The sequence below is a fragment of the Vigna angularis genome, chromosome 11 (assembly GCF_016808095.1).
Source record: "Vigna angularis cultivar LongXiaoDou No.4 chromosome 11, ASM1680809v1, whole genome shotgun sequence".
Classification (NCBI taxonomy): domain Eukaryota; kingdom Viridiplantae; phylum Streptophyta; class Magnoliopsida; order Fabales; family Fabaceae; genus Vigna; species Vigna angularis.
This window is the reverse complement of record NC_068980.1, coordinates 1946614-2018702: the sequence shown is the minus strand read 5'-3', so window position 1 is coordinate 2018702 and position 72089 is coordinate 1946614. Positions and strand designations below refer to the sequence as shown.

The 72089-nt window shown below is 33.7% G+C and overlaps 5 protein-coding genes, 1 non-coding gene and 3 pseudogenes across 6 annotated transcripts; 3 read left to right on the top strand and 6 right to left on the bottom strand.

The window, feature by feature from the left end:
* The first annotated feature begins 2970 nt into the window (after positions 1 to 2970).
* Positions 2971 to 3083, top strand: LOC128194851 (U5 spliceosomal RNA). Its single transcript, XR_008246300.1, has one exon. It is a non-coding gene; the product is annotated as a U5 spliceosomal RNA (small nuclear RNA).
* Positions 3084 to 3881: 798 nt separating this feature from the next.
* On the bottom strand, positions 3882 to 8976 carry LOC108332961 (putative leucine-rich repeat receptor-like protein kinase At2g19210). Its single transcript, XM_052870985.1, is given in 14 exon segments — positions 3882 to 4380; positions 4383 to 4462; positions 4464 to 4503; positions 4568 to 4636; positions 4817 to 4943; positions 5031 to 5287; positions 5370 to 5533; positions 5697 to 5765; positions 5847 to 5918; positions 6076 to 6147; positions 7456 to 7594; positions 7701 to 8173; positions 8256 to 8799; positions 8907 to 8976. Coding segments are annotated over 14 exon segments (2646 nt in total). The 3' UTR covers positions 3882 to 3910.
* A 2979-nt stretch (positions 8977 to 11955) lies between these two features.
* LOC108323654 (LRR receptor-like serine/threonine-protein kinase IOS1) lies at positions 11956 to 16578 on the bottom strand (annotated as a pseudogene).
* A 5926-nt stretch (positions 16579 to 22504) lies between these two features.
* Positions 22505 to 27508, bottom strand: LOC108333708 (probable LRR receptor-like serine/threonine-protein kinase At1g51880). The gene is made up of 13 exons (XM_052870852.1): positions 27377 to 27508; positions 26732 to 27269; positions 26156 to 26649; positions 25912 to 26050; positions 25134 to 25205; positions 24899 to 24970; positions 24748 to 24816; positions 24431 to 24597; positions 24090 to 24337; positions 23877 to 24003; positions 23648 to 23716; positions 23386 to 23575; positions 22505 to 23278 (listed from the first exon to the last, which is right to left on the bottom strand). The coding sequence occupies exons 1-13, from the start codon at positions 27456 to 27458 to the stop codon at positions 22870 to 22872; spliced, it is 2676 nt and encodes an 891-aa protein (XP_052726812.1). The 5' UTR covers positions 27459 to 27508; the 3' UTR covers positions 22505 to 22869.
* Positions 27509 to 31957: 4449 nt separating this feature from the next.
* LOC108332962 (putative leucine-rich repeat receptor-like protein kinase At2g19210) lies at positions 31958 to 38016 on the bottom strand. The gene is made up of 14 exons (XM_017568262.2): positions 37874 to 38016; positions 36244 to 36551; positions 35599 to 36133; positions 35036 to 35514; positions 34798 to 34936; positions 34640 to 34711; positions 34441 to 34512; positions 34270 to 34350; positions 33742 to 33905; positions 33409 to 33650; positions 33197 to 33323; positions 32982 to 33050; positions 32710 to 32899; positions 31958 to 32599 (listed from the first exon to the last, which is right to left on the bottom strand). Exons 2-14 carry the CDS (start codon positions 36335 to 36337, stop codon positions 32182 to 32184), a joined length of 2682 nt encoding a protein of 893 aa, XP_017423751.2. The 5' UTR covers positions 36338 to 36551; positions 37874 to 38016; the 3' UTR covers positions 31958 to 32181.
* A 1592-nt stretch (positions 38017 to 39608) lies between these two features.
* LOC108333723 (LRR receptor-like serine/threonine-protein kinase IOS1) lies at positions 39609 to 44341 on the bottom strand. The gene is made up of 13 exons (XM_052871107.1): positions 44237 to 44341; positions 43147 to 43684; positions 42586 to 43076; positions 42355 to 42493; positions 42198 to 42269; positions 41948 to 42019; positions 41787 to 41867; positions 41414 to 41568; positions 41067 to 41329; positions 40855 to 40981; positions 40611 to 40679; positions 40334 to 40523; positions 39609 to 40202 (listed from the first exon to the last, which is right to left on the bottom strand). Exons 1-13 carry the CDS (start codon positions 44298 to 44300, stop codon positions 39833 to 39835), a joined length of 2631 nt encoding a protein of 876 aa, XP_052727067.1. The 5' UTR covers positions 44301 to 44341; the 3' UTR covers positions 39609 to 39832.
* Positions 44342 to 54692: 10351 nt separating this feature from the next.
* LOC108332963 (putative leucine-rich repeat receptor-like serine/threonine-protein kinase At2g19230) lies at positions 54693 to 55329 on the top strand. The gene is made up of 2 exons (XM_017568263.2): positions 54693 to 54887; positions 55049 to 55329. The coding sequence occupies exons 1-2, from the start codon at positions 54731 to 54733 to the stop codon at positions 55327 to 55329; spliced, it is 438 nt and encodes a 145-aa protein (XP_017423752.2). The 5' UTR covers positions 54693 to 54730.
* A 1587-nt stretch (positions 55330 to 56916) lies between these two features.
* On the top strand, positions 56917 to 57331 carry LOC108332964 (triphosphate tunnel metalloenzyme 3-like; annotated as a pseudogene).
* A 1376-nt stretch (positions 57332 to 58707) lies between these two features.
* LOC108333106 (LRR receptor-like serine/threonine-protein kinase IOS1) lies at positions 58708 to 64153 on the bottom strand (annotated as a pseudogene).
* Positions 64154 to 72089: the final 7936 nt, after the last annotated feature.

Below are 72089 nucleotides of genomic sequence, written 5' to 3'. Positions count from 1 at the left end.
ATCGCACCTCCAAATGACCAAAGACCCGAAACCCTTCGCGTTTCTGGGTTAAATAAGCTGTCTGCCACATCAGTAAAAGTCGCACCCGGGCGCCCTCTGTTAGTCGCGCCCGGGCGCGAGACTCTCTGGAAATATTCAAATCTGGCGAAAAGTCGCGCCCGGGCGCCCCATTTCTCACGCCCGGGCGTGAAACTCTCTGGACACTGAAAGTGGACGAACGTCCACTTCTGCTGGACGAACGTCCTCCTGCATGGACGAGCGTCCTCTTGCATGGACGAGCGTCCTCTCGTTTCTTCTGGACGAGCGTCCTGGACGAACGTCCTCTGCCTGGCTGGACGAGCGTCCACTTCTGCCTGGCTGGACGAGCGTCTTCTTCTTGGACGAGCGTTCTGGACGAGCGTCCTCTGCCTGGCTGGACGAGCGTCCACTTCTGCCTGGCTGGACGAGCGCCCTCTGCCTGGGACGAACGTCCTCTCCTCTGGACGAGCGTCCTCTTCCCTGGACGAACGCCTGCTTCTTGGACGAGCGCCCGCTTCTGGGACGAGCGTCCTCCTGGACGAACGTCCGCTCTCTTGGACGAGCGCCCTCTCTTCTCTTTTGGACGAACGTTCTGAATCTTGGACGAACGTCCTGATTGTGCGAGTGTCCTGCATGTGTGGCGAGCGTTTCTCCGTGCTAACTTCTTGGTCCAGTTCTATACATGGTTGGAGAATCTTCCAAGCTCATTTTTAGCTACAAAATAAGGGATTATTGATGAAAGTACATCACAGTAGCCAAAAACACAAACATAAAGAAAACAAGACAAAACAAGAGGATTAAGCAAGTTATAAGTTAGAAAGGAGTTGATTTTGCTACTAAAATGATGCTTAACATATGGTAAAATTTAGCATTATCACCCACATAGCATGGAAATCACAGAAAGATTATGTTTCGAAGTAATCCATAATTTAAATATATTCTTCAACTTATTTTGGTTGTGCTTAAAAATTGGGTGAGTCATGTATATATGAATCTCAAACACTGTCTTGAATATAAGTAATTAACAATCATCAACATAAATAACCATATTATGAACCGGAGAGATTTTTCAACAAGTGTAGAGGGAATTGAACCGGAGAGATTATTCTTCTCCAAGTTTCTAAAAAATATGGTTTTCTATTATCTGATAGAGAGGATCACATCACGTATATAGTGATTGAGTAAATGAAGAAACTTACAAGGTCTTCAAGTGTTGTAATTGAGACAGAAAATCAGGAACATCACCATTTAAGCTATTGTTAGATAAATCCCTGAAAAACAAATAATTTAGCCTTTTCTATGTTTGAATCTCGACTCAAGTAGGAAAAGATATATGTCGATTCTTCACAAATAATAAGTACATAACGGAAACAGTAAAAAGATTTAAAACGAGATTTTTCAGTTGAGTGAAATAAAACAAAAGAAAAGAAAAAGAAAACTCACAGTTCTCCAACATGGTGAGGTTTGAGATTGAAGGGTCAATCTTTCCTGATGATCCACTTGACGATAATTAAATTCATGTAGAATAGTGTAAACCAAATAAATGGATTTAAAAAATGAAAAATACCATCTCCTTGAAACGTTTCTGGTTTCTGTAAGTCTATTACTCTGTAAATTTCAATGGCACTGATGATGGGTGGGAGAGTTGAATTTTCAGTCCTCTCGAAGGAAAATTTATATTATTTACTATTAAAGGGTGACATCGAATTCGAATATATAGTATTCATTCCATGGTACAGTGGAGAACAATTTTTATACCATGATTACCGTTCATCATGATGTTGAATTGTCTTCTCTGATTCTTGGCTAACACTTGAATTTCCGTGAGTGCATGTACACATAGAATCGGTCAGTTTCATGTCGTGTCTCCCACCTTATTACCAACGGAGCACTATCATTTTCTGGTTCAACTGCAGTGCTCATGATAGTAGCTCCCGGCACTAATCCAGTTTCATGAGAAATGGAAGCTCTTAGTGGTTTCCAATTGTTGCCCAAGTTACAGGCGTACCAGAAACCATCATAAACATTAAGCGGATTGTTGGAAATCTACATCTGAGTCTAAGTCGCACGTTGAATAGAATTGAGAAAATAGAAAACTATATAAAGGTTAAAACACCTATTGTCTTAAGGTTTTTCCAAATGTAGGAAAGAAGAATATAAGTTTAGGGAGAGTTTGTTAAGATAAACTTAAATTTTAGGGTTTTATTAATAATTTTTTTTAAATCTTATTTTATTAATTTTGGGTTTAGTAATATTTAGTTTGATTTTGATACAGATAAAATAGGGATAGGTGATTATGATTTTCTATATTGATATTTTGTTTTCAGTTTTTATTTTTATTCCCGTAATATTGTAAATGTCACGGTTATTTAAAGTTCTTCAATTATCAATGAATAGGAGGCTCAATTTTAAGCAAATATTGTGTAAAATGAGATTTTCTTAATAGTGGTATCAGAGCCGATGGTTTATCTTGGTGACCAGCTCAGACTCGTTAAGATGAACGACGGTTGGAAAGAGTTACTCGTAATTGTGATTTGTTGGGAATGCTTCTGTTGGAAAGGGAGTGTACCTATGTGGAAGGGACTCACCCTTGAGAGGGAGATTGTTGGGAAGTGTGAGTCATTGGTGTTTCTGTCTTCCCCGTGAACCTCCTCCTTGATAAACTCAACACGGATACAAATCAATCAATCTTATAAGGCAACCCATTTAATTTCGTATCGCGTTGGACACTTTTTTTTGTGCAAAAAGTTTCTTTTATGGTTATGATAGATGACTGTAAATTAACAATATATTTTTGTCTATTAACTTATTTATTATATTAATTATGTGATAATTCCTTTATAGTTTAATATTATATTTTTAGGATGTTACAACAAAGTTCACAGTGGTAATATATGAACAAATCTAGTATCATAATATAATATTGAAATGTTTTTCAATGCTGACCTATGGAGCCATGAGGTAAACACAACAAACTATTATTTTGCCTTTAGTAAAGAATACCGTGTGTTTTTTCCACTAGGTGGCATACGCCTGTTTTTGAAAGAGTCCCTTTTGGAGGGTTCTGCAATTTTAGTTCAAATTTGGTTTTATGTGGATATGATAAGCTCTTGGAGTTCAAAGTTGGTTGTACTTGGATATGATGAACCCTTGGAGGAGGGATTTTAACAATTTAATTATAGAACAATATTCAGGTAAGTTTGCACATTGAATTAAAATGTTTGAAAAGTTATGCGAATCTTTGCGTATTTGATTAAATTAGAAAATCATTTGAAAACCTTATAATGACTATCTTTGTGAGTGTTTTGTTTTATGTTTGAATTTTACTTTAGTGACTCAAGGTGTCAAATTTCTGTTATTTAATTGTAACATGAATAGACTAATTCATTTGAAGTTCATGTTTTTCTCTAAAGTTTGTATTATCAACTTCCAATCCTATCATGACAGTAATGATAAGAGGATTTCTTTTTTTCTAAATGTTTATACCAAACTTCTAATTATGTTTTTTTTTTAAAAATTATAAAACCTAAGGTAGGAAAGATATATAATTTTGAAACATGAGGTTAAATATTACGGGTGAGTTAGAAGTCTCATTAATGATAAATCAGTAAGATAAAAAATCTATCTACCTATATATATTTACTTAAAATTTTTTGGATTAAAGGATGTGTTTAATCTTAAAAAAACTAACATATAAAACTACATTCATCGGAAAAAGAATACAAGCAAAAATAACACCAATGGCAAATAGGTATACATTGAAATTCATTCCTGGTTATTTATTTTCTTCTTGTATTTGCAACTCCATTTCACTCACAAACCAATCCTAGCAATGTTCATCTTCAAACAATCTCAAGAGTATGACTATAATCATCTTACATTGGGCAACCGTTTACCTGGCCTGGGGAAGAGATTCTGTATTCAGATTCCTGATGACCTGTTTAACTGAATAACTTGTATTAGTGTTTCTATCTTCAGTTCGAGCTAATTCCATTGCTAAAGACTCCTTCAGTTCATTCACCACCACACTTATGATTGGCCTTCTGTTGGGATTTGGAGATACACATGCCGTTGCTATTTCTACAGCTTTCCAAACTGAGTTACTGTCAAAGTCTCCTTCCAACCTTGAATCAACAATGGCATTGATATCACCTTTTGCAATCAAGGACCTAACCCATTCACTTATGTGGGTTTTTTCTTGATTCTTTGCTATCACTGGTTGACTTGTGATTATCTCTAAAAGCACAACACCAAAGCTGTAAACGTCGCTCTTCTCTGTTAATCTATTGGTTAGGTAGTATCTGTAGGACAGAATGCAACTCAATTTATTTTCTGCTAGAAGTTTGTGAACATAAACATTCAGATAATTTTGGATAGACCAAAATCAGATAATTTTGCTTGGAGGTGTTCATTCAACAAGATGTTTGTAGATTTTATGTCTCTGGAATATTGGTGGCTTACAACCATTTTGCAGATACTCCAATCCTGAGGCCAAAAGTATATATTTAGAGAGGAATGAAGAATTAAGAAAAGAATATTATTGATGTACCTGAGGCTGCATCCACTGCTATACGAAGTCTCTTTTCCCAGCTGAAGAAATTTCTTTTGCTTCGTTTACCTGCATAATCAAGTTCTATCACTTTCTCTACATACTTTTGGTTCACTAAAGGTTAGTCATATTACTCGTACAATTGTCCAATGAGAAAATATCCATATCCGCGGTTTCAGAAAGAAAAACAAGTATGAAAATTTAGTCCACAGATTTTAAACAAGAAAATAGTCTTTTTGGGGTGCAAACCAGAGAGATGTTGTTGTAAGTTTCCATTAGCCATGTACTCGTATATGAGACACTTATTTGTTCCTTCATTACAGTAACCAACAAGGGAGGTCAAATTTTTGTGATGAACTCTCATAAGAAGTTTAACCTGTAAATAAAAATGTCAACAATGTTTTAACTTAGTATATTAATTGCTGCGCTCAGGAACTTAGTATAATGTGATTAAAAAGCTTACCTCTGTTTGAAATTGTTGATAACCACGAACAGAAGATGGGGAAAGCATTTTCACTGCAACTGGAGTGTCTTCGATATAGCCCAGATAAACTGTTCCAAATCCTCCTTTACCAACAACTGTAGTGAAATTGTCGGTGATTTTATCGATGTCAGAGTATGCATATATCTGCTTTTGGGATTGCAGTGATGAATCATCTTGTTCAGTGTATTGCGGTGATTTCTCACTCTGATCCTTTTCTACCGTCAGAGCTGTTGAATGTCATACACCAGTTCTTTAAAAAACTAAATTTATCTGGAAAATTATAAAAAAAATAATTACGAATCTAAACAATTGTAGCATCACCTTTCACTTTTCTTCTTTTAGCAGTCCACAATATAGCTGCCACTGCTATCAGAAGAATCAAAACCCCGCCAACAGATGCTACCAAGGGTGTAACAATGCTTTTCTTGTGTATATTCCGGTTGCATTGATCAGGTTCACATAGATATGGATTTTGGTCCACACTGCGATAAATTCACAGTAGGTTTATATTTTAACTCCCAGTAAGTCGTACAAGTCATAAGAATTTTCTATAGATACTTCAATTCGTGTAACTTGTGCCGAGATATTCAGTAGAATCAACAGCTGACTATGAGAAGACATAGGTCATGGGTGTAAGATGTATACCTTAGTGTGAGGGAATCTCTATGAAGTGCTGAGGGAATTAAACCGGAGAGGTTATTCTTCTCTAAGTTTCTGAAAAAGAAATCGGAAACATAGTAAACTTTGTATATTATGATAAAGGGGATCACAGGAATAACCGATGAAGGAACTTACAAGATCTTCAAGTGTTGTAGTTGTGACAGAAAATCAGGAATTTCACCGTTTAAGCTATTGTTTGATAAATCCCTGGAAGCCAAATAACTTCCTCTTTTAATATGTCTTTATACATGTACTGTAAGACTTCTGAGCATGCAAGTATTTGTATGAAAGAATAAAAAGATATAAAATATGATTTTTTTCTGGTCTCATGATTCATTTGACCAGGTGAAACAGATAAACTCACAATTTCTCCAGCATGGTGAGATTTGAAATTGAAGGATCAATCTTTCCAGACAATCCACTGGAAGATAAATTCCTGTTTTCCATATGAACAGTAGCATTTCATCACTTAACTAAGTTTTAATTAAGTTTATCATACATTTTTTTTTCTTTGATTGAATGCTTAAAATATATATATTTTTAAATTTTATCTAATCACTGTGTCTTTTTGAATTTTTTTCATTAATAAGATGAGTTAACATGTAGTGTTTTTCAACTTATCGGTAAACTCGTTCCTTTTCTCTCTAAAAATGAATTGATCGGTGAGGTGGAGGAGATTGGACAAAGAATATGTGATTTGATTGAGTTTGTGTGGAAAAGATAGAAGTAACAATATTATATCATTATGTTGACGGGTAAAAATAGAAAGACACACTAAATAGAAAATATTAAAAAAATATATATAGCATTAACAAAAATTAGAATGATTCTCCTTGCAATTCCCTTTCTTCATCCAGCACCTTCAAAATTACATATATAATCTTTAACATTTTATTAAATTAAACTTTTTTTCTTTTCTTTCTTCTGTGATGGTCTCATTCATTACACTCCTTTTGTTATTTATCTGACATTCGTAATCGTTAAGAGTTCAACAATTTTCGAAAACCAATTAAGGTTTCAAATACATTCTTTTTCTTAATTGGCTTTCGAAAGCCGATGTCTCTTAATCACTTTCAAAAGCCGATTAAAGAAGAAACTTAATTTTAAGAAAGAAACATATATTTTGAAATATGTTTATTACTTAAATGAAATACGTTTATTCCTTGCACATATTTCAAAATGTTTATTTCTTCTTTAACTGATTTTCGAAAAGTCCGTTAAAAGTTTTTAAAAACCGATTAAGAGTTCGTCGGCTTTCAAAAGCTGATTGAAAAATAAAAGGGATGCTGAGACCATTGCTGAAGAAATAGAAGAGAAAAGTAAAAAATAATTAATTTAATAAAAGATTGAAGAATATATATATAATTTTGGAAGTGCAGGGAAAGGAAAGAGAGATGAAGGGAGAATCACTCAAGAAATTATTATTAGAGATTCAATTAAAAAATCCAAATTTACAATATTCTTAAAACTTAATTAAATCTATTAAAAATTTATCCATCAAATTGTTAGATTATAATTTTATATTATTAATTTTTTTTATTTCATATTTACCATAATAATTAAATGGTCAAATAATTCGTATAATATTATCTTTTGAAAAATATTCATTGCCATGTATCAAATATTTATGCGAAAAGGAATTTGTAATTTAATTATTCGTTTTGAAAAATTATAATTAAATAAAAATATATTGAACAATTACAATTAAATAATAATCATGTAACATTTGATAATGAGGACTTACAAAGTTGTGATTCTTAGAGAATCATTTGCGTGATAAGAACAATTGAGACCATCCCACAAATAGGCTAAAGGGGCGCATGGATCGCCTTGCCAATCATTTTTTAGCGCATAAACCGACTTGATGGTAGTAATCGCATCAACTTTGTTTGAAATGATAACAAACAAAATTGTAAAAAGTAGCTAAGATCATACACAATAACGTAAACAAAAGAAATAGATTTAAAATAAGATAGTTTCGTGGCTTACCATCTTCTTGAAATGTTTCTGGTTTCTGTAAGTCTATTACTCTGTAAATTTCAATGGCATTGATGATGGGAGGCAGGGTTGATTTTTCAGTCCTCTCCAGTGAAAATTTAAGTTCTTTCCCACTACGGGCTGACGTCGAATATATAGTTCTATAGTTCCGTGGAGAACAATTTGAAAACCATGATTCAGCAGCGTTCAGCATGATGTTGAATTCTCTTGTCTGATTCGTGGTTAACACTTGAAGTTCCTTGAAGTGCATGTACACATAGAATTGGTCAGTTTCATGTTCTGGCTTCCAGCTTATTACCAACGGAGCACTATCATTTGCTGGTGTAACTGCAGTGCTCATCACAATAGCTGGCGGTTCTTCGGTCTGATTTAAAGAATCATCGGGAATCGAAGCATTTATCCGTGTCCAATCTTCCTTGAAGTCACAGAGAACCCAGAAACGATCATAAGCATCATACGAGTACCTGTGGCAGAATCAGAAAAGTACAGTAGAATCAATCAATCTTTTAATGCTGAAAAAGATTTAATCCATATGTATGATTTCACCTGTAGATCATGTCCGAACCCAAATCGCAACGCCAGTTTTTGTAAAGTTCCAGTGATCCGAATTGAGTGACATATGCTTCATTTTTCAGAGTCCTGAATTCTATGGCTGTTATAAATGGTGTGCCATTGCCTGTGTTCACTAGACAGATTTGTACGAAATCCAGTGAAGGTACATGAATGATCTCATAGGACTGGAACCTTGATGCATTGAATATAGTGACTGTATCCCAGCTGTTAGGTCCGAGAAGAAGATCAAACTCTGGTAACATATTTCGGCCATCATAATTTCCGTACAGAAAAGTAGTGCGTATGAGATACTTAGAGCCTCCTGTGACGCTTATTTTGTAGCAGTTCCTTTTTCCTTCCGGGAAGCTTCTCAGCCTCCACAGTTGTCGTTGACTACTTCGTCTCTTGAGCTCTTCAGATGCTATTGTCTGACTCACACCGGTATTTATGAAATCTGCATCCGAAACGTAATTTATGCCATATACTGAATCAGTATAGTTCACACCTGCTTCAGCTCCGCAATCTATGCTGATGAATCCTAAAACATAAACATGCAAAAATATGCATGGCACTTGAGACTTCAGCTAAACTTTTATAAAATAATAATGAGCTAATGAAAATTCATGTTTTAATTTGTTAACAAACCTGGTTGGCCCTTAGCTTGAATGAGAATGAGAAGAACCAGAACTCCTACAAAACTCGATAACATTCCCATTTTTCACTACCTTGTGCTTTCTGGATTTGAAGTAGACTATGGCACATATATACGAGCTTGCCTTGTTGCTGTTGTGAGTTGCACTGCAAAAGGAACTATGTTTGTGTTCGGGCGACGTGGTCAATGTCAACGTCGAGGTAAGTCTAACCAGTTTTTGTACTTCTTTAATTTTTTGTTCCTTTCCATTTAAGTCTAACTATTCATTCTTCCTTTTCAGCTACCGCAGTAGGAACATCCACTTGCTTACTCAGTATTTTCTGTCGTATTCATCACTTATCACTCATGTACTTGCATCATTAAAATAATACTAAATTAATTGGTCAATCAAAATAAATGAAAACAAAAATGAATTAAAAACATTACCATCCTAAAAAATATTAAACTAGCAATAAAATGCTTATGTATGTAATATGATGTGTATGTTAGAAAGATGAAAAGCCGGAAAGCTTTTGAAATATAGCCTTTGTTTGTTTCAGTGTACTAGCCAATTGTTAATAGATCCCAATACTAGAAATCTAAATTTGATTCTAAGTCCCACGTTAAATAACGAGAAAGTTTAATGTTATATATAAAAAGAACCTATAAATTTATTGTATTTGAGATTGAGTTATAAATGATATAAATCTCTTATATTGTTTAAACTCATATCTTTTTAGTATTATTTTTTTTTTCAGTGAATCCCTTTAAAAGATTCACACAATCAATGTGAAAATAAAGATTTTAGTATCATGCCATTCTAAGTTGAAGGAGAGCAAACTATCTCCATGGTTGGAAGTTATGAAGTAAAAACTAACCCTAAATGTAATAAGTCTAAAGAGTTTCGCATTTCTTAATTGAACCCTCCATGGTTCAATTTTAGTCTAATTATTCTTTCTGCCTCCATGGTAGGAACATCCACTTGCTTCTTACTTAGAGTTTCCTGTCATATTCATCAGTTGTCACTCATCATAAAAATAATAGAGCATTCACTGGTCAAACAATGTAAATTGTAATTAAAACTAATGGATGGATCTTAACAAATAATCTCTACCTATTTATAATAAATGTCGTTTTAATGATCTCACACACTAACCAAAACTACTTCATAAAGTTATCTTCATTGTAGACCTTATTTGAGAGAAACAAAGAGCATAACAGAAACATTTTAAGAATTAAAAATAATAAATATTAAATTGAAATATTACTTATATTAAAAGAGGGTGTATTAAATCAACAAGAAATATTTCCATTTGTATGTGTTCTGAACTTTTATATATGGAAGATGGAAGATGGAAGATGGAAGACTTTAGAAATTTTATGCAGATCAATAGCATTTTAGAAATTCTTACTTTTCTTTGGTGAAGCTAAATTCAGCCTAAATTCAAATTATAAGAAAAATGGAACTCGTCTTTTATAATCTAAAAAGTGTACGTGCACTGATATGAATACAGAAAAACTGATTGCTACTGAGTTTTTAAGAATGCTGTCTACTTAGAAATGATAAAAATACAACATTTCATACAATAATTTTGTAATCTTTTCTTTTATCTTCTATTCATAACGTGTAATAAATTATGAGTATGAAAGAAATAAACGCCAGAATTGTTGTTGAATAAGTTGTTATACAAATAGCTTTTCAATTTTTTTATACATTGTCAAAATTTTCAAATGTATAATTGTGCTAATATTTATATTAAATATAACAAATTAGAATCTTAACTAAAGTATATGATCAATTAGACAATGTGTGTAAGAGCTTGAAAATGTAGGGTTATTGGGCCTTAGATTGAGGCAGCCATACTCGTAAAACTAAGGACATCATGACCTTAGAAGGGATATTTCAAAATCTGAGTTCATTAGCCAACTTTCCCTTCTCTTTCTAGAACTCTTATTTTTCCTAACCTTGCTCTACCTTGTCTCTACCATTCCCTCACATTCAGCCGTTGCATTGTTGATTAGGTGGTGCTCAGGTGACTACGGTGTTGAGACCTTCGCAACCATCTGAATAGATTTTCATTCTTCAGTGGGTAAGTAGCTCTTCATTGTTCTCCGCTGTTTGGGACTTAGGGCAAGTTGCATGTGCCTAGTGTACCCTTCTTTACGTTTTTCCTCTGTTCGTTCTAGCTCTAAGAGTTGTTTCTATCGCCACTTGGGTGATTTGTAGAGTGGGGTTGTGCCCTTGCTGTGTGAGGTGCTGCAGAGAACTGTATTGTAAGCTGTGCTGTGGAGTTTTCTAGGTAAGGGGAGCTAGATATTGTTTTCAATTTGCTTGCAGTATTTGTATGTATGTTAAATTCCTTAATGGGTGTGTTGTTTGGTTTGCTTGTTTAAGCTTTATAGTAAGTGGGTCATACATGTTGATGCGTGTGATGTATGAAATTGTAGCGTGAGGTCTGTAAACTGAATTGGTTGAATCTAGCTGCTGTAATTAGGCGTGTTGGAAGTGCTTGGAGTGATAAATCTGTTATAGCTTGAATGAAAATAACCTAAGGTAGAAAAGATATATATTTTTGAAAAAGTTCAGTTCATTGGTTCGGTTTGTTTCAGTTCGGTTTAATTTGGTTTGATTTGATTCGATTCGGTTCAATTTGACTAGGTTCGGTTTGGCTCGATTTGGTTCGACTCGACTCAGTTCGGCTTGGTTTGGTTCGGTTTGATTCGGTTCGGTTCGGCTCGGTTCGTTTTTGTTCGGTTTGACTCGGTTCGGTTCAGCTCGGTTAAGTTTGGTTTGGTTTGATTTTGCTCAGTTCAATTTGGTTCGACTCTATTTGATTCAGTTTGGTTTGATTCGGCTCGGCTCGATTCGGTTTGGTTCGGTTTGACTCGACTCGGTTTGGTCTGGTTTGACTCGACTTGGTTCGGTTCAACTCGATTCAGTTTGATTGATTCGGCTCAACTCAGTTCGATTCGGTTCAATTCAATTCAAGATTGAGGGATGTGTGTAAGTTTGAAAAAACTAACATGAAACTACATTCACCGGAACAAGAACGCAAGCAAAAATAACACCAATGGCAAATTGAAATTCATTACTGATTATTTATTTATTTTCTTCTATTTGCAACTCCATTTCACTCACCAATCAATCCTAGCAATGTTCATCTTCAAACAATCTCAAGTGGTACATTACAGTATGACTATAATCATCTTACATTGGGCAACCGTTTATCTGGCCTGGGGAAGAGATTCTGTATTCAGATTCCTGATGACCTGTTTAACTGAATAACTTGTATTAGTGCTTCTATCTTCAGTTCGAGCTAATTCCATTGCTAAAGACTCTTTCAGTTCATTCACCACCACACTTATGATTGGCCTTCTGTTGGGATTTGGAGATACACATGCCGTTGCTATTTCTACAGTTTTCCAAACTGAGTTACTGTCAAAATCTCCTTCCAACCTTGAGTCAACAACGGCATCGATATCACCTTTTGCAATCAAGGACCTAACCCATTCACTTATGTGGGTTTTTTCTTGATTCTTTGCTATCACTGGTTGACTTGTGATTATCTCTAAAAGCACAACACCAAAGCTGTAAACGTCGCTCTTCTCTGTTAATCTATTGGTTAGGTAGTATCTGTAGGACAGAATGCAACTCAATTTATTTTCTGCTAGAAGTTTGTGAACATAAACATTCAGATAGAATTACTAAATTTTCCAAGAAAGTATAATTAATGGACTCACTCAGGGTCTAGATAACCAGGAGTACCAGCAATAACAGTTGACACATGAGTTTCCCCATCTGTTAGGATAATTTTGGATAGACCAAAATCAGATAATTTTGCTTGGAGGTGTTCATTCAACAAGATGTTTGTAGATTTTATGTCTCTGTGGAATATTAGTGGCTTACAACCATTTTGCAGATACTCCAATCCTGAGGCCCAAAGTATATATTTAGAGAGGAATGAAGAATTAAGAAAAGAATATTATTGGTGTACTTTCTTACCTGAGGCTGCATCCACTGCTATACGAAGTCTCTTTTCCCAGCTGAAGAAATTTCTTTTGCTTCGTTTACCTGCGTAATCAAGTTCTATCACTTTTTGTACATACTTTTGGTTCACTAAATGTTAGTCATATGACTAGTAAAAAATTGTCCAATGAAGAAATATCCATATCCACGAAGTTTGGAAATTTATTGCTCATATTTTAAACAACAAAATATTTTTTTTGGGTGCAAACCAGAGAGATGTTCTTGTAAGTTTCCGTTAGCCATGTACTCGTATATGAGACCCTTATTGGTTCCTTCATTACAGTAACCAACAAGGGAGGTCAAATTTTTGTGATGAACTCTCATAAGAAGTTTAACCTGTAAATCAAAATGTCAACAATGTTTTAACTTAGTATATTAATTGCTGCGCTCAGGAACTTAGTATAATGTGATTAAAAAGCTTACCTCTGTTTGAAATTGTTGATAACCACGAACAGAAGATGGGGAAAGCATTTTCACTGCAACTGGAGTGTCTTCGATATAGCCCAGATAAACTGTTCCAAATCCTCCTTTACCAACAACTGTAGTGAAATTGTCGGTGATTTTAACGATGTCAGAGTATGCATATATCTGCTTTTGGGATTGCAGTGATGAATCATCTTGTTCAGTGTATTGCCGTGATTTCTCACTCTGATCCTTTTCTACCGTCAGAGCTGTTGAATGTCATACACCAGTTCTTTAAAAAACTAAATTTATCTGGAAAATTATAAAAAAAATAATTATGAATCTAAACAATTGTAGCATCACCTTTCACTTTTCTTCTTTTAGCAGTCCACAATATAGCTGCCACTGCTACCAGAAGAATCAAAACCCCGCCAACAGATGCTACCAAGGGTGTAACAATGCTATTGCTTTTCGTGTCTTCCTCCTGGTTGCATTGATCAGGTTCACATAGATATGGATTTTGGTCCACACTGCGATAAATTCACAGTAGGTTTATATTTTAACTCCCAGTAAGTCGTACAAGTCATAAGAATTTTCTATAGATACTTCAATTCGTGTAACTTGTGCCGAGATATTCAGTAGAATCAACAGCTGACTATGAGAAGACATAGGTCATGGGTGTAAGATGTATACCTTAGTGTGAGGGAATCTCTATGAAGTGCTGAGGGAATTAAACCGGAGAGGTTATTCTTCTCTAAGTTTCTGAAAAAGAAATCGGAAACATAGTAAACTTTGTATATTATGATAAAGGGGATCACAGGAATAACCGATGAAGGAACTTACAAGATCTTCAAGTGTTGTAGTTGTGACAGAAAATCAGGAATTTCACCGTTTAAGCTATTGTTTGATAAATCCCTGGAAGCCAAATAACTTCCTCTTTTAATATGTCTTTATACATGTACGGTAAGACTTCTGAGCTAAAGTATATTTATGAAAGAATAAAAAGATAGAAAATATGATTTTGTTTTTTCTGGGTCATGATTCATTTGAGCAGGTGAAACAGATAAACTCACAATTTCTCCAGCATGGTGAGATTTGAAATTGAAGGGTCAATCTTTCCAGACAATCCACTGGAAGATAAATTCCTGTTTTCCATATGAACAGTAGCATTTAATCATCACTTAACTAAGTTTTAATTAAGTTTATCATACATTTTTTTTCTTTGATTGAATGCTTAAAATATATATATTTTTTAAATTTTATCTAATCACTGTGTCTTTTTGATTTTTTTTCATTAATAAGATGAGTTAACATGTAGTGTTTTTCAACTTATCGGTAAACTCGTTCCTTTTCTCTCTAAAAATGAATTGATCGGTGAGGTGGAGGAGATTGGACAAAGAATATGTGATTTGATTGAGTTTGAGTGGAAAAGATACAAGTGACAATTATATTATTATGTTGACGGGTAAAAATAGAAAGACAAACTAAATAGAAAATATTAAAAATAAAATTTATCATTCAATAAACAAAGAAATTAATATTAGAGATTCAATTTAAAAATCCAAAAAATTACAAAATACTTAACAAATTTATTCATCAAACTATTAGATTATAATTTTATATTATTAAGATTATTTATTGAACAATTACAATTAAATAATAATCATGTCACATTTGATAATGAGGACTTACAAAGTTGTGATTCTTGGAGAATCATTTCCTTGATAAGAACAATTGAGAGCATCCCACAAATAGGCTAAAGGGGCGCATGGATCGCCTTGCCAATCTCTTGTTAGCGCATAAACTGACTTGATGGTAGTAATAGCATCAACTTTGTTTGAAATGATAACAAAAAAATTGTAAACGGTAGATAAGATCATGCACAATAACGTAAGCAAAAGAAATGGATTTAAAATATGATAATTTCGTCGCCTACCATCTCCTTGGAATGTTTCTGGTTTCTGTAGGTCTATTACTCTGTAAATTTCAATGCCACTGATGATGGGAGGTAGGGTTGAATTTTCAGTCCTCTCCAGTGAAAATTTAAGTTCTTTTCCACTGATGGCTGACGTCGAAGATATAGTAAGCCAATCATGGTACACTGGAGAACAATTTGGAAACCATGATTGAGCGTTTATCATGATGTTGAATTGTCTTGTCTGATTCGTGGTCAACACTTGAATTTCCGTGAAGTACATGTGCACATAGAATTGGTCAGTTTCATGTTGTGGTTCCTACCTTATTACCAACGGAGCACTATCATTTGCTGGTGTGACTGCGGTGCTCATCACAATAGCTGGCGGTTTGTAAATATAGATCCGAGAATCAGCGTAAATCGAAGCATTTATCCGTGTCCAATCTTCGTTGAAGTCACAGGTAAACCAGTAACGATCATAAGCATCAGACCAGTACCTGTGGCAGAATTAGAAAAGTACAATAAAATCAATCAATCTTTTAAGGCTGAAAAATATTTAATCCATAAATACGATTTCACCTGTAGCCTCTGTCTGAACCCAAATCGCAACGCAGGTGATTGTAAAGTTCGAGTGATCCGAATTGAGTGACGTATGTATCATTTCTCAAAGTCCTCAATTCTATGGCAGTTATAAATGGTGTGCCATTGCCTGTGTTCACTAGACAGATTTGTACGAAATCCAGTGAAGGTATATGAATGATCTCATTGGATTGGGACCTTGATGCATTGAATATAGTGACTGTATCCCAGTGGTTAGGTCCCAGAAGAAGATCAAACTGGGGTAACATATTTCGGCCATCATAATTTCCGTACAGAAAAATAGTGCGTATGAGATACTTAGAGCCTCTAGTGACGCTTATTTTGTAGCAGTTCCTTTTTCCTTCCGGGAAGCTTCTCAGCCTCCACAGTTGTCGTTGATTACTGTATCTGCTCATCTCTTCAGATGATATTGTCCCACTTACACCAGTATTTATGAAATCTGCATCCGAAACGTAATTTATGTCTAGTGACGGCTCAGTATAGTTCACACCTGCTTGAGCTCCGCAATCTATGCTGATGAATCCTAAAACATAAACATACAAAAATATGCATGGCACTCTTCAGCTGAACTTTTATAAAATAATAATGATATAATGAAAATGCATGTTTTAATTTGTTAACAAACCTGGTTGGCCCTTAGCTTGAATGAGAATGACAAGAACTATAATTCCTACAAAAGTAACTAGGAAACTCGATGACATTCCCATTTTTCACGACCTTGTGCTTTCTGGGTTTGAAGTAGACTATGGCACATATATATGAGCTTGCCTTGTTGCTGTTGTGAGTTGCACTACAAAAGGAACTATGTTTGTGTTCGGGCGACGTGGTCAATGTCAACTTGGAGGTAAGTCTAACCAGTTTTTGTACTTCTTTAATTGTTTGTTCCTTTCCATTTCAGTCTAACTATTTATTCTCCCTTTTCAGCTACTGCAGGAGGAACATCCACTTGCTTACTCAGTATTTTCTGTCGTATTCATCACTTATCACTCATCCACTTGCATCAAATAAATGAAAACAAAATGAATTAAAAACATTACAACTAAGCTTCTTAAAAAATATAAAACTAGCAATAAAATGCTTATGTATGTAATATGATGTGTATGTTAGAATGATGGAAAGCCGGAAGGCTTTTGAAATCCCGCCATTGTTTCAGGGTACTAGCAAATTGCTAATAAAACACAATATTAGAAATTGAGATTTGATTCTAAGTCCCACGTTAAATTGAAAAGCCAGAAAGTTTAACGCTAGGGAAAAAAAACCTATAAATTTATTGGTAGAAGATAATATGAATCTTTTATATTACTTGAACTCATACTTTATTAGTATTTTTCTGTGAATCCCTTTCAAAAGACCCACACAAATAATAAAGATTTTAATATTATGTCATTCTAAGTTGAAGGAGAGCAAACTATCTCCATGGTTGGAAGTTATGAAGTAAAAACTAACCCTAAATGTTATAAGTCTAAAGAGTTTCGCATTTCTTAATTGAACCCTCCATGGTTCAATTTTAGTCTAATTATTCTTTCTTCCTCCATGGTAGGAACATCCACTTGCTTCTTACTTAGAGTTTCCTGTCATATTCATCAGTTGTCACTCATCATACAAATAATACTACATTCACTGGTCAAACAATGTAAATTGCAATTAAAACCAATGTATGCATCTTAATAAATAATATCTACCTATCAGAACAATTGTCGTCCTAATTATCTCACACACTAACCCAAAATACTTAAAAAATTATCTTCATTATAAACCTACTTTGAGAGAAACAAAGAGCATAACAGAAACATTTTAAGAATTAAAAATAATAAATATTACAATTAAATATTAAATCCTTATTTATATTAAAAGAGGGTGTGTATTAAATCAACAAAAAATATTTCCATTTGTACGTGTTCTGAACCTTTATATATGGTAAGAAGATGGAAGCCTTTAGAAATTTTATGCTGATCAATAGCTTTTAGAAATTCTTACTTTGATTTGGTGAAGCTAAATTTAGCCTAAACTAAAAAATTATAACAAAAATGAAACTCGTCTTTTATAATCTAAAAGTGTACGTGCACTTATATGAATACAGAAAAGTTGATCTTTAATGAGTTCTTTAAGAATTTTATCTACTTAGGAATGCTATAAAAACAACTAGTGGGAATAGCTTTTTTACATGATTCAACTTCCTCTGAAAATCTTTTTCTAGGTCGAATTTCTTCCTGGTGACCGAGGTCATTGAATTTGTTCCTTTGTTATATTGTATGTTGTCAGGGCAATAAATCATTTACCCTTTTAAAATTTCTCTTAGCTTCTCTTGGGCAAACAATCCTGTGTTGGCCAAGCTTCTCTCCGGTTGACCAATCTCTTCCTTTGGTTGCCGAGCTAAGGAGACCAACATCAAGACCAACTTCTCTTTGGTTGAGAATGGGCAGTGCGTCAACTTCCCTCTTGAGATGTTGAAACATAGTCTTACACTTTTGATAACTATTGATTTTACTTGTTTTTATGTGTATATATTTTTATGAATAAACCAACTCTTTCATAATTTTTACCTTGTTTTGTTCCCAACTTCAGTATATCTTCATGTTTTATTGTGTTTTAGTTAGTGTTTGCTTGTTTACCTTTAATATCTATTTTGAGTGTGTAAAATAAGCCAATAAGAAACAATTCTGTTGAAAGAAAATAAGTTAGAACTCAAGGAACCATGATTTGACAAGAAATAATGATTTTTAGAGAAATACTCACTCCATGGGCACTAGAATTGCACCTAGCGTTGCAAACATGAATAAAAGACTTACTTGTATGGTTATACGACCAAGGATCACCCTTGGACAACAAAAAATCACCATTGGGTGGCAGGTTGACTCGTTGGGCGAGTTGACTACTCACTGGGTGAAAATGATAGCCCAAACTTGTAGTATTCGAGTCGTTAGGTGAAATTATGGCTCGCTTAGCGAGTTACAAGTCAAGGAGCGTCGATATTTAGGCCTTGCTGGATGAGAATGAAGTTTTTGGGAAAGTTTGTGAGTCCTGATATGCGAAAGTGAGTATTTAATTATGTTTTCGTGAGAATTTTCGGGTATTCTTCCTTTTTACACGAATATAATCACATAGGGTGCTTGGAGAGACTCTTGAAGACTATTTGAAGCGTTGGGAAGCTCTCCCTCTCCTCCTTGGGTTTCCTCCTTCATCCATGATGGTTTCCCCCCTTTTATGCTGTTAATAATATATATGTTAGTATTTAATTTTCATGTTTAATGCTTGATGTGGATTGATTCCATGCTTTATTTGTGGTTCTTGATGTATTGGAAAATACATCAAGAATTTCTGGGTCTTAGTCCTCGACACCTACATGGTCAACAAACACATCAGTCATCAGACCTTTGTCGTGTCTTGGGGAATGGGTACAACCATATCATGTATCCCTTTACGTTTCCAGAGACAACACGCCTCAACAATTGACAAAGCCTTGGGCATCTAATGATGTGCGCAACTTCTCTTGCCACTGTAATTATTCTCCTAATATATGCAAACGACAAAGATGGGATGTTCGCATCGACATTCCTAATGATGATGCTATAACATAGAGATGAAGGATGGTGTTTAGGACCATCAAAATGTTTCTCGTGTTGGTGAGTTCCATGCTTATGACACTAATGCAGAAAAAGCCTTTAACGTCACTCTTTAGACGTTTGACCACCGAATATCCAACGTGAAAAATGACCGATGGTATTGTAATTAAAATAACTATTTAGACGTAGGCTAGGGGGATCCCTGATGTCTAAAGAATAATACACGTCGGCCCCTACAATTGGATGCGAAAAATAGACGAATGAATAAAAAATATTAATATTTTAATGGGATTTAGATGTCGGAGTTCAGGGTGCCCAACGTCTAAGACCTATTTAAACGTTCGGGGCCAACCATTGGAAGCCAATGAGGTAGTCAGAATTTCAAAAATTACCATTTAGACGTCTGATCCCGCCATACTGACGTTTAAAGTCTTATTTTGATGTCGGTCCCCCATCCTCCAGATTCCAAATTGCCTGAAATAGTGACTATTCCATTGTCTTTAGACGTCCGTCAATCAACACTGACATCTAAATCGATCTTAGACATCGACCCCTCCTAACATGGACGCCAAATGTGTTTACTAAAATTATATTTTAAACCCTTTAAACATCGACTCGGGAGAGGGGGGGGGGGGGGGCAGACGTCTATAGTCATTTAGACGTCGGCTAGGAGGAGGCCCGACGTCTAAACGTATGCTATTACCAAAATCTTGAACGCGAGGCAACAATTACACACACTTAGTGTTCATTATCTTCCTCGCGTTTTCTTCCACGACCAAAGCTTTTGAGGTTCGTTTTCTCTCTTTTGCACCGTTTAAAACTAGTTTTACTCCGATTACATTACTTTTTGATGAATTATCTTTCATTTGAATGGATTATAATGCATTTTCATTGCGTTTTGGTGTAGTTTTGCGCGTGTCCTTGGCCGACGATTTTGAGCATTTTTTGTCGTCGATTCTTGCGTTTTCGAATGGTGCACTCCTCCATTTCCCTTCACTGCATTTTTAAACGGTGCACATGCAAACATCTAATGGATTACAAAGCCAAGATTTGTCCAGGACATTAAACGTCGGCCGCCCATAGTCAAACGTCTAACATGTACTATTCGACATCTACATTGACGTTTCCCAATAAGACGTCGATGTGGGATCAAGTGTTAAAAACCCTAAATAATAGACGTTAAAAGCCTTTTATGCACTAGTGAGTCTCACTTGTTTTTTCGAATCAACACCTAACATGGTTATGTATAAGAGAGGAAAAGGTGACATAGTTCATACATGGTGAAAGGATATAATTTTACTTGGATTCCACCAAATATTCTTGAAAAGTGGGAGAAAATTTATTTGCCAAAAACTCTCTAATACTCAATTCAGTAAAAGAATTTAAATATTTTATGTATACAATAATAAATATGAGTTTCAGAGTATATATAAAATACCATATGTATTTCTAGGGTCTCTAGGCCCTATATGTGGTTTAAATAGATAAAATCTTCTATTAAATATGATATTAATGACTATTAAAAGATATAATAAAACTACTTAAGATTTAGAAATAAGTCTTTGTTGGACCAGATATGTACACCATGGATCTTAACGAGTATTAAATTAACTAGAGGATGTATATGCTTGTGGTATAAAGATTTACATTTATTATAATGATGGAAGGCATTTGAAACCTGGTTTGAGTGAGTTATAATAATCCTATTTGCTGAGAGAACACTACTTAGAATAATGCCACAACAGAGTTTTATGATCCTCATAAAATGTATACGTCTCTCACTTTCATAAGATTTACATTTGGCCATTACGTACAATGAAAAAGATAATTCTACTTTCCTTGCTCGTACAACACAGTGCAGAAAAAGTCGTGGGAATTAATATGACAACTATCTTTAATATGAAATAAATTGTCACATATAAGGGAGAAATAATCCAATAACGACCATGTTGGTGTAATATATATATACATGGGAATATATACTTGTCTTCCTCGTGTTTACTAAGTCTTAAGGATGTTACTTTTAAAAATATGTTAAAAATAAGAAAAGCAAACCCCGGTCTCTAAAATCATATGCCTCATCGTATTAATCTTTCAAGATTTTAGTCAACAAATTAAGCCGTTAAAAAAATTAATTCATTACCAAAGTATTACCCATAACAACATTTTACGTCTTTTATGTCATATTTTAGTTGCTCTATAATTCAAGATAATCATGGAAATACTTTATATATTCGAAGAAAACGATTGAAAAAAAAAATCTGGATAGTTATTACATTAATAATCTTTTGTTATCTGTGGAACAATTTTAGGAGACACAAATTTGGAAAATCAATATTTTGAATGACCAATTTAAAAGTTTGTTCATTGTAAAATAACAGATGATATAAAATTGTTGTCAGTATGCTTGTTGAAATTTATGGTTTCTTAAAAATAACAAAAGGATTCAAATGAAAGAGCTTTAAAACGAAGGATATTTTGTAAATCACATAATTTTATGTCGTTTTTTATTTAAAAGATTTTATATGTGATTGTCAATAATAATAATAATAAATAAGTGAATGGTAAAATGTAGAATTAAATATTATAATTTATAATATTGTAATTGAGATATGATTACATTTGACTTCTATCCTTGTTTCAATTTATAATAGTGATTGATATATATATATTCTCTTACTAGTTTCTAATGAAACAGTACATTAAAAAAAGTTGCATGTAAATTAAAGCATCTATGTACTATCTAGATTAAGGAGATTCACCATTCTAAAGGTGTGTTAACATATTATTAGGAGAGATACAGAATAATTAGAATAGATTTATCCTTATGAGACTTATGAATTGTTGATGTAGAAAACCTAATATCACTAATGATTTAAAATCATAAAAATTTACTATTCTCATTTCTATTTAATATAAAATTTTTAACTCATTTACATTTATAATAATGTAAGTAATCACTTTCATATTCCTATCTTTGGTGTTATTGAGATAAGAGATGTCGTTTCTATTTCTAGTCTATCTATTTTTATAAATAAAAAATTATGCAAAATTTAAAATTGAAAAATTGATATATAATAATTCAAAAATTACAATAGAAAAGAAAAAGAGAGGTTTGAGATGATTTTTGCTTGATCTCATTCTTACATTGCAATACTCACCAATCCAATACTCATCTTAACATGGTAACCAGCTTTACCTGAATATCTGAAACTCCAAGGCTTTTTGTTTCCTTTATTTCCATCATAGTTATTAATTTTTGTATATATATATCTATATATAAAACCAACCAAAATCTGAAAGGGGAACCTTCCAATATAGCAGCAGAAATTTCATTCCTGATTATTTATTTTTTTCTTCTATTTGCAACTCCATTTCATTCACCAGCAAATCCTAGCAATTTTCATCTTCAAACAATCTCATGTGTTACGTTACAGTATGACTATAATCATCTTACATTGGGCAACCGTTTATCTGGCCTGGGGAAGAGATTCTGTATTCAGATTCCTGATGACCTGTTTAACTGAATAACTTGTATTAGTGCTTCTATCTTCAGTTCGAGCTAATTCCATTGTTAAAGACTCTTTCAGATCAGTCACCACCACACTTATGATTGGCCTTCTGTTGGGATTTGGAGATACACATGCCGTTGCTATTTCTACAGTTTTCCAAACTGAGTTACTGTCAAAATCTCCTTCCAACCTTGAGTCAACAACGGCATCGATATCACCTTTTGCAATCAAGGACCTAACCCATTCACTTATGTGGGTTTTTTCTTGATTCTTCGCCATCACTGGTTGACTTGTGATTATCTCTAAAAGCACAACACCAAAGCTGTAAACGTCGCTCTTCTTTGTTAATCTATTGGTTAGGTAGTATCTGTAGGACAGAATGCAACTCAATTTATTTTCTGCTAGAAGTTTGTGAACATAAACATTCAGATAGAATTACTAAATTTTCTAAGAAAGTATAATTGATGGACTCACTCAGGGTCTAGATAACCAGGAGTACCAGCAATAACAGTTGACACATGAGTTTCCCCATCTGTTAGGATAATTTTGGATAGACCAAAATCAGATAATTTTGCTTGGAGGTTTTCATTCAACAAGATGTTTGTAGATTTTATGTCTCTGTGGAATATTGGTGGCTTACAACCATTTTGCAGATACTCCAATCCTGAGGCCAAAACTATATATTTAGAGAGGAATGAAGAATTAAGAAAAGAATATTATTGGTGTACTTTCTTACCTGAGGCTGCATCCACTGCTATACGAAGTCTCTTTTCCCAGCTGAAGAAATTTCTTTTGCTTCGTTTACCTGCGTAATCAAGTTCTATCACTTTTTGTACATACTTTTGGTTCACTAAATGTTAGTCATATGACTAGTAAAATTGTCCAATGAAGAAATATCCATATCCACGAAGTTTGGAAATTTATTGCTATATTTTAAACAACAAAATATTTGTTTGGGTGCAAACCAGAGAGATGTTCTTGTAAGTTTCCGTTAGCCATGTACTCGTATATGAGACCCTTATTGGTTCCTTCATTACAGTAACCAACAAGGGAGGTCAAATTTTTGTGATGAACTCTCATAAGAAGTTTAACCTGTAAATCAAAATGTCAACAATGTTTTAATTTAGTATATTAATTGCTGCGTTCAGGAACTTAGTATAATGTGTTAAAAAGCTTACCTCTGTTTGAAATTGTTGGTAACCACGAACAGAAGATGGGGAAAGCATTTTCACTGCAACTGGAGTGTCTTCGATATAGCCCAGATAAACTGTTCCAAACCCTCCTTTACCAACAACTGTATTGAAATTGTTGGTGATTTTAACGATGTCAGAGTATGCATATATCTGTTTTTGGGATTGCAGTGATGAATCATCTTGGTCAGTGTATTGCGGTGATTTCTCACTCTGATCCTTTTCTACCGTCAGAGCTGTTGAATGTCATACAACAGTTCTTTAAAAAACTAAATTTATCTGGAAAATTATAAAAAAAAAATTACGAATCTAAACGATTGTAGCATCACCTTTCACTTTTCTCCTTTTAGCGGTCCAAAATATAGCTGCCACTGCTACCAGAAGAATCAAAACCCCGCCAACAGATGCTACCAAGGGTGTAACAATGCTATTGTTTTTCTTGTTTTTCTTCTTGTTGCATTGATCAGGTTCACATAGATATGGATTTTGGTCCACACTGCGATAAATTCACAGTAGGTTTATATTTTAACTCCCAGTCATAAGAATTTTCAATAGATACTTCAATTCGTGTAACTTGCGCCGAGATATTCAGTAGAATCAACAACTGACTATGAGAAGACATAGGTCATGGGTGTCAGATGTATACCTTAGTGTGAGGGAATCCCTATGAAGTGCTGAGGGAATTAAACCGGAGAGGTTATTCTTCTCTAAGTTTCTGCAAAAACAAATTGGAAACATAGTAAACTTTCTATATTTTGATAGAGGGGATCACAGGAAGAACCAATGAAGGAACTTACAAGATCTTCAAGTGTTGTAGTTGTGACAGAAAATCAGGAATTTCACCGTTTAAGCTATTGTTTGATAAATCCCTGGAAACCAAATAACTACCTCTTTTAAGTATGTCTTGACGCATGTACTGTAAGACTTCTTAGCAAATAAGTACATGTATGAAAGAATAAAAAGAAATAAAATATGATTTTTTTTTTTTCTGGTATCATGATTCATTTGACCAGGTGAAACAGATAAACTCACAATTTCTCCAGCATGGTGAGATTTGAAATTGAAGGGTCAATCTTTCCCGACAATCCACTGGAAGATAAATTCCTGTTTTCCATATGAACAGTAGCATTTCATCACTTAACTAAGTTTTAATTAAGTTTATCATACATTTTTTTTTCATTGAATGCTTAAAATATGTATATTTTTAAAATTTTATCTAATCACCGTGTCTTTTGATTTTTGCCACTAATAAGATGAGTTAACGTGTAGTGTTTTTCAATGTTTTTCAACTTATCGGTAAACTCATTCCTTTTCTTTCTAAAAATGAATTGACCGGTGAGGTGGAGGAGACTGGACAAAGAAGATGTGATTTGATTGAGTTTGAGTGGAAAAGATAGAAGTAACAATTATATCATTATGTTGACGGGTAAAAATAGAAAACACAATAAATAGAAAATTTTAGGAAACAAATTGAGCATTCAATGAAACAAAGAAATTATTATTAGAGATTCAATTAAAAAGATCCAAAACTGAAATATACTTAAAACTTAATTAAATCTATTAAAAATGGTTTATTAAAATGATTTACTTCATATTTACCATAATAATAATAAAATGGTCAAATAATTCATCTTATATTATCTTTTGAAAAATATTTATTGCAAGGTATCAAAATATCTTATTTGTATGACTTATGGGAAATGAATTTGTAATTTAACCATTCGTTTTGTAAAATTATAATTAAAGAAAAAAGTTATTGAACAATTATAATTAAATAATAATTATGTAACATTTGATAATGAGGACTTACAGAGTTGTGATTCTTGGAGAATCATTTCCGTGATCAGAACAATTGAGACCATTCCACAAATAGGCTGAAGGGGCGCACGGATCGCCTTGCCAATCTCTTTTCAACGAATAAACTGACTTGATGGTAGTAATCGCATCAACTTTGTTTGAAATGATAATAAAAAAATTGTAAAAGGTAGTTAAGATCATGCACAATAAGGTAAACAAAAGAAATGGATTTAAAATACTATAGTTTCGTGGCTTACCATCTCCTTGGAATGTTTCTGGTTTCTGTAAGTCTATTACTCTGTAAATTTCAATGGCACTGATGATGGGAGGGAGGGTTGAATTTTCAGTCCTCTCCAGGGAAAATTTAATTTCTTTCCCACTGATGGCTGCCGTCGAATATATAGTATTCACTCCATGATAGATTGGATAAAAATTTTGTAACCTTGATTCACCATTCATGATGTTGAATTGTCTTGTCTGATTGGTGGTTAACACTTGAATTTCCGTGAAGTGCATGTACACATAGAATTCGTCAGTTTCATGTTCTGGCTCCCACCTTATTACCAACGGGGCACTATCATTTTGTGGTTCAACTGCGGTGCTCATGATAGTTGCTCCCGGCTTGTAATCCGTCTGACTTAAAGAATCATCGGGAATGGAGGCATTTAGTGGTTTCCAATTTTCGCCGAAGTTACAGGCGTTCCAGTAAGAACCACTATACCAGTAACGATCATAAATATCATCCGGGTACCTGTGAGAAAATCAGAATAAATCCAATAATCAATCAATCAATATTATAAGGCAACACATTTAATCCATAAGTATTATTTCACCTGTGGAATTTGTTTGAACCCAAATCGCAGCGCAGTAAATTGTAAAGTTGCAATGATCCTAATTGAGTGACGTATGTATTCTTTTTCAAAGTCCTGAATTTTATGGCTGATATAAATGGTGTGCCGTTGCCTGTGTCAACCAGGCAGATTTGCACATAATCCATTGAAGTTACATGTATGATCTCATTGGATTGGTCAGTTGATGCATCGTCTATAGTGACTGTATCCCAGCGGTTAGGTCCGAGAAGAAGATCAAACTGTGGTAACATATTTCGGCCATCATAATTTCCGTACAGAAAAGTAGTCTGGATGAGATACTTAGAGGCTCTTGTGACGCTTATTTTGTAACAGTTCCTTTTTCCTTCCGGGAAGCTTCTCACAGTCCACATCTGTCGCTGATACTGTTGTTTGAGATTAGTTTCTATCGACTTACTCACACCAGTATTAATCAAATTTGCGTCTGAAGTATAATTTATGCCTGTTGTGGACTCAGTATAGGTCACATCCTCAGGAGCTCCACAATCTATGCTGATGAATCCTAAAACATAAACATGCAAAAATATGAATGGCAGTTGAGACTTCAGCTAAACTTTTATAAAATAATAATGATATAATGAAAATGCATGTTTTAATTTGTTAACAAACCTGGTTGGCCCTTAGCTTGAATGAGAATGACAAGAACTATAATTCCTACAAAAGTAACTAGGAAACTCGATGACATTCCCATTTTTCACGACCTTGTGCTTTCTGGGTTTGAAGTAGACTATGGCACATATATATGAGCTTGCCTTGTTGCTGTTGTGAGTTGCACTACAAAAGGAACTATGTTTGTGTTCGGGCGACGTGGTCAATGTCAACGTGGAGGTAAGTCTAACCCGTTTTTGTACTTCTTTAATTGCTTGTTCCTTTCCATTTCATTCTAACTATTCATTCTTCCTTTTCAGCTACAGCAGTAGGAACATCCACTTGCTTACTTAGTATTTTCTGTCGTATTCATCACTTATCACTCACCCACTTGCATCACAAAAATAATACTGCAATCATTGGTCAATCAATATATATAAATGAAAATAAAGATTAACTAAAACATTACACTATGCTTCTTAAAAAATATGAAACTAGCAATAAAATGCTTATGTATGTAATATGAAGCTGGAAAGCTTTTGAAATCGAGATTTAATTCTAAGTCACACGTTGTAGCGAAAAAGTTTAACGCTATATATATGAAAAACACCTATAAGTAAATTTTTTTATATATTTTGTCTTAAAGTTTTGAGTTAGAAGAAAAATCTTTTATATTAGTTGAAGTCATATCTGTATTTTAATATTTTTTTGTGAACCCACACAAACAATGTAAAAATAAAGATTTATCATGCCATTCTAAGTTGAAGGAGAGCAAACTATCACCATGGTTGGAAGTTATGAAAACTAATCCTACATGTAATAAGTCCAAAGAGTTTTGCATTTCTTAATTTATGTTGTCCATTCAATTATAGTCTAATTATTCTTTCTTCTTCCTCCATGGTAGGAACATCCACTTGCTTCTTACTTAGAGTTTCCAGTCATATTCATCACTTGTCACTCATCATAAAAATAATACAGCATTCACTGGTCAAACAATATAAATTGTAATTAAAATAGTCTCTACCTATTTAGAATAAATGTCGTTTCAATGATCTCACATACTAACCAAAAATACTTCATAAAGTTATCTTCATTGTAGACATTCTTTGAGAGAAACAAAGAGCATAACAGAAACATTTTATGAATTAAAAATAATAAATATTAAATTGAAATATTACTTATATTAAAAGAGGGTGTATTAAATCATCAAGAAATATTTCCATTTGTATGTGTTCTGAACTTTTGTATATGGAAGATGGAAGACTTTAGAAATTTTATGCAGATCAATAGCATTTTAGAAATTCTTACTTTTCTTTGGTGAAGCTAAATTCAGCCTAAATTCAAATTATAAGAAAAATGAAACTCGTCTTCTATAATCTAAAAAATGTACGTGCACTGATATGAATACAGAAAAACTGATTGCTAATGAGTTTTTAAGAATGCTGTCTACATAGAAATAAAAATACATTTCATACAATAATTTTGTAATCTTTTCATTCATAACGTGTAATAAATTATGAGTATGAAAGAAATAAACGCCAGAATTTTTGTTGAATAAGTTGTTATACAAGTAGCATTTCAATTTTTTTATATAATGTCAAAATTTTCAAATGTTATTGTGCTAGTATTTACATTAAATATAATAAATTAGACATACTTCTTAACTAAAGTATAGGATCCAGTTAGATAATGTGCTAACTGTGAATAGTTAAATCATTCTTTGAGTTCAATATTTATTAACTATACTTATATTCTTATGGAATAATATTAGTATATATATAAATCGGTAACATAGTTGACTTATTAAAATACGGTTTTCCATCAGCTTTACGGATAGGTTAAAGAACTATATAATTAACAACCTCATAATACTAATTAATATATATGATGTGAATAAGGCAATTATCTAAGACATCCGAAAATCAAGATATCGAATTTTGAAATCTCTGACTGATAAACTAGATATCGTATCAAGGTACTCTTGGTTGGAATAAGTATACAACAATCTCATAATAATAATAATGGATGATGTCTATAAATACACAAAATTAACAAGTGGAAAAAATTAATTTCCTAGTCTTAAAGACCACGGCGAAGTGGAAAAGATCATGGGATTATAATAATTAGCTTTTATTCTGTCCAAAATTAAGATTTTTTTAGATACTTTAAAAACTTATTTTATGTTTATCCTCTCTTGTTAGATTGAATTTACTAATAAACTATATTTTGCGGGAAAAATTCGTTTTAGATTGCTCATTTAAGTGAAAATGAATTATAATATTTATTTTGATTAGATTTACAGTTATGTTCTGTACATTACTCCTAGAGAGTCCTTTTCTAACACAATATATAGACTTATATAAGTGAAGTTTAAGGGAGGGATTAACTTGAAAAATATAATACCATTCTTAATTAAAAATCTTTAAGAAAATGAATTAATGATATTTTATTCTTATCCATGTTCTACTTTTTCATATTTCTTTGAGACTTAAACTCATACTTATATTCTAACATAAATGTCATTTCATTAAGTTGCATACAAACTCTTATCCGTGATTTTTTCTGTAAAAAAAAAGAAAATTGTTAAAAAAAGGTGGTTAAGTTTAAGAAATTGTAAGCAATGAGAGTAGAGAAATAAAAAAAACAAAACAGAAAATAAATTTTACATTAAAAATCTCAACTAAAATTCATTTATATCCCCAAGTTGAATAGACATTAAAGAATAAGAAAAAGGATGCAATTACGTTTTAGGGTAGAAGCATAAATCATCATCCATGGAAATGGAAACAGGTGAAGCAGTTATTAATATTATATTGTGAATATCCTTCAAAAAGATCCACACAAATAATGTGAAAATAAAAGATTTTAGTATCATCTCATTCTAAGTTGAAGGAGAGCAAACTATCTCCATGGTTGGAAGTTATGAAATAAAAACTAACCCTACATGTAATAAGTCTAAAGAGTTTGGCATTTCTTAATTTTTGTTGTCTCTTTCAATTTTAGTCTAATTATTCTTTCTTCCTCCATGGTTCAATTTTAGTCTAATTATTCTTTCTTCTTATAGGAACATCCACTTGTTTCTTACTTAGAGTTTCCTGTCATATTCATCAGTTGTCACTCATCATAAAAATAATACTGCATTCAGTGGTCAAACAATTTAAAATGCATTTAAAACCAATGGATGCATCTTAACAAATAATCTCTACCTATGTTCGTGTTCTCTGAACCTTTATATATGGTAGGAAGATAGTGCACTGATATGAATAAAAAAAAAACTGATTGCTAATGAGTTCGTAAGAATGCTGTTTACTTAGACATGATAAAAATAAAACATTTCATAACAATTTTGTAACATTTTCTTTTTTATCTTCTATTCATAAAGTGTAACAAATTATGAGTATGAAAGAAATAAAAGCCAGAATTGTTGTGGAATGAATTGTTATACTAATAATATTTCAATTTTTTTAAACAATGTCAAAATTTTCAAATGTATTATTGTGCTAATATTTAAATTAAATGTAATAAATTAGACACCTCTTAGCTAAAGTGTAGGATTCAATTAGATAATGTGCTAACTGTGAATAGTTGAATCATTCTTAGAGTTCAATATTTAATGAAAACAATTGTTAACTAGACTTTACTTATATTCTTACGGAATAATATTAGTACATATATCAGTAACAAAGTTGACTTGTTAAAGTACGGTTTTTCGTCAACTTTATGGATAGGCTAAAGAACTATATAATTAACAACCTCATAATACTAATTAATATCTATGATGTGTATAAGGCAATTATCTAAGACATCCGAAAATCAAGATATCGAATTTTGAAAGCTCTGACTGATAAACTTGATATTGTATCAAGTACTCTTGGTTGGAATAAGTATAAAGCAATCTCATATAATAATAATGGATAATAATGGATGATGTCTATAAATACACAAAATTAACAAGTGGAACGGGGAAGTGGAAAAGGTCATGGGATTATAATAATTAGCTTTTATTTTTTCTAAAATTAAGACCTTTTATAGATACTTTAAAATCTTATTTTATGTTTGTCCTCTCTTGTTAGATTGGATTTACTAATAAACTTTATTTTGCGGGAAAAATAGTTTTAGATTACTCATTAAGTGAAAATGAATTATAATATTAATTTTATGTAGATTTACACTTATCTTTTTGTATATTACTCCAAGGGAGTCTTTTTATAACACAATCAACAATACACTTTTACGACTGAAGTTTACTGTTTTTTTTTTTCTAAAAGTTGTTCTTCTTGTATTTTTATAGTTTCACAACTCATTACAATTTTCTGATTTCATAAAATATTTAATATGAATATAGATTGTCATATATGAAAGAAAAAAGGATTAAGATATATTCTTAGTCTAAGAATTAAATATATAATAATTAAACTAGAGCTATCACATTTACAACAAATTCGAAATATATACATATAAAGGTCATCTTATTAGGCTGCTTACAAACTCTTATTAGTGATTTTATCTGTAAAAAGAAATTGTTAAACAAAGGTGATTCGGTTTCAGAAATTGTAAGCAATGAGAGTACAATTAGAGAAATACAAAAGACAGAAAATAAATTTTACATTAAAAATATCAACTAAAATTCATTTATATCCCCACGTTGAATAGACATTGAAGAATAAGAAAAATGATGCAATTCCGTTTTAGGGTAGAAGCAGAAATCATCATCCATGGAAATGGAAACAGGTGAAACAGTTATAGAAGAGAAAAGGAAAGAACCTCTGGACCAAGTTCTTAATAAGATCACTTCCTCTTTTACATTATTTGATTTCTTTTATATTTTACCTCGCCAGAGGAGTGAATTCAGTGTCTAGATTCATGGCGAGCGGTTCAATAGAATCTGTTGTTAGATGTGCATCAATGAGTTGTGTTCGAGCTAATTCGATTGCTAAAGTATCTCTTAGTTCAGTCACTATCATCCTCAGCATTGGTCTTTCACTGGGATTAAAGGAAACACATGCCATTGCTATTTCTACGGCTTTCCAAGCTGAATTAATGTCAAAATCTCCTTCTAACCTTGAGTCAACAATCGCCTTGATATCCCCTTTTTCAATCAGTGATCTGACCCATTCAATGATGTGAACCCTTTCTTCATTCCTTGCTATTACTATTACTGGTTGATAAGTGATGATTTCCAAAAGAACAACTCCAAAGCTATAAACATCACTTTTTTGTGTTAATCTATTGGATATGTAGTACCTACAAGACAAATATGTAACCTAATTTATTTGCTGCCACTGTCAGAGTTTGTGGTCATAGTTCAAATATCCACTTATACTATAAACAATCACTGTAATTGAAGTACTTACTCTGGGTCTAGATAACCGGGAGTACCAGCAACAACAGTTGACACATGAGTTCCCCCATCTATAGGGATAATTTTGGATAGACCGAAATCTGATAATTTTGCTTGGAACTTTTCATCCAACAAGATGTTTGTAGATTTTATGTCTCTGTGGATTATAGGAGGCTTGCAACCAGTTTGAAGATACTCCAATCCTGATATTAGATTTATTGCAAACATTTTGAGAGGGGAAAAAGGGAGTTCACAAAACACATAATTTCAAGTTTACTTCCTCACCTAGTGCTGCATCCACTGCTATACGAAGTCTGTCTTCCCAGCTCAAGAATTTTGATTTGCTGTGTTTACCTGCAGAAAACAAGTTCTGTAACTTTCTATATACTTGTTCATTTTAACTGACTAATTTTCATATCCAGTGTTTCAGCATATAAAACTACTGTGCAAATTGATCTGGACACATTTTCAACAAGAAATTAGTTTCATGGGAAACTAACCAGAAAGATGTTGTTGTAAGTCTCCGTTAGCCATGTACTCATATATGAGACACTTATAATCTCCGTCATTACAATATCCAACGAGGGAGGTGAGGTTCGTATGATGAACCCTCATTAGAATTTTAACCTGGAAATCAAAGCCACAGACAAATTTAACCGTATACTGTTATTCTTCACCTCATAAACCTGTTGAAAAATTATAAATAACTTACTTCTGCTTGAAATTGTCGATAACCATGAACTGAAGATGGAGACAGCATTTTCACTGCCACGGGAGTGTCATCAATATGACCCAGATAAACTGTTCCAAACCCACCTTTACCAACAACTTTACTGAATTTGTTGGTGATTCTAACTACATCAGAGTATGAATATATCTGTTTTTTTAGTTGATGTAATGAATCCTCTTGTTCTGTGCTTTCCGGTGCTATCTCACGTTGATCTATGGTCGAAGCTGTTCAATAATTTTTGAACTTTAATAGGTCAAGACTGAATACCTTTGGCAATTTTTCAATTAAAATTGAGTCTAATTGTAGTAGTCTCACCTTTGGGTTTTCTCCTTTCAAGAGTCCACAATACAACTGCCACAATCACCACAAGGATCAAAACCCCACAAATGGATGCTAATAAGGGAGTAACAATATTCTTCTTTTCCTTCCTCTTCTCTTTGCATTGACCGGATTCACATAGATATGGATTTTGGCCCACCCTAAAAATGGATGTTCAATCACGAAAGGTTTATGTTTTAAATTCTCACTAAATCTTACAAACCATCTATACTTTTACTGATACTTCAATTCAGTTTGTCTGTTCGATTAGTACATCCACTGTGTAGGAAATAGCATGAAAAACACCAATACTTAACATGTGAAATAATTAACTTCAAGAATTCCAATTCAATTGTTCTTGTTATTAAGGCCTACAAAGAGAGGGGCAAAAGTCTGTGGCCCGTGTGATTCAATGGAGTAAAATCAAAATAACAAGTATAATGGACAAGAGAAAAAGACTAGAATAGTACAAATTGATAATCATCACCACAAATAACAAGATTCTGAATGAGAATTTATCCACACCTTAGTGATAGGAAACCTTCCTTAGATTTTTGAACTAGTGCCTCGGGAATTGAACCTGTGAGGTTGTTGTTCTCAAAATTTCTGTCAAAATCAAACGATATCATCCTTTTCTTTTTCTCCGATCAGGTGATCATACTGCTGTTCTAGTAAATAAAGAAAGAAGTAACTTACATCATCTTCAGATGCTGTAGTCTAGATAGAAAATCGGGAACTTCGCCGTATAAGTTATTGTTGGATAAATCCCTGAAAGCACAAATAATCATCTGTTACTTAAGTAATAGACAACATAACTGAAAGAAACCAAGATCTTTAAACTGAGATATTTTCTAATTTAGTAGTCGATTGAACTTGGTTAAATGCAGAAACTCACAACTGCTCCAACATGATGAGATTTGAAATCGTAGGATCTATTGTTCCTGACAATTCACTTGAAGACAAATTCCTGTTTTTTAAAACCAATTGCCACGCGTTATTTTAAGAGTTAGATATATACGAAGCAGTAATATTGATTTGAGAAGCACCACTTACAAAGTTGTGATTCTTGGGTTCTGACTGCCGAGATAACTACAATTGAGACCATCCCACAAGTAGGCTACAGGGGCGCATGGATCACCTTGCCAATCTCTTTTCACTCCGTAAACCGACTTGATGCTCGCAATCGCATCAACTTTTTTGATTTTCAGATGCAAATTAAAAAAGTTGTAAGAAATAGTTTAGATTACTAAAAGGATGTCATATAAAAATCAATTTTTTTTTCTTAACGTACCATCTCCTTGGTGTGTATCTTTCTGCTGGAAGTTTATCACTCTGTAAATTTCAATGGCATTTATGATGGGAGGAAGGCTTGAACTCTTGGCTTTCTCAAGTGAATATTCAATTTTTTCCCCACTGATGCCTGATTTGCTATATATAGTGTTCATACTCTGGGAAAACGGAGACAAATTTTGATACCATGGCCTTCCATTCTGGGTGATATTGAATTCTCTTGTCTGATTCTTCCCTAGCACTTCAATCTCGAAGAAGTGCATGTAAACATAGTATTCTTCAGTTGGATTTTGTGGCTCCCAGCTTATTACCAATGGGACACTAGCATTTACTGGTGTAACTGCGGTACTCAAGACAATTCCTGGCGGTTTGTAATCATTCTGATCGAAAGAACCAGCAGCAATGGAAGCATTTATTTGTTTCCAATCCTTGTTGTCCCCATAGTTATACCAGAAACGATCATAAACATCAACATTGTACCTGCGAGGAAATCAAATAAATCCAATTGAATATCACACAGTGTTTTAAAACAAAAGATTTTATCCAAAAAAAGTATGACTTCACCTGTAGCTGTCGTTTGAACCTAAATCCCACCGCCTGTAATATTCCAATGATCCAGATTCAGGGATGTAAGTACCATTTTTCAAAGTCCTCAATTCTATAGCTGATATAAAGGGTGTGCCATGGCCTGTGTTAACCAGACAGATATGCAGATAATCCAGTGAAGGTACATATATGATCTCATTCACTTGGGGAGTGGATGCATTGTCTATAGTCACTGTGTACCAGTGGTTAACCCCCAGATGAATATCAAACTTTGGTGCCTTATTTAGCTTATCATAATTTCCGTATAAAAAATTGGTGCGGATGAGATAAGTGGAACCTTTGGTGATGCTTATTTTGTAGCAGTTCCTTTTTCCTATTGGGAAGCTTCTCACATTCATCATCTGTCGTTGGTAGACAGAGTTGATGGTTTCAGGTATTATTGTCCCACTTTCACCCGTGTCTATGAAATTGGCATCTGATGTGTAATTTATGCCTGTTTTTGGCTCAGTGTAGTCCGTGTCCGATGGAGCTCCGCAATCTATGCTGATAAATCCTAAAACATAAAAACATGCAAGCAAAATCAGCTAATTAACTAAGTAATGAAGATCTTCGACCTCAAAAAATGATTTAACTGATGCAGATCATGTGTTTGCTTCATCAAACCTGATTGATCCTGGGCTTGAACAAGCAGAGCACCAAGAAAAACAGCGAAGACACTCATCGACATTGTGTAGGATGGCAAATATTTGAGGGCCATGTTGCCACTTTGACTAGAAAATTAAATGTTCTTCGACAACGTGGGTAATTTCAAACACTCTTTAGCTCCTTAATTCTTTTGATCGCATTCTATGTTTAATGAATATATATCTTGTTAGAGTTCATTCTTCCTCGCAGCCTTGCAGGAACATCGATTTGCTTCCTTAGAAGTTAGAAATTCTTGTCAACGCTCCTCATCTGATACTGATGCACATCTGCATAATACAAATATTACTAAGTTCTTCTATCAATCAGAGTAATTTCACGCCTAAAATATAATGTTATTGTGAATTACACCAAGGTGATCCTCTGTTTCGTTTTTCAATACTTAAGATTTCAATTTTCACTCATATAACATATCTGGCATATTGATACAAAGTTGATAAACTAAGCATACAAGAAAATATCAAATTAGCTTTTAATCTACATATTAGTGTGAGGCAAGTCAAACCTGAACATGATGTAAATGGCTATTTTTTTAAAAAAAAAGTTGAAAAAATATTTTTTTTTAACTTTTTATAATAAATAAATATTCGTATTAATATCTGATTAATTAAGTGGAAACTAATAGAATCAACGTAATTACTACAGTCCATTTAATTTAACCTAATAAAGTCAACTTAAGGTTAAGACAATTTGCATAATCCGATTAACGCAACATAAAAATTAATTTAAAAAATATATATTTTTTAAATTTTTTTAATAAATAAATATCGGTATTAATATTGAATGAACATCTATTTGGCCAATGCTAATATTAAAAACCTAATAGCAACACTGACTATTTTTAATACATAAAAATATTTGTATTAGTCCGATGCTAATTAAAATAAACAAGATTAATATTGTGTCGACTCTAATTTATATGTTACGAATCTATATATCTTATTAACAACAAATATTTTTTTTTAATTTAACATATAGTGTAAATTTAAAGATGAATAATATCTTTTTTTTACATTTTTTTTTCTCATTTTCTCTATAAATCTTTTTATATGCATATGTTTATTATACTTCTAAATCTTTTCAGATGCATTTCCTTCGTTCATACTTTTTTTTTTCATCATCTCCTCTATCCACGTTAAACTCTTTCATTAACTACAATTTTTTTTTACCTATTTAGAGTTGTACACACTTACAAGTTACAACCTAAATCCTACATTATTAGCTAATTCGTGTTGGGTTTCACTTAGTTAATGTCAACTTTAAGTCAATATCAAAAATATATTTTCTTGTAAAATTACATAAAGACCAAATTAAAACAAAAATATAAATAAACAAAAAAAACAAGTCAAAAGAATAAATAAATAAATACTTCAAATGTTCCACAAAGCAAATTTGAACATATAAACTAAGAAAAATATGTTTATCATTAATGAACTGAAATACTTCAACTTTATTTAATATACAATTTTAAAAATATTAGCTAAAATCTTGGCATCAGTATAGGATTAAAGATAATTTAAGAAATATAATTATGTTTTATAAAATAAAAAGTGAACAAAGTTAACCAATAACAGGTATAAAATTAAGTTACCCTTGTGTAGAGAAGCATGATGGGTTTTGGTGTGATGGATTCGTGTTCAGCTCCTTCTGGTCGGCTTCTTTCATTCCCAACTCCAGATGTTGTGGTTCTTTCTCCATATGAACCTGAAAATGATATAATGTTTTTTTCTCTGTATGACCTTATCTATTCCTCATTTAATATGACAACTCCGTCAATACACTCTAACAGTTGGTATGTGAACCAGACATTTAATATGGCGACCCCGTCAATAATACTCTCTAGCGGTTGGTTTCTGAAGCAGACATTAATGGCAGAAGTTAATGCTAAGCTACCTAAGGAAAAGTAAACATTGACAAAGGAGATGTGTAACAAATTTATTATAGGACCATCCTCTTTTCTTCATCTTGTTCTATCTTACATAATATTACGATAGTTTATCAAAAAAAGAAACTAATGATAACAGATACACCGTTCGGTTATACTGTTGTGTCGATCACTCTAGCGATCTACACAATATAAGAACGGTTGACACAACAGTATAACCGAACAGTATATATGTTATCAACTAAAAATGTTTGAAAGTCAAACGAGACGGACCAAAACCTTAAGACAGAGTGAAGAATGATGGTTCTCTAATCGTGAAAGAACCTTGAGTTGCATTACACGGTCAAACATATAATATTCAATTAGTACTCCAATTCAAGAAAATTAAACATTTGTATATAATGGTTACTTGAAACTACGCCATTAAAAGTAATAATTAATTTTATTATTTTTATATATGCCTCTAAGGAAATAAAGAATTAAGCACCGAATGACGAGTTTTCACATTCAATCATTCGTATCTCTAAGTAAAAGTACACTAATAAGGAATTCCAGATCAGCTATCTAATGAAGAATAAGAGAAATAATAAATAAAAATAGTAAGATTTTAATGCAAATTATAGTAACTAATTAATTTTAACTTATTATTACTATTTTATATAACATATTTCTGGAGAAAGTGACTTTTTTTTTAAGAAAAGTTATTTTAACTTTAGTTAATTTTTATATATTCAATATGACCAGCTTCAATTTTAAGAAAATAAAAAGAATCAGTTAAAAACTGAGTAAAATTAACTATAATTATGTTATTTTTTTCGAAAAAAAAAAGTCACAGAAATTGGTTAATTCCCCATATTTCCTAGTATATCAAAAGCTATAAAGATTCATTACATCTTGATATTTTCTCATTACTTTTCTTGAATTTCAGCAAAAACTAATTGTTAGTCAAATCTTCTAAAAGATAAACTTCAATAGAACATTTATCAAAGCAATAAAATAAAAAAAATAGCTAGTGATTATTTTTTACGAAACTTTATTTTACAAATTCATAATAACATTTTTAACTTTTATTTATTCAAAGCCTACAAAATAACTTTTCTGTTTTTAATTTGAGATAATATGTAAAACATCAACTATACTTATTGACCTACATGGATATAAAAATAATTACAAAAATTTCTCAATGCGTTACAAGGATTAAGCTTTTGAAGTTGTAAACTATTTTTAAAACATGAATCAAACTTAATAATTAACAAGCCTTTAAAAAAAACATTTTTAATTTAAAAGGCTAGAAATTATGTTTTTAGAAAGTTCCCTTAAAGTCTGACAAACTGACCAATTTATTTCTGCGATCATTTCTTCATTTACATTTGGTTCATTTCTTCGTTCATGTAGTTCACTTTACATATAAGAGGGCAAAACAAAGATAGACTGTTCAATAAATTTAATGCAACAAAAATTGATAATAACACTGTTTTCCAATTCTCATTTTTTATTTGTATAGTGATATGCATTCTACGTTACTGCTATCACCACTCCGAAACAACACAGATTGAGAAAAGTGATCAAACTAAAGATCCTAATAACCAACTTCTTGTACAACATCAATTTCCCTTCTTACAACGTTATTATATGATTCTTATGTTAAGTAAGCGTTTACCTAGCCTACGGCATGAATTCGGTGTCAACACTGAATCCATTGTTATGGTTTGTTCTAGCTAATTCGGTCGCTAAAGCCTCCTGTAGTTCACTCATTACCACACTCATCATTGGCCTTTCGTTGGGATTTGGAGAAACACAAACCATTGCTATTTCTACCGCTTTCCATGCCGACTTAATGTCAAAATTTCCTTCTAAGCTTGAGTCAACTATGGCCCTGATGTCCCCTTTTGATATCATCAAGTTAACTCGTTCACTTATGTGACCCGTTTCTTCATTTCCTGCCATTACTGATTGATTTGTAATTATTTCCAAAAGAACAACCCCAAAGCTATAAACATCACTTTTCTGTGTTAATCTATTGGAAGAGTGGTAGCTGCAAGAGAAGTCATGAAACCCAAATTATTTACTCTTTCAGGATTTTGTGATGATAACTCAAATATCATGTAGAAAATCTCACTCTATTTTCCTAGCAAATGATCCAAAAGGCAATAATTAAGTTCTTACTGAGGGTCCAGATAACCAAGTGTACCAGCAACAATAGTTGACACATGAGATGTCTCATCATCTGGGAAAACTTTGGAAAGACCAAAATCAGATAACTTTGCTTGGAAGTGTTCATCCAACAAGATGTTTGAAGATTTTATATCTCTATGGATTATAGGAAACTTGCAACCATTATGCAGATATTCCAATCCTGATATTAGATTTAGAATTGCGGCAACTTGTTAAGAAGGTAAAAGGGTTATAACATAAATTCACAGTTTCAGTTTTACTTTCTAACCTACGGCTGCATCCACTGCTACACGAAGTCTGTCCTTCCAGCTCAATATTGGTGATTCGTTGTGTTTACCTACAGGAAAAAGTTATGTAACTTTATGTTTGTTTTTCTTCAGTAGAAGTTATTCATACGCCCAGACACTTCGCCAATATTAAAAATTCCATATCCACAGTTTCAAATTTCAAATCTTACTTGGAAATTGATTTAACAAATTTTTAACCAGAAATTGTTTTTATTTTAAACCAACCTGAGAAATGTTCTCGTAAGTTCCCTTTAGCCATGTATTCATATATTAGGCCCTTATTAGTTCCTTCGTTACAGTAACCAATAAGGGATATCAAATTTTTGTGATGAACACTGACTAGAAGTTTAACCTGAAAATAAAAGTCACAATCATGTTAAACCATATAGGTTCGCTACCAAAGTCCGAAACCTAGCAAATTGATTAATAACTTATACCTCTGCTTGAAATTGTTGATAACCGTGAACTGCTGATGAGGAAAGCATTTTCACTGCAACTGGAGTGTCATCGATAAAACCCAGGTAAACTGTTCCAAATCCTCCTTTACCAATAATTCTTTTGAAATTGTTAGTGATATAAAGGACATCATAGTATGAATACATTTGACTTTTGCCTTGTTGGAACGAATTATCCTTTTCTGTGGATTTCTCTGAAAAATCACTCTGATGATTTAGTGCCACCGAATCTGTAAATTTTTCGACTTCATTTTGAAAGATAATAGGTTAAAAATTTTGGTAAATTGTAAATGGAAAATACAAACTTTTAGTAATTATTTCAGAATTACCTTTTGATTTTTTCCTTTTAAGGATCCACAATATAGCAACCGCTATTAGAAGAATTAGAACCCCACATATTGATGCTACTATGGGTATTACAGTATTTTTCTTTTCCTTCTCGTTGCATTGACCAGATTCACATAGATATGGATTTTCACCCACACTAGCATGGAAATCACACAAAAATTATGTTTTAAGTGTCAGTAAACCTTACAAGTAACCATAATTTAAATACATTCTTCAACTTATTTTGGTTGTGCTTAGAAATTGGGTGGGTCATGTATATATGAATCTCAAACACTGCCTTGAATATAAGTAATTAATAATCATCAGCAGAAATAACCATATTATGAATTTGAGACTTTTTAATCAGATTTATACCTTAGTGAAAGAGAACCTTTGCGTGATTTTTCAACAAGTGCAGAGGGAATTGAACCGGAGAGGTCATTCTTCTCCAAGTTTCTAAAAAAATATAGTTTTCTATTATCAGATAAAGAGGATCACATCACTTATATAATGTTTGAGTAAATGAAGTAACTTACAAGATCTTCAAGTGTTGTAATTGAGACAAAAAATCAGGAACATCACCATTTAAGTTATTGTTAGATAAATCCCTGGAAAACAAACAATTTAACCTTTTTAACTATGTTTAAATCTCCTCTCAAGTAGGAAAAGATATGTCGATTATTCACAAATAATAAGTACATAACGGAAACAGTTAAAAGATTTTTAAAACAAGAGATTTTTTCTGTCGGGTGAAATAAAACAAACAAAAAGAAAAAGAAAACTAACAGCTTCTCCAACATGGTGAGGTTTGAGATAGAAGAGTCAATCTTTCCTGACAATCCACTCGAAGATAAATTCCTGCTTTGCTCAGTGAATAGTTATATAAGATTTCATCTCAGTTTTATAAACCTATAATAATAATAATTTGGCAAGCATGACTTACAAAGCTGTGATTCTTGGGAACTCATTGCCGAGATAAGTACAGTTGAGACCACCCCACAAGTAGGCTGCAGGGGAGCAAGGATCACCTTCCCAATCCCTTTTCACTCCATAGGCAGACTTAATGCTTGTAATTGCATCAACTTTTTTCAAATGCAAAAAAACGTGTAAAAGGTAGTTAAGTTCATGTAGGAAAATGTAAACCAAATAAATGGATTTAAAAAATGAAAAATACCATCTCCTTGGAATGTTTCTGGGTTCTGTGAGTCTATTACTCTGTAAATTTCAATGGCACTGATGATGGGAGGGAGGGTTGAACTTTCAGTCCTCTCGAGGGAAAATTTAATTTCTTTCCCACTGATGGCTGCCGACGGGTATAAGGTATCGGCAATATGGTACCGCGGAGAAAAATTTTGAACTAATGATTCATCGTTCAGCATGATGTTGAATAGTCTTGTCTCATTCGTGGTTAACACATGAATTTCCGTGAAGTACATGTACACATAGAATTTGTCAGTTTCATTTTTTGGCCCCCACCTTATTACCAACGGAGCACTATCATTTTCTGGTTCAACTGCGGTGCTCATGATAGTAGCTCCCTGCTTGTAATCCGTCTGATTTAAAGAATCATCAGAAATGGAGGCACTTAGTGGTTTCCAATTTTCGCCGAAGTTACAGGGGTAATAGGGACCATACCAGAAACGATCATAAACATCATCCGGGTACCTGTGAGAAAATCAGAATAAAACAATCAATCTTATAAGACAACACATTTAATCCATAAGTATGATTTCACCTGTAGCTTTGGTTTGAACCCAAATCGCAGCGCAGGTAATTGTAAGATTCCAATGATCCGAATGGAGTGACGTATGTATCATTATTCAAAGTCCTGAATTCTATGGCTGTTATAAATGGTATGCCATTGTCTGTGTCAACCAGACAGATTTGCACATAATCCATTGAAGGTACATGAATGATCTCATTGAATTGGGCAGATGATTCATTTTGTATAGTGACTCTACTCCAGTGGTTAGGTCCGATAAGAAGATCAAACTGTGGTAATTTATTTCGGCCATCATAATTTCCGTACAGAAAAGTAGTGCGTATGAGATATTTAGAGGCTCTTGTGACGTTTATTTTGTAGCAGTTCCTTTTTCCTTCCGAGAAGCTTCTCAGCGTCCATAGTTGTCGTTGAGTATTGTATCTGCTGTTCTCTTCAGATGATATTTTCCCACTCACACCAGTATTTATGAAACCCACATCCGAAACGTAATTTATTTCTAGTGACGGGTCAGTATAACCATCTTGAGATCCACAACTTATGCTGATGAATCCTAGAACATGAAAGATAGGAGTAAACCTTAAATTAGTCCACACGGTTTCAATATTGCAAAAGAAGAAAGTGCTTCTTTTCCACAACCGTGAAGGAGAAAATAGAAAGCAAGGGGTCACGGGTGTGTGTAAGGAAAACAAGAAGATTGCGTGCCTCGAAACTAAATCAGTTTTTTAAGAATCAAACTAGAAACCTCTCACCGATTAAAAGACCCATTAATTAATTTTTTGTTTTATTCTTAAGTTAATTTACTCACATCAATCACCCATTTATCTTTCTAAAATCTAGCTGTTCCATTTAATAATTTTTTAGACTTTAGTTTTAATATAAAGAAAGCATTAGATGATAAAAAAAAAATGAAAACGAAACAAATTTTGGTTGATTGAATTGATAGAAAAGAGAAAAAAAAACAGACTTCCAATATGGTTATGATGTATCAATTTTTTTTTTCTCTTTTATATCTCTTATTTTCTATTATTTTAGCTCAGCATAAAACTTTGAAATAAATAAAGATATAATGAAATTGTTTGACAAAAGAAATGCTTTAACGAACCTGGTTGAGCATGAGCTTGAATAAGTAGAACAGCTAAAACAGCAACATAGAAACTCATCCACATTGTATATGTTGACTTCGATCACGTAGCAAAGCTTTAATTTCTCTTTGTATGTTTAAATCTGCACTACGGTCATAAAACAATAGTACTGCTGAACTCTGTGATCAATCCAAAGTAAATTGAAATAAAACATATTAAATATATTGTTTTGACCAAAGTGTAATTTATTTAAAGAAAACAGCATAAAAAGACTGAATATTAACATAAAAACTTAAATGATTAAGCATAGATATTCTCATATATGCAGACCAAGAGTTGCAGCACCAACAGATAACTTTTTATATAAGTTGTACCGTCCAGTCTTACCGATACATAGACCGAGCGAGCGGTTACCCAATGTCGCTCACCCAGGTCACAATCAAGACCGAACGTCTAAACTAACGTTGTCCGAGCTTTCATGAACCAAACGTCCCCCCAGGTCGGCCATCAAGACCGAGCGTCCAAAGCTGACGCTGTCCGACCACACATGGACCAAACGTCCACCCAGGTCGGCCATCAAGACCGAGCGTCCAAAGCTGACGCTGTCCGACCACGCATGGACCGAACGTCCACCCAGGTCGACCATCCGCATCAAACGTCTACCCAGGTCGGTCATCCAGACCGAGCGGCCAGTGTGACCGGTCAGCAGAACCGGGTGGCCGCCCACCCAGGTTGACGTCCTGGCCGACCACCCTTCTGACCGGCCGTCCCAGCCGACCCTCACTAGGTCACGGTTAAATACTAATGACTCATTAAAGCCCTTAATGAAGATTAAGATATGATTGGACCGTTTTCAGGCCCACGAAAGGTAAAAGCCCATTACAATAAGTATAAATAAAGGTCCCAGGTATGATTTCTGGACCAATTTTCCTTACGATGCAATATATACATGCAGCACAGACCGCTCTGTCATATTACTGACTTGAGCGTCGGAGTGCCTTTGACAAGTACCCGACTACCCGGCTTGGAGTAGGAGGACGACCACCTGGAGTGCATAGGGAGAAACCCGCCCGGCCTCCAACCTAGAGCGTGGAGCAGCGTCAGTCCGTCACTGTACCGTCCGCCCGATCTTGGCCCGGCCTTCTTCAGTTATTGGGATTCAGCAACGACCGTCCGGTTTTCGTCAGCTTCTAGTGCCCAAGCGCCAGAGCCGCTCGATCTGCTTCAGCTGGTGAGAAAGCGTCCGCCCGGTCCATAGCAGCTTCGCCGTTCGTCCGCCAGCCTTTACCGTTCGTGATCGTCCGCCCGGTCTTCGGCAAACTTGTGTGTTTTAGCAGGATCAGACCCGATCTGACCGAAACATTTGGCGCCCACCGTGGGGCCGAGTGGATATTCCTCATTGTAACCACAAGGAACCAATGAGGGGCACCTCATAAGAACGTCAACTTCCACCGTTCAGCCCTTTGCACTCGGCTCCATCAACCCAACAACTCAGTTTCCATCGTTCGGCCGCGCTTCCCCAACGACCCCCCCGCCTAGCCCATCCGGCCATTTGGCCTCCAAGGTACGTGTTCGACCTCTACCATTCGGCCATTCGACCTTAGGTACTTCGCCAAATTTTGCACTCAACGTTCGACCATCCGGCCTCAACCTCTTGGTCGTTCGTCCCAAGTAATTCGGTCGTCCGACATCAACCATTCGGCCATTTGGCCTCCAAGGTACGTGTTCGACCTCTACCATTTGGCCATTCGGCCTTAGGTACTTAGCCAAATTTGGCATCCAGCATCTGGCCATCCGGCCTCAACCTCGGTCGTTCGTCCCAAGTAATTCGGTCGTCCGACGTCAACCATCTGGCCATTTGGCCTCCAAGGTACGTGTTCGACTTCTACCATTTGGCCATTCGGCCTTAGGTACTTAGCCAAATTTGGCATCCAGCATCTGGCCATCCGGCTCAACTCTCGGTCATCCGGCCTCAACAAGCTCTCGGCCATTCGGCTTAACAGTCGGATATCAAGCTTCAACTCTCAACCGTCCGGCTTCACCTCAACCAAATTCGGATTCAGCCATCCCGGCCGATCGGATTCAACCGATCGACCATACCTTGGTCTTAGGTAATTCCATAATCTGGCCTTGCAGGCACTTAGCCAAATTTGGCATCAAATTTTCAGGCTTCGCAGATAGTTAGCTAACAATTCGGCCTCCAAAGGCTACAACTTGTCGGCCAATTCTAGCCTCAGGGACTCAGCCTCTAGAGGCATCTGCCGTTCGGCCACATTAATCAGATATTTGGTCGTTCGGCCTCACGGGTTCAACCGTTCGGTCTCCCGGGCCGTTCGGCTTCACATGCAATCCGCCATTAGGCCCCACATACGTTCGTCCGTTTGGCCTCCCATTAATTTGGCCATTCAGCCTTTCATGCATTCATTTCGGCCATTCGGCCTCACATGCATTCGGCAATTCGGCCTCCCATGCATTCGTTTCGGTCGTTCGGCCTTGCAGGTTTCCGGTCGCTCGATCTTCACTGTTTGGCCTTCTGTGGCCTCAACATTCAGGTATTCGGTCGTTCGGCCTCACAAGAACTCGACCGTTCGGCCACACAGGTACTTGGCCATCAGGCCTCTATCGTCCGTCCTTCATGGCGTCAAGTATTCAGGCATTCAACAATTCAGTCGAACAGATTTCGTCTACTAGGATGTTCTTCAAGTTCTCCTAGGCCACGGACGGTTATTCTCATAAGTGCTCTCTAGGAACAATCATTCTCATCCGAACATCTTCAACTGACCGGTCTACCTTACATGATCAAACAACTAACGAAACGGTCGCCTTAATCCTGTCGACGAAACGGTCGTCTTCATCCAGTCGGCTAGTAATAATATGCAGATCAGATATAACTAGCGATCGTCGTCTTCCAGGATAAGCGAACTTCCAATGGTCGCCTTAACCTAACGGAACGGTCGCCAATTGTCTCCTTGACGGAATGAAACGGTCGCCTCTGTTCAGATAGCCAGCAATAGTTTGCAGGTCAGATTCTAACAGGCTAGGACAAGCGATCGTCAGCCTCCGAGGCACATGATCGCGTCATCAAGAAGGATAGTGTCAACAAGGCACTCGTCGGGCACTTGCCAATCGCCCTCAAATAGCGATCGTCCGACTCCCAGACTTGCAAGAAGAAGGTCTTGGCGAAAAAGGTGCGTATCTCGACCTCCATAACTATACCAAAACAATTTTTCTTCCTAATACAGGTAGCCCGCAATGATTGCACGACTGCATAAAGCAAAAACGAGTTCTCCTCAATCATCGTGCAGCAAACCTAAGCCCAAGCTGATGAACGGAGAGTTCTTTCTGAAGAACCACTGTCAGCTTGGCCCGGACACTGAACGGGGAGTTCTTTCCGAAGAACCACTGTCGTTCGGCGTGACCACAAGCCCAAGTTAATGAACGGAGATTTACTCCTATCAGCTTGGCCAGGCAGTGAACGGCGAGTTCTTTACTGAACCACTGCTGCCCGACTCCAGACGAAGCCCAAGTGGATGAACGGAGTTTCACTCCTGTCAGCTTGGCCGAGTAGTGAACGGCAAGTTCTTTAGTAAGCCACGCCTGCCCGACGCCAGACAGCCTCACCGTGCCCTTCAATGGCCTAAACCTCTCGGCCTCTCATGGTCTCAAACCGCTCGGCCTCCGCGGCCTTAGCGTGGCCTCCAATTCATCGAATCGTTCGGCCTCAAGAGGCCTCAACTGTGCGGCCTTAACCGTTCAGTCTCAGCATGTCCTCCAAAGGCCTCGACATGTCGGCCTCCCAGGGCCTCCACCTCGGCCTCTAAAAGGCCTCACCCGTCCCGCCTCCAAATTTTCGGGCTTCCGGCCTTACCTTAGGCCTCGGTTTCAAGGTCGTCCATGACCTCACTCGTCCGGCCTTACCATGAGCCTCGTCTTCAGGTCGTCCTTGGCCTCATTGAAACTTAGCCAAATTTGGCGTCACTAATCCGGTCGCCCAGCCTCGAACGGTCAGCCATTCCAGACCTACAGAGGCGACTTAGAAGCAGTGTCCGGTCAGAGAACCCGTCTTTCCCGGAAGGCCACAGATAAAACCCCTTCGCATAATAAAATTATGCTCGGGCTTAGGGGGCTTATGTACCGTCTGGTCCTCCCGACACATAGACCGAGTGAGCGGTTAACCCAATGCCGCTCACCTAGGTCACAATCAAGACCGAGCATCCAAACTAACGTCGTCCGAGCTTTCATGAACCGAACGTCCCCCCAGGTCGGCCATCAAGACCGAGCGTCCAAAGCTGACGTTGTCCGACCACACATGGACCAAACGTCCACCCAGGTCGGCCATCCAGACCGAGTGTCCAAAGCTGACATTGTCCGACCACACATGGACCGAACGTCCACCCAGGTCGACCATCCGGACCAAACGTCTACCCAGGTCGGTCATCCAGACCGAGCGGCCAGTGTGACCGGTCAGCAGAACCGGGTGGCCGCCCACCCAGGTTGACGTCCTGGCCGACCACCCTTCTGACCGGCCGTCCCGGCCGACCCTCACTTAGGTCACGGTTAAATACTAATGACTCATTAAAGCTCTTAATGAAGATTAAGGTATGATTGGGCCGTTTTCAGGCCCACGAAAGGTAAAAGCCCATTACAATCAGTATAAATAAAGGTCCCAGGTATGATTTCTGGACCAATTTTCCTTACGATGCAATATATACATGCATCACAGACCGCTCTGTCATATTACTGACTTGAGCGTCGGAGTGCCTTTGACAGGTACCCGACCGCCCGACTTGGAGTAGGAGGACGACCACCTGGAGTGCATAGGGAGAAACCTGCCAGGTCTCCAACCTAGAGCGTGGAGTAGCGTCAGTCCGTCACTGTACCGTCCGCCCGGTCTTGGCCCGGCCTTCTTCAGTTCGTGGGATTCAACAACGACCGTCCAGTTTTCGTCAGCTTCTAGTGCCCAAGCGCCAGAGCCGCTCGATCTGCTTCAGCTGGTGAGAAAGCATCCGCCCGGTCCATAGCAGCTTCACTGTTCGTCCGCCAGCCTTTACCGTTCGTGATCGTCCGCCCGATCTTTGACAAACTTGTGTGTTTTAACAGGATCAGACCCGAACCGACCGAAACATAAGTGATGTCATAAGTTCAATTTTTTATATTAGAAAATAAAATTTATAAATATATTATATAATTTAAAATTATTTATTTTTCTTCATAATAGATAGAATTAAGAAAGTATGCACTGTGTATTTTTATGTGTAAGCGTTTGATTTGATCTTTCATATTTTTATTAAGTTTTTCTTTCTCAATAATATTTTTTTATGGTGATGAATTATATATTTGAGTTTAATTAAGATGCCATAGTACTTAATGCCATAGTACTTAACTAATCTTAACATAGCTTTAAATTTTGTTGTTTTATTATTATTTAAATAAACACCTAAAATTTAATGTTATCATAATTAATATTTAGAAACACATTTTTCATAAGTCATTTTTTTAGCACATTTGAGTCAAATCACTTACATTAAATGTTAATAATTTATTATTCTCTTTTTTCTTTTGGTTAATTCAGTTTTTATATATTAAAAGAAAATAACAAAAAAAAAACTAAAAATAAACTTTTATCCTTAAATTTTATTATGTTTTAATGTTTTCAAAATCATATTTTATATATATATATATATATGTATATATATATATATATATATATATAAATATATATAAATATATATATATATATATATATATATATATATATATATATATATGTGTGTGGATTTATTTTAGTTGACAAAAATATTTTCTTGAATTTTAAATTTTTAAGATTAAAGATATTTGAATAATTTTTAATTTTTTTTATTTTAAATTAAAAAATAAAAATATTAAAATACTATGTTTAAAATATGTCAATTTTATGAATAGAAATTTTTTTTAACTAAAATTAATTATATTTTAAAAGGTTACATAAGTTATAACAAAATATATATATATATATATATATATATATATATATATATATATATATATATATATATAATTTTAATGACAGTTGAAATTATACACCAGTTCATAGTTATTAAAGAAATACCACTTTTTTTTTTTGTTATTTGATTTATTTTTAAAATCTTATTTTTATTATGTATTAATGAGAGTGGATATGTAACTGACCATATTCTTAATAACCCTTTAGGCTCTTCCCACTCAATTTTCAACTTTCATCACAAATAATCTCATATCATCTAAATCAAATATGCATAATATTCCTAATAAACAATCTCATATGAATTATCTTAAATAGTAAATCACCAGGAAGAAAGTGTTGGAAAAAATGAGTGTGGAAAGTCTAGAACTATAATTAAAGCTTTGTATATATATATATATATTAGAAATGAAGATTTGGCCAACAAGAAAGCTGCATATGTTTGAAGAAGAAGGAAAAAGAAAGAGCAGATATATGGTACCTATGCAGTGCAGCGCTGTGATCTGATCTGAATTTCTGGTTTTCCAAGACTACTACGCTCACCTTACCATCCATCAAACCTATATATTTAGCATGATAATATACTATAAGAGTTTGTTCCTTATACAAAGAAGCTCAGGTTGACTATTATGGAGTGACTAGGTCAGAAAACAAAAACAAACAAAAAAACGACAATGACGGTTGACTCTGTGGTTACGGTTGCTCGTTTGCTTTAGTTCCACGACTGACATAAAAACCTAACCTGATGCACTAAACCACTGTGTCATTTTTCATTGTTTGAATTCAAATTCTGGTTCTTATATATTATTCTTAGCGTGTGTTTGGAATAGAGAAAATACGACAGAAGGAAGGAATAGAACTGACGTATTAGATACGGCAGATTCAATTGTCTACTTGTTTATTTAAATTTAAAATTAAAAAGTTATGAATTATAAAATTATAATTCATAATTTTATTATTTTATAATTATATACTTTTAAAATATAAAATTTAGAATATTTTTTAAAATATATTATATAAATTAAAATAGGTACATGTTTTTGCGTGGATAAATGATGGAGAGTGGTTTAATATGCTTATGATGAATAATATTTAACATGACAACACTTTGTCCTTTATAGTAGAAGATATGATGCACTACAGATGATGACTTGACTAAACTAACCTTTCCTTTTTCCTTTCAACCTCGGCAATCTAAACCTCATCTTATAACTTGTAATTATTATTGGAAAAAAATGTAAGGATTTTGTTATAATGTTGTTAATCAATGACTAGGTCAGAAAGATTCTCATTGGGCAGGAACAAACTAAAAACAACATAAACACACAATCAGATGTTGTTGCCTCCGTCAATTAGCTTCAGTTCCACCACTCATGTCAATTAATGGGACTATCATATACTTATCCTTTCTTTATGTGTAAAGCACGATATTAGTTAAGATTTATTATTAATTTAATCTTGTAAAGCACGATGACCTATTAACACAGGGCTGTTTCTTCCTGCTTCACCTTTTTACTTTCTGCACCCCATCATTTTTTATCTCCTCATTTTACCCTTTACAGATATTTTATTAAAACCCCTAATTTCTCATTCCTTTTTCTTCTTGGGCCGCTGAATCTTATGCATTTCCCTCTCTTGGTTCTTCCTTCACCAAATAGGCATTGCGTTTTGCACATGGAGAACCCTGCATCTCCCTCATTTAAACAAGATTTGGACCTATTCATTTTATATGGAGGTGGGGAAGGCGGTGCTTCTGGTTTGATGCGGTGGTTTGCGTGAGGAGGATGGTGGGCGTGGTCTGGGAAATCATTTTTCTATCATCCAGTTGTTTGATGCAGTGTTTTTTCGAGAGATGGTATCAATAGCCATGGCAGTGTTTTTGCGGTGCAAGCTGGTTGGGAAAAGTCGTCGATGAGCATGTTATCGACATCGGAATAGGGGAATCTGGCGATCCATCGCGAGTGAGATGACCTTCCTGATTGTGATTGGGTGTTCTGAAATATTCAATTGGGAAAATCCAGACAAAATATTTGGAAATTAGCGTATAGGAAGATATTTTTAAGTTTAGAAATTTTTTTGGAATATTTAATTTAATATTTTTATTTTATATTTTGGATTAGGTGTTTATAAAGAAATATTTTAGATATAAAAATATTTTTCTAAATATTTATTTCAAGATGTCTTTATTGATACTTTCTAAATTAAATATCTTAGAAAATATTTCTAGATTTGAAAATATATGTTTTGAAGTACATAAAGAAGAAATTGGGGTGCAAGAAATATCTTAACACGACTTGTAAAAACAAACTAATTATGTGAAAAATGTTATATCAATTTTTATGAGTAATGTTGGTTATTGTACATCTTATCATGTCCATGTGAAAAATGTTATTAGTTTATACAAATTATTTCCATAAATATTGTAAATGATAATATGAATAAATATTTTCATAATTTTTTTTATAATTTTTTTTATAATTTTTTTTAATATGATGAATTTTTTTATATATTAAAGAAAGATGAATCGAAAGAAGAAAAGAAGGAGAAGGATGATAGAATCTATTAATCGATTCTAATAGTGGAGGTGCATTGACAACCACGATGGCTTGGTGACAATGTGAAAGCAAACAATGATGCAAAGATGTGATTACTATGACTTTAGAGTTGGAGGAGATGAAAAAAGAGAAGAGAAAATATAAGTTAGAAGTGACAATGGCCAAAGGTGGCAACAATAGTTGTGGAGGTACGACAACAAAAAAAAGAAGAAAAAGATAAAAAAAAGAAAGAGGAATATAAGATGAAGACCAAATTGTACTTTTTATCAATGAATTTTACCAACTATCCAAATTCTATAATAATTACTGATAAATTTATCAACAAATATTCATTTATATATTTGTGATAGTTTGTAACTATCGACGGATAATGAAATTTATTAGTAAAATTTATCGACTATCACTTCATCAATGAATTTTTAATCATCAATAATTTATCGATAAAATTAAATTATTGATTGGTTGTATCCATGAACTAGATTAGTGAATCTTATTCCTAACATGTAACTTTTTGTTCCATGTCACTCAAAGTTGTTATGATTGGATAAGTCGAGCTTAGGTGATAAATGTGTTATTGTTACTATGATACTACTATGAGGTATGTGTTTTCGGTGGATGAATTGAGAGAGTAGTTTAATATTCTTATAAGAAAGATTATTTAATATGAAAAAATTAATAATAATAAAGAAAATATAAATAGATAGTTTTAATTTTATTAAGACAACATTATTTATTATTTTTAGACTTAATTATTAACCTAGTCTTTATATTCGTTTGAATTATTTAATTAGGTTTATAATTTTTATTTGGTAAAGTTAACGCATTTGTAAAAAAAATCCAATTAAGCTTTTTCATGTGAGATTAATTTTAATGTCAGATCCATACATGTTAAGTGACAATTTATAATATTTTTAATTTTTTTTCTTTGTGACACTAAGTGTCACAAAGACATAAAGCCACTAGCCTCTGGGCATTAAGCAGCCAGTTTGGGCACTGAGAGCTATGAAGACAATAAGATCTTTGTGTTTTGGGTGCTGCGGAGATACTCTACGCCACCTAGCGTTGTGCTCTCTGTTTAGTGGTTGTTGAGCGAAAGATGTTCATGTTGAGTGGAGAAAGATGTTTACCATAAAAAGATAACACAAATGAGACTTGGGTCTCAAACACTTTTAATTTAAAACTTTAAGACAATATATTGATGGGTATTTTTCTTTATATAATATTTTATTTTTTTTATTTTTATTCAATGTAATAAAATATAATCATGGAGAAAATCCTCATTAACAAATAAAAGTTAATCATAAAAAAAATATACCCACATAGGATTCTAAAGTACATTTGAAGTCCAAAATATTTTTGGATAGAAGAAGAAAAAGAATTTAAAATATTTTAATTGTAATCCTAAAATATCCATTACGAAATTTTAATTTCCAAGGATAAAAATTTGATTAACCTTCCAAATTTTTCTGCTCTATATGGGTGAAAACTTGGTCAGATTCAACTATAATTTTTTCATACATGAAACTTGAATATAACATCTCACTTTTAAGAGATCGATATTTAGTTGAGTATTAAAATGATGTCATGTATAACACATTGTTCTAATATCCTTAATTGAGTATTAATGAAGTATCTAATCACCCTTTATTGACTGTTATCTAGTATGTCATCATCTCAGTCACCATTGCACAAGGCATCTCTTGAATCTTAATTTTGGTGACTGCACACAATTTCACTGAAACTGGTAACTTCTACTCATTGATCCTGAATTGTTTCGGGTCCACGAAATTAATGCACTTCAAAGTTTAAACATCAATATGCGAGGTATCATAAATATCTTCCTAAATAAATTTCCCAACCACCCCATAGGAGTTTATGGAGTAAATGCCTTATCATTTTCTTCTAATCACAAAAAATATCAACTGTTTGATAATATCTGCTTATACCAAATAGCAAATGTGATCTCTTTATGAAATTTCATGGATGGAAAATGGAGATGCCATTGGTCTTGGATCTTCACCTTATGGTGTGTCCTTGCATATACCATTTCACAATTTTCAAGAAAGTCCATTCTGGCCACAGAGAACAACTCTATGCATCACAAACAAGGAAGAAGGAAACTGGATGATGTCAGTGGTGAGGATTTTCTGCTACTGCTCTGAGCTTGTACAAAATTGTCCGAAAAATTATACGTACTTATTAAATGCTTAATCTAAAAGAAAGGGTTAAAGAAAAGTACTGAATTTTTTATTATTATATCCATATATTCTTCTGATGTCAGTTTGTGTTGATTGTAGGTTCTATTTCCATTGACTGTGGGATAGCAGAAGAAGTGGCCTACACTGATGAGAAAACTCAGATTCATTACACTTCAGATGCACAGTTTATTGGCACTGGAACAAGAAAAAATATATCCCTCAAGCTCACTTCTGAAATACCCCAAGGAGTTTTCACTACTGTGAGAATCTTCCCTGAGGATAAAAGAAACTGTTACACACTACGACATCCAGAAGGCGGAAATACTATTTACTTGGTAAGAGCTTCTTTTATGTATGGAAACACAATATTAGTTTCATAACATTTAAGAATTAAACACTTCTGGTTTTGGCTATATAAATAATATAATTTAAGGTATTAAATTTTTCTTATATAAATTTTATATAATTTTATTGTTGTTAAAAATAAGAGTAACTAATCATGCTGAGTTTTTCTTATATAAATTTATTGTTGTTAAAAATAAGTACTAACCATGCTGAGTTCTTATTCACATTTGCCCTGCACACGCATATGAATTATGTCAGTTAGATTATAAGGCCTAACTTGTTTGTAACTGAATAACTATCTTAATGTACCTGACTGTTTGTAGCAATATAAGGCGTAGAGACAGTTGTGTCATCCTCATCTCTAAGCAGTTGGTCCAATGCTGGCCACAGTTCTTCTTTCCTGCAATAGTAGTCATATTTAGGGGAGGAGAAAGACTATAAAGTGTGTTAGGATTCTGGAGCCCTATAATTTAATACACCTATTACGTTTTAATATCTTCAAAAATAATTCATCAGTGAGATCTTCATGTGAGATCCAGATCCAAGAGTAATATTTATAAAAAATAAGGCAAGAGGAGAGATTGCGCAATGCCCTTGCAATTACAGTGTTAACTTTTTAAGAATCTCGCTTAATCATTTTAGAAAAACCAAATCCTAAATAAATAAAAATAGATATACTAAAAATACTTATATCCTTATTTGATGTATTGAAACCAAGAAGAAGCATGCATACCTTCCTTGATACTAACTAATTGTTTGCAGTGCATCCTTAGAAAATATAGCAGTCCGCAATTCTGCAACAAGTAGTTGCATCCAATAAATAAAAATTTAGCATAACGAAAACACATGCCTTTTTTCAAAGTAAATATTTGTTCAAGCTTAATGATATAAAAGTAAGGAGAAATGTGACAAGAATCATCATGTTACGTTCGTTGAGCTTACTTGGTTGCTAAGCCTTCAAGGTTTCCTCCATCACCAATGGTGATATAAACAGGGGGGCTGATTGATCTTTTATAGGAGTGCAAATGCCAAATGCAAAATGCTATTTGACACCATTTGAAAAGGTATGGTTTCACCCTGCAACAAAGTGTTCATCTATGTTAAAAACTCTATTCTTACCAACATTTGGACTGGGTAAATGCATTACACCAAATTTAAAATTTTTCGTTGAGAAAAACAGAAAGAAATTTTTCAGATAGTTGAAACCAAATAAAGTGAATTGGTTTGAGAAACTTACAATTTCTGGAGCAAAATCAATTTCATGGTTCCCTGCAGTCCAAATCCATGGTTGATATGCAACACTTCTTTCTGTAAACCTTCCCCAAGTATCCCACCTCACGTTATCATGATTCGGGTAGTTATCAGCATAAGAGAGGTCGCCAACAAACAGTACAGTTTCTCCTTTTCTTGGACTCAATTCATAGTGAGAAAGAGTCACATTTGAATCAAAACTCTGACCAAGATCCCCTACAAATAATGTCACACCAATTTACAACAAAAATATTATCACTAACACAAGTATAATGCTTCAAAACCTACAAAACAACATTTGGGGAGTGATAGTGATCACAGATAACTGTAAAATTTATCGTAAAACCCTAGCCTCAGTCTCCCACCTTTCTTCCCCAATGGAGGTCAAAGTGAAGCTGCGCCTCACAGACGCTAACGCCCACCGCCGTGTCACCAGCTTGCTCTCCCCCTTCCACGTCGTCACCCACCGAAAAAAACCTCTTCTTCGACGGCGCTGTGTCCGAGCTCTCTAAGCGCCGTGCTGTGCTGCGCTTGCGCTTCTACGGTGACGACGAGCGGTGCGTCGTTTCGCTGAAGGCTCGAGCGGTGCTGATGGACCGCGTCAGTCGCGTGGACGAGGATGAGAAGGATCTGGACCCACGGGTCAGGCGCGAATGCGTTGCAGAGCCTGGGAAGTTGGGATCGGTGGAATCTAGGGTTTTGCCGAGAGTGAAGGAGGACTTTGGAACTGAAAAGGGGTTTACAAGATTAGGAGGGTTTGGGAGAAGATAAAAAGGAAAAATAGAGTTTCAAACTAAAAGAAGGACAATGAAAAGGAACTGGGATTTACAAAAATTAGTCAGAAAAATTATTTTAAAAAAATAAATAAATGTTTAGCGACAGTTTTGCTTATAAACCGCCGGAATTATTTAGGATTTCAAAACCGCCGGGAAATAACCCCTCTTCAAATATTGACTAAACAAAGGAGATGTGTAACAAATGTATTATAGGACCTTCCTCTTTTTTTCATCTTTTTCTACAAGTTCTTTTCCTATCTTAGATAATTTACCTTTCTTGTGATGATTTAGTTTCGTACTTGCATATTGCATCATTCTCAATTTCTTTAATATTTTATGAATTAACCTTCTTATTTATCATTCACCTTTTAATTTCCAATTTTACAGTTTACCATTTAAACTACCATTGAACTTTATTGGAGAACACTTTTTAAATTTAAATTGTTGGTTTCCTCTTAATTTATTATTTTAGTTCTTTTTTATGATTATTGGGATTTTCTTACTATAATATATAGCTACTGTATTTGTTTTCATGTGCTTCAAAATATCAAATATTTTATATAAATATCTTTAAAATGTTTTTGTTTTAGTCAGTTAGATGTATTTGTCTTTGATATTTAAAATTACTTTAATATATTTTAAATTTAGTTAATTTTTATATATTCAATATGACCAACTTCAATTTTAAGAAAATAAAAAGAATCAATTAAAATTTGAGTAAAATTAACTATAACTATGTTATTTGTTTCGAAAAAACATCACAGAAATTTGTTAATTCCCCATATTTCCTCGTATATCAAAAGCCATAAAGATCCATTATGTCTTGATATTTTCTCATTACTTCTCTTGAATTTCAACAAAAACTAATTGTTAGTTATCGAAGCAATAAAATAATAATAATGGCTAGTGATTATTTTTTACGAAACTTTAGTTTACAAATTCATAATAGTATTTTTAACTTTTATTTATTCAAAGCCTACAAAATAATTTTTCTTTTTTTAATCTGAAATAATATATAAATCATCAACTTAATTACTTGTTGACATACACGGATATAAAAATAATTACAAAATTTCTAAATGCGTTACAAGGATTAAGCTTTCGAAGTCGTAAACTATTTTTGAAACATGAATCAAACTTATTAGTTAAGAAGACTTTAAAAAAAATTAATTAAAAACGTTAGAATTTATGATTTTAGAAAATTCCCTTAAAATCTGAGAAACTGACAAATTTATTTCTGTGATCATTTCTTCATTTACATTTGGGTTCATTTCTTCGTTCTAGTGGTTCACTTTGCATATAAGAGGGCAAAACAAAGATAGATTGTTCAATAAATTTAATGCAACAAAAATTGATAATAACACTGTTTTTCAATTCTCATTTTTTATTTGAATACTGATATGCATTCTACATTACCGCTATCACCACTCCCAAACAACACAATAGATTGATAAAAGTGATAAAAGTAAAGCACCTAATAACCAACTTGTTGTATAACATCAATTTCCCTTCGTACAACGTTATTACATGATTCTTATGTTGAGTAAGCGTTTACCTAGCTGACAGCATGAATTCGCTGTCTACATTCTCGCTGACAGGTGCAACTGAATACCCTTTAGCTAATTCGGTCGCTAAAGCCTCCTGTAATTCAATCACTACCGCACTCATCATTGGCCTTTCGTTGGGATTTGGAGAAACACAAGCCATTGCTATTTCTACGGCTTTCCATGCTGAGTTTATGTCAAAATTTCCTTCTAAGCTTGAGTCAACTATGGCCCTGATATCCCCTTTTGATATCATCAAGTTAACTCGTTCACTTATGTGACCCGTTTCTTCATTCCCTGCCATTACTGCTTGATTTGTGATTATTTCCAAAAGAACAACTCCAAAGCTATAAACATCACTTTTCTGTGTTAACCTATTGGAAGAGTGGTAGCTGCAACAGAAGTCATGAAACCCAAATTATTTATTCTTTGTGGATTTTGTGATGATAACTCAAATATTAAGGTAGAAAATCTCCTTATATTCTCCAAGAAAATGATGGAAAGGACAATAACTAAAGTACTTACTGAGGGTCCAGATAACCAAGTGTACCAGCAACAACAGTTGACACATGAGATCTTCCATCATCTGGGACAACTTTGGATAGACCGAAATCAGATAACTTTGCTTGGAAGTGTTCATTCAACAAGATGTTTGAAGATTTTACATCTCTGTGGATTATAGGAGTCTTGCAACCATTATGCAGATATTCCAATCCTGATATTAGATTTATAATTGCGGCAAACGTGTTAAGAAGGAAAAAGGGATTTAACATAAATTCACAGTTCGAATTTTACTTTCTAACCTACGGCTGCATCCACTGCTACACGAAGTCTGTCCTTCCAACTCAAGAATGGTGATTCGTTGTGTTTACCTACAGGAGAAAGTTATGTAACTTATACCTGTTTATTTTTGTTCAGTAGAAAGTATTCATACGACTCATACAGTTCTCTAATATTAAAAATTTCATATCCACAGTTTCAAAATTCAAATCTAGGAAATTCATTTCACAACTTTTTAAGAAGAATTTTTTATTTATTTTAAACCAACCTGAGAGATGTTCTCGTAAGTTCCCTTTAGCCATGTATTCATATATAAGTCCCTTGTTGGTTCCTTCGTTACAGTAACCAATAAGGGATGTCAAATTTTTGTGATGAACTCTGATTAGAAGTTTAACCTAGAAATAAAAGTCACAACCATGTTAAACCATATTGGTTCGGTACCAAAGTCAGAAACTTAGAGTAAATTGATTAATAACATATACCTCAGCTTGAAATTGTTGATAACCATGAACTGCTGATGGGGAAAGCATTTTCACTGCAACTGGAGTGTCATCAATAGAGCCTAGGTAAACTGTTCCAAATCCTCCTTTACCAATAATTCTACTGTAATTGTTAGTGATTTGAAGGACATCATAGTATGAATACATTTGACTTTTGCGTTGCTGGAACGAATTAACCTTTTCTGTGGATTGCGGTGAAACCTCACTCTGATGATTTACTGCCACCGAATCTGTAAATTTCTCAACTTCATTTTGAAAGATAATAGCTTAAAAAGGTAATCTTTTGGTAAATTGTTAATAGATAATACAAACTTTTCGTAATTATTTCAGCGTTACCTTTTGATTTTTTCCTTTTAAAAATCCAGAGGATAGCAACAGCTATTAGAAGAATTAGAACCCCACATATTGAGGATACTATAGGTGTGATGGTGTTTTTCTTTTCCTTCTCGTTGCATTGACCAGATTGACATAGAAGTGGATTTTGACCCACACTAGCATGGAAATCACAGAAAAAATTATGTTTCAACTCTTAGAAATTGGGTGAGTCATGTATGTATGAATCTTAAACACTGCCTTCAATATATGTAATTAATAGTCATCAGCATAAATAACCATATTATGAATTTACCTTAGTGAGAGAGAACCATTGCGTGATTTTAAAACAAGTGCAGAGGGAATTGAACCGGAGAGGTCATTCTTCTCCAAGTTTCTAAAAAAAAATATGGTTTTCTATTATCTGATAGAAAGGATCACATCACGTATATAGCGTTTGAGTAAATGAAGTAACTTACAAGATCTTCAAGTGTTGTAATTGAGAAAGAAAATCAGGAACATCACCCTTTAAGCTATTGTTAGATAAATCCCTGTAAAACAAGTAATTTACCTTTTTTAATTATGTTTAAATCACGACTCAAGTAGGAAAAGATATATGTCGATTCTCCACAAATAATAAATACATATCGGAAACAGTAAAAAGATTTGAAACAAGAGATTTTTCTGCCGGGTGAAATAAAAGAAACAAAAGAAAAAGAAAACTCACAGCTTCTCCAACATGCTGAGGTTTGAGATGGAAGGGTCAATATTTCCTGACAATCCACTTGACGATAAATTCCTGTTTTGCTCAATGAATAGTTACTTACGATTTGATCTTAATTAGTTTTATGAAGGTATAATAATAAATTGGCAAGCATGTCTTACAAAGCTGTGATTCTTGGAAACTCATTGCCGAGAGAAGTACAGTTGAGACCATCCCACAAGTAGGCTGCAGGGGAGCATGGATCACCTTCCCAATCCCTTTTCACTCCATAAACTGACTTGATGCTTGTAAGCGCATCAACTTTTTTTCAGTGCAGAAAAGAAGGGTAGAAAGTAGTTAAGTTCGTGTAGAATAGTGTAAACCAAATAAATGGATTTAAAAAATGAAAAATACCATCTCCTTGGAATGTTTCTGGTTTCTGTAAGTCTATTACTCTGTAAATTTCAATGGCACTGATGATGGGAGGGAGGGTTGAATTTTCAGTCCTCTCCAGGGAAAATTTAATTTCTTTCCCTCTGACGGCTAACGTCGAATATATAGTATTGATTCCATGATAGATTGGAGAACAATTTGGATACCATGAATCAGCGTTCATCTTGATGTTGAATTGTCTTGTCTGATTCGTTGTTAACACTTGAATTTCCGTGAAGTGCATGTACACATAGAATTCGTCAGTTTCTTGTTGTGGCTCCCACCTTATTACCAAAGGAGCACTATCATTTTGTGGTTCAACTGCGGTGCTCATGATAGTTGCTCCCGGCTTGTAATCATTCTCATTTAAAGAATCATCGGAAATGGAGACATTTAGTGGTTTCCAATTTTCGCCGAAGTTACAGGCGTCCCGCTCATGACCATACCAGAAACGATCATATACATCAGTCCCATACCTGTGAGAGAATCAGAAAAGTACAATAGAATCAATCAATCTTTTAATTCTGAAAAAGATTTAATCCGTAAGTATGATTTCACCTGTAGCCTCTGTCTGAACCCAAATCGCAACGCAGGTAATTGTAGAGTTGCAGTGATCCGAATTGAGTGACGTATGTATCATTTTTCAAAGTCCTCAATTCTATGGCCGTTATAAATGGTGTGCCATTCCCTGTGTCAACCAGACAGATTTGTACGAAATCCAATGAAGGTACATGAATGATCTCATTGACTTGGTCATTGGATGCATTGAATACAGTGACTGTATCCCAGTGGTTAGGTCCGAGAAGAAGATCAAACTGTGGTAACATATTTCGGCCATCATAGTTTCCGTACAGAAAAGCAGAAAAGTAGTGCGTATGAGATACTTAGAGGCTCTTGTGACGCTTATTTTGTAACAGTTCCTTTTTCCTTCCGGGAAGCTTCTCAGCCTCCACAGTTGTCGTTGACTACTTCGTCTCTTGATATCTTCAGATGATATTGTCCCACTCACACCAGTTTTTATGAAATCTGCGTCCGAAACGTAATTTATGTCTAGTGTATAGTTCACACCTGCTTGAGCTCCGCAATCTATACTGATGAATCCTAAAACATGAAATTGTGGAATAAACTTTAAATGGATCTCATACAGTTTCAATAATTGCAAAAGAAGAAGAAAGTCCTTGTTTGCAGTCACCGCAAGCTTCTCCCAAAAACATCAATTGGCAATATGGTGGTCCGGATAGTGATGTTGTGATTGTGATGACCGGTTGTTTTCTTATAAAGCCACGAAGGTGAAAGTGAAGTGAACAACACCGTAAAGTAGAGTAAAGTTGAATATAGCGGGTAAAAGATCAGGTATAAATAGTGCTTATTCCGGATATCCAATTCAAAAAGATTTGCAAATATGAAGATATTTGCAAATATTAAAAAATATATTTTAAAATAAAATTAAAAAAAAAATATATATATATATATAATTTAATATATATTAAATAAAATATAAATTAATTTTATTTTAAATTATTTAATTAAATAAAATATAAATTAAACTAATTTCTTTTATTTTATTTTATAACACCGCATATTGGATAGTATAATATCCTCAATTAATTTATTTATAAATTAATATTAAAATACATATGGATAATAAATATATGAGAATACCAATTATCCGTCACATTGAATAAAGAGTGTTTGTACCCAATATTTATGTAAAGTGTTATTTTCAATAAATAAAAAAGATATTTTTCTATATACGAACGGAAATTGCATTTATTACTGTTAAAGTTGCTTCAAATTTCTAGACAATTAAATATTAATAAAGATAGAATATTCAACAAATTACTACCATTAGCATTCCATGTAACTGTGCTCTGTTTCTCTTACATATTGCTGCCTACACTCTATCTACCCTTATCTATAATCTTTTGGTAAATGAGAAGTTTTGGTTCAAGAATATGTGAGATATTAAAAAATTAATCTTTAAAACAACTTATGACAAAAAAATACAAATTGGTTTTTGAATTAGTACTAAATTAGTCTTTAAAATCATATTTCAATGATAAAATAGTTTTGTACAGTAATCTTTTTTTATATATTTAGAAACTAAATCAGTTTTTTAAGAATTAAACTAGAAACCTCTCACCAATTAAAAGATCAATCAATTAATGTTTTTGTTTTATTCTTAAGTTAATTTATTCACATCAATCACCCATTTATCTTTCTAAAATCTAGCTATTCCATTTAATAATTTTGTAGACTTTAGTTTCAACATAAAGAAAGCATGAGATGAAAGAAAAAAAAAGATGAAAAATAAAATTTGGTTGATTCAATTGATAGGAAAGAGAGAAAAGAAAACATGACTTCCAATATGATTATGATGTATCAATTCTTTTTTCTCTTTTATATCTTTATTTTCTATAATTTTAGCACAGCATAAGACTTTTAAATAAATAGAGATATAATGAAATTGTTTGACAAAAGAAATGTTTGAACGAACCTGGTTGAGCATGAGCTTGAATAAGTAGAACAGCTAAAACAGCAAAGTAGAAAGTCATCCACATTGTATATGTTGACTTAGATAACGTAGTCAACTACTCAAAAGTAATTGCAAGAGCTTTTTAGCTTTGATTTCTCTTTCCGTGTTTAAATCTGCAATATCCGTCATAAAATAATATTAGTGTAATTTATTATTTTATGACCAAAGGTAAATTGAAATAAAACAGATTAAATATAATTTTGTGACCAAAGTGTAATTCATTTAAAGAAAACAGCATATAAAGGCTGAATATTAACACAAAAACTTAAATGATTAAGCATGGATATTGCAGACCAAGAATTGCAGCACCAACATAATCAAGTTCCCAAACACTTTGGGGAACATGTATAATTTTTTATATGAGTGTTCTCATAAGTTCACTTTTTAATATTAGAATGAAGATTTGGCCAACAAGAAAGCTGCATATGTATATCTATGAAGAAGAAGGAAAAAGAAAAAGCAAAATATATGGTACTATGCAGTGCAGTGATGTGATGTGATCTGATCTGAATTTCAGGTGTTCCAAGAATACTACATTCACCTTACAATCCATCAAAGCTATATATTTAGCATTTTAGCATGATAATATACTAGTAGAGTTTGTCCCTTATACAAAGTGTGAGGAATGAAGTCTCACATTGGTGGGAACTTGTAAAGGGGTATGGTTTGGTGATTATAAAAGAAATTCCTTGTCTCCTTTGTTAAACATCACATTCTCTCCTTTGTTTTCTCATTTCTTGTATTCTCATAATTTTTTAGAAGTTTTTAGTGAAAGAGAGAGGTGCTGTAAATTTCATTCTTTATAACCTTTCACTTTAATATCATTTTCGTCTTCAGTTCCAAGGACATAAAATACCGAACGTTCAGCCCTCTTCATAACAAGGACGAACGTAAGGAACGAGTTCGAGAAATCTCCCGTTTCAGAATAGAATAAAGTCTACTACAAGGACACACCACATATGAGGAACGTCATTTACCACTTGAATCAGTTGAATGAACTGACTCTCGTGAGTTTAGATCAATACTCAAATAATAATTTAAGTACAGGGGTTCTAGGCCGGATCTAATGGATATAGACACCTCAAAACGATTAAAGAACCATACTTAGAATAATTCAATTATCGAAACCGAATGCCAGTCAATGACGAACGCTAATTCAACAAGTTAGATAATTAAAGACGAGTACGAGTGTTCGGTATAAGACCGAGCGCCACTCATCACGAACGCTTTGGGTCGAGACCCATCACTGATTTAAACTCGTGATAGAAATAAATATACTATGAGATGGTGAAGATAGGGGATAGGGATGACTAAGTATTCAGGTATATGCTTACAAGATTCTCAATTCCTCACATAACACTCAGGACATCTACGCTTGGCCGAACGCTCAAACGTAGCACTATTACAATAGGGCGTTCGTCCTCAACTAGAATTCTTCCCAAATGAAAGAATTCAATTGCAAAGAAGTTTACTATCAACACCGAACGGTCAAGGACCGTTAACGTACATTATCATAGAGAGATTTATATTCAGAATTCATTTACATTTAACTCATTTCTCATCATATAGTTTCATATTTTCATATACTCATATCATAGTACATTTTCATATTTCTCATACATCAACTCATAATCATTATCATATACCAAAAATCAAATATCACAAAGTCATGTTTCATACAACTCACAGAACGTTCATACAGCACAATACAAACAATACGAATTAAATTGAATAAGCTTCCCTTACCTCTTAAAGTGAACGGACGTACTCCAGACTAAAACTCAGCTCGCAGAAATGATATTTCTTCTTCCCACAACGCTCAACCAAACTCTTTAAACTAATCAAATTACAGAAAACCAAGATTGGTTCAGATAAGGTGACCGCGTGCAACCAAAGCTTGGCTTTGCATGCTCAAATGAACGCTCGACGAAGAAGAGAAACTTACCAGTTTCAGAATCTGGAACTGTTCGGTCCAGAATGAAGCTCACGACGCCGGAAATCCTTCTACGGTGCCTGAACAGTGATCGGAGCAGAGAAGAGTGAGCTACAGTAGAGAGAAGGGGAATTTCTAGAGAGAAGGAGGAGGAAATGGAAAGTCAGAGTTGGGAAAGAGAGTGCATGCAGAGGAGAGTGGAGTGTTTTTCTGAAAATCCAAGTTTTTCTCCACAGTCGAGAACGAACGTCCTCTCTCTGGCAGACACGTGCTTTCCACTACCGGTTCCTGACTCCCCCGACATGACACCTGGCGTTCGTTAATGAAATGTCGCGTTCTCCGAGTGACACGCGGACTGCACTGCGCTTGTCACTCCAGACTCCATGCAGCGTGACACCTGGCGTCCGTTGGTGAAGTGTCTCGCTCTGCGGTCGCCACGTGCGTTGCTGAGGTGTCTCGCTCTCTGGCTACCACGCGTACTCGCACGTTATTTTCCAGGGTCTGACATAAATTCAAATAAAACAGATTAAATATATTTTTGTGAACAAAGTGTATTTTATTTAAAGAAAACAGCATAAAAGGGCTTAATATTAGCACAAAAGTTATAATTAAAGCTTTATATATATATATATATATATATATATATATATATATATATATATATATATATATATATATATATATATATATATATATATATATACGTGTGTTTTTATTTTACAGTTAAAGAGTGAGAGATTATGACTAGGGCATAATGTAGAGATGAAGATTTGGCCAACAAGAAAACTGCATATGTATGAAGAAGAAGGAAAAAGAGAGAGCAAATATATGGTACCTATGCAGTGCAGTGATGTGATCTGATCTGAATTTCTGGTGTTCCAAGACTACTACATTCACCTTACAATCCATCAAACCTATTAGCATAATATATAGTGAAACAGATTGTCCCTTACTGAGAAGCATAGGTTGACTATTATTGACGGACTAAGGCAGAAACGTTCTGATTGCGTCAAAACAAAAGACAACACAAAACGACAATGGCTAATGATTCTATGTTGTGACCGCACGTTAACTTCGGTTCCGCCACTCACGTTAATTAATGGGACCATGCATTCAGGCGTAGATTTTAAATGGTTTGGGATCCGTTACTAATTCTTTCGCCGAATCTACAGTTTTTAACTCTCCTTTTTTCTTTAGAGAATAATAAATGTTGGTGTTATTTAGTGATTAAAAAAAGTAATATTTTTATTTATTTATGTACAAGTAAATAAATTTGAATAACTTGATCTGAAATTAATATTCAAATTAAGTTTAATTTAAAAATATTATCAGTCAGGATCCGCTTAACTTAACCTTATAATAGACGAAAACCATTTAACACGGTGATTCCATCCAGCTATGTGCTGGTCAGCGGCAGAACCATTTGGAAAATGTTATGCCCATTTTACAAGTAATGTCAATAGTCATCCATACAAAAGTTTTCATAAATATAGTAAAGGATAAAGTATAATTATTTTATTCTTAAATTAAAATTATTAATTCATAAACTATAATTTGTTAAAAATTTATATCACTTCTCGATTATTTTTTTAATTTGAATATAAACTGATTTTAGTTATTTTCAAAAAATTATTTCACTCTTTTTTCTTACAAATAATCCTTATAAAAGTTGGTAGAAAAAACGCATGCTCCACAAATGTGATACAATTAAGAACACAATGTTTGAGTAAGAGAGAAAAAAAAAGTTCACAATAAAATTAGATTACACAGGCTAATTTATATATATATATATATATATATATATAGCTATCATAGATTAACTTCCTTTTCAATCCACCAATGTTCCTTTCTGGATTGTGTATAGTAAACTTTTTTTCCCGATATTACACTGTTCAAACTCTCCATTTGAACCCCTACAAAGAAGCAGAGGTCAGAAAAAAAAAACAAAAGAAATCGACAATGACTATTGACTCTGTGGGGATTCAAATTCTGATTCGCATGTGTTTGGAATGGAGAAAAAAATAAGAAAAATGAAACAACAGCATATTTGTTTTCACACTTTTCCAAGATTTTTCAGCGGTGGAGAAGGTCAAGAACGCGGGAGAGAGTGATAGATGTCTAGAACGCAGTAGAAACTCGCACATCAGATACGGCAGATTCAATTGTCAACTAGTTTTTTTAAATTAAATTTTCTTTTCAAATTATATGAATCAAATAAGTCATACCAGTTACAGAATTCATAATATCAACATGGTTTTATTTTTATAAATCTTGACGAATAGTATTTTATAATACAACTTTAGCTAATTTAGTTACGAATTATTTTACTTTTTCAAGGAGAATATTAACCAGTATCCTAAAAACGTTAATATAATTAACGATTTCGATTTCACTATATTATGTTAAAATTTGGAATAATTAACTCTGTTGATTAAAATAATATAATTTCATATAATAGATTTTCTAAAGACAAAAATATGTATTTTAATTTTTTTTTGTAGATTTTTTAGTTGTTTAACATTTTATTATTTGATAGTTGATATATTGGGTTGCTTACCTTTTTTTATCTTTTGTTTGTTGCTTTCTTTGTTAATTTAAGCTCTTTTAACCTTTAATTATATTTTATTTTTTTGCAACATTAAAATAAAAGACAAACAGTTAAAAGAACAAGACACGGTACAATAAGACTAAAATTATTTTATTATTTTATTATTTTATTATTCTTTAACCTTTCTTTGTGTGTATGAAATAAAATATTATCATTTACAAATCCGCCCAATTTTCAAACAAGTTTGGATTTGATATAGTTTTGTAGAGGTTTAACACAACTCAGTCAAAATTTAATACAATTCGGCAAAGATCTAAAAAGCTCGAATGACAGTCCAATTTAACCCTTTCAATTCGGAATCAATTTGGAAGTCCGTCATCCACTTGTTTTCATGTAAAAAAACTCAAAAATAAACAAGTCAACCCTCTAGTCCGATATGAAAAAGGTTGTAAAAGTCGATCCGTTTTAAAGTGGTCGACTAGTCAGACCTAACCTATTTTTTACGAATCAAAGTTGGACCAAGCTTAAATACATCGAGTTAACCCACTTTTGTTATCCCTTCTAAAGTTATCAGTGACATGATAATGAACATAAAAAAACAGAAAAAGTTAATAAAGATAAAAGAAAATTAAAATTAAACATGTGAATGTATAAATATAACGTGAACACCAATCTATGAGATAATCTAGTTGAATTATTTTTACAAATATGAAAATTTAATTAATTAAATAATTCAAACTAATATAAAAATTAAATTAATATTTAAACTTCATCTTTACATCCGTGATTTACATGTTTTATCATAGTGTATAATATTGTATAAGCGAGGGAATATAAAATATATTTTTTGTCATAATTATATTATAAATTTATACATGTGTTATATTGATGGCAATGCTCTAGTTAGGACAAGCCAAATCTAGAAGCAACCAAGCCATGTACTTAAGATGCTCACAGTTTTGATGATGATTTACGGAATGGTGGTGGATGAAGATAGAAGGGTCATGTCATGGTTTTGGTGTGTTGAATGGTGAAGGATGAAGTGTCTAGGATTCTCTAAGAGAGGTTGGATCAACTCTTGGAGGAAGGTGGCTAGAGAAGGCCACTAGGTTGTTCTAGCCTAGGATGACCTTAGAAGAGGTTGTGTGCACAAAATGGCAGCATAACTTTACTATAATTTCTAAGGTGATTACATGATGGAGAATACCTCTATTTATAGGTTAAAGTATCTCAAAATGGGCTGAAACTTTAACTTAAAAGAGCCACCTTGGTTGTCTTGGAGAGCAAGGAGAAATCTTCTCCAATAGGAAGGAGACAAGTGAGCACTACTTATGGAAAAACTCTTCATTCCTAAAGTGACACATGACCACTAATTAGGAGGAAAACTCTCCAATGGGAAGCTTCCACATGTCTAGGAAGAAATTTTTCTCCCTTTCTCCAAACTTAGCCAAAATGTGGACCCCTTGGTCAACACACCCATTTTGGACATCCAAGCATAGTCAACTTTGGGCATTGGCCCTTTGTTGACTTGTTTGGTCAAAATCCTATTCTACTTAGCCCAATTGAAATCCTACACTACTAGGCCCATAATACAAAACCCAAATAAAATCTAGACTACTTGGCTCATAATAAAAAGCCCAAATAAAATATAGACCACTTGACCCAAAATACAAGGTCCAAGATTATTCTTAGGGTGTTGCTCCCTCCACCACCACCCCATTCCTGTTTTACCCCTCTCCCATTCCTATTTTACCCTTATTAAAATTTTAGGATTAATATTTTTTAACCTCTACCCACTCCAATCCTCTACATGTATGCAGCGATAACTCTTCTTCCTCTTTATCGTTTGTTCCCTCATTGTTTCATTGTGCTCTTCTTCCTCTTTTTCACGTTCCACTTCTTCCTTTCATTCTTTAATTGTGATAGAATTGTGGTCTGAGAGTGTGGTGGACTTTCATTTGCTGGTGTGATTAGTGAGAGATTGCAAGTGGTGGTGGAAGCAATTGATCCGCTGTGCCAAGATCGGTGTGTGGTGGTGGTGTGGTGGTGCTTGAAGGATTCGTCATGAAGGTGCGTAATAAACCCTAAAAAAATAAACGTATAATCTTTAAACGGATGTGAGCATGATTTCAACATCCGTTGACGGATGCTCACATCCATTTAAAGTTACATGTTTATTTTCCAGTTTATTTTTATTAGTTTATTTTTTTATATTAATTTTGGAGATATTTTAATAATGTAATTTATATGTTTTGATGTATTATTTTTGAATATATTTTTGATGTATTTTAATAATGTATTGCTGAAGATCTTTATTGTTATTAGTTTATATTTATATTTTTTTTGTATTTTGCAGTTATATATAATTAGTTTTTTGTTTTAATGTTTTTGTATAATATATATTTTTTATATATGGTTTTTGTATTCTTTAACAATTTTATAATTATATAAAAAATTATTTATTAGTTTAATTATATGAAATATAATTTGATTATATTAATATTTTTGTAATTAAAACAAACGGATGTGGTGGTGTTTGGGGGGTGGGAATCTGAAAAGAGAAAAAAGGAGAGTTGGGAGGTGAGGCTGAGTGAAAAGTAAAAATATGTAGAAAGATAGAGTTTGAGTTTAAAGTAAATAAATAGGGTTAAAAGTAAAAAATGTTATTTTTGTAATTAATTTTTTTTTGCAAAAGGTTGGGGAGGTGGAGGGAGAAGTGGTGGTGGTGGAGGGAACAATACCCTTATTCTTACTCTACTAAATCTTCATTATGGCTTAAGATGGCCCAAGAGAAAGAGTCTAGGTCCATCTTCCTTATATGTCTCTAACTCTTCATGAATGTGTTAGGTCATGGCAAGGGGTATGTCATCATATATATATATATATATATATATATATATATATAAAATTAAAATTATTTTATTTACTTGATCTTGATTTTTTTCTTCTCGGTTATATGTTTCTGTTAAAAAAAAATAATTTAAACTGTTTTTTCTTTCATGTAGTCTCACTCGTGGAAACGTAAGACCATGTCTTGTGGACGCACAACAAACTGTTGAAATTTGATGAATTAAAGTTATTGCTTTCTATACATATGTTCACAATTAATTACACGCTGTGCTTCTCACTAATCGTTTCTGATTTTTTATAGTCATTCTTAATTACTATTTATAATAATTTATTATACAGTAATAGATAAGGTTATGATTTATCTTGACTATTTCTTATTAAAACAAAACATAACGACATGGTTGGTTTAAGATGTTTCATTGTTAACAAACCCAACTAGAAAATAGCAAATTATGAGTATAAGCTAAATAAATCAGAAGTGGTTTATATAAATCTATAAAGATTATCTCATAATAAAACAATAATCAATATATATTACATGATAATCCATAAATAAACTAATAAATCGTAATTCAAGCGACTATAACTAAATATCTTAAGATAATAATTAATAAAATAAAATAAAAATTA

Bases quoted from the DNA above. Each gene is read 5' to 3' on its own strand.
- LOC108333708 (XM_052870852.1), bottom strand. From the start codon at position 27,458: ATGGGAATGTCATCGAGTTTCCTAGTTACTTTTGTAGGAATTATAGTT. The intron at 26,650-26,731 runs GTGAAATAATAC...ATTTTCTCACAG, and splicing joins GGTTCAAACAAATTCCACAG to GTACCCGGATGATATTTATG. The intron at 23,717-23,876 runs GTTTGCACCCAA...TTGATTACGCAG, and splicing joins CTTACAAGAACATCTCTCTG to GTAAACGAAGCAAAAGAAAT.
- LOC108332962 (XM_017568262.2), bottom strand. From the start codon at position 36,337: ATGGCCCTCAAATATTTGCCATCCTACACAATGTCGATGAGTGTCTTC. The intron at 33,651-33,741 runs GTGAGACTACTA...ATTATTGAACAG, and splicing joins TGAAAGGAGAAAACCCAAAG to CTTCGACCATAGATCAACGT. The intron at 32,600-32,709 runs GTAAGTACTTCA...TTTGTCTTGTAG, and splicing joins CCCGGTTATCTAGACCCAGA to GTACTACATATCCAATAGAT.
- LOC108333723 (XM_052871107.1), bottom strand. From the start codon at position 44,300: ATGTGGATGAGTTTCTATGTTGCTGTTTTAGCTGTTCTACTTATTCAA. The intron at 43,685-44,236 runs GTTCGTTAAAGC...TTCATGTTCTAG, and splicing joins TCAAGCTCATGCTCAACCAG to GATTCATCAGCATAAGTTGT. The intron at 42,270-42,354 runs GTAAGTCATGCT...TGAGCAAAGCAG, and splicing joins TTCCCAAGAATCACAGCTTT to GAATTTATCTTCGAGTGGAT.
- LOC108332963 (XM_017568263.2), top strand. From the start codon at position 54,731: ATGGATGGAAAATGGAGATGCCATTGGTCTTGGATCTTCACCTTATGG. The intron at 54,888-55,048 runs GTGAGGATTTTC...TGTTGATTGTAG, and splicing joins GAAACTGGATGATGTCAGTG to GTTCTATTTCCATTGACTGT.